Genomic DNA, 72,089 nt, shown 5'->3' with positions numbered 1-72,089 from the left:
TCTTCAGAGTCCTTGCTTCACCGGTCATCTTTCTACATTCAATAATCATAAAAACAATACAAATACTAGCAGTTTGGTCACACTCTAAATTTGATTTACTTGTTTAGCTCTACTTGCCCACTAGGAGAAAATATTATACAGATTTGTCTTTATGGAAGCCAGACCTTATAACTTCTCTTTACATCTACTGACATACTTCGTGAGAAATTATAAAGCATTTAGTGATTTCGGTGTTTTCTCTTATGATGGCACAGAATAAATACTCTTAATTATTTACTTTTAGCAATGTTGGACTATATATTCAAATGTTTTATTCACAGGATCACATACACTGTATATTAAAAATATCCAATGTACACAAAACCTTTCTGAATATACAGTTGGAGATATCTAATTGTTGGGATTGATAGGGACAGTTTGAATGTATTCTCAAAGCTAAAGTTTGTGTTCATTTGATTATTTTACTTTTTTCCCATGCCATACCCAATATGGAAAGGAAAGGTAAGACCAGAGATTTAGCATAAACAATATTTATCTGATTCTAGTTTCTTCCAAGTATCTTGGATCTCACAGCTCCCCTTCAAAACCTTCATTAGTTTTTATAATAAAAGGTTTTAAATATACAAGGTATTTTAATAAAAACTCTCAAAATTATTAATACGGAATTGAATATAGCATTCATGGAATTGAACACAGCACTTTCTTAATTCTAATCTCTACTCTGCCTGGGATTATATTCCCCATTTCATGCTTAATATGAAGTATTTGTTTTCCATATATTGATTAAAATTGTCAAAATGTTTACTGGTTTTATTTGTAGATAGTTATATGTTAGAGTTATTAATAAATCATAATTTTTCCCAATCCATTGTTATTATTTTATTTTTTCTCTGTAAATGTATTTATTTTTTCAGTTAGGCCCCTTTGTTCTCTCCTCTGGATACTAAAATAAAGGAGAGGAGCTATCAATTTGTTTTGAGTATACCTTTGGTCAAAGCTCATACATTTTGAAATTTCAAATTAATTTTCAATAATCTATAATTTCAGTTGTTATTTTCTCTTTAAACCAGAAGATTTTTAGCTATCATTTTTAATATTTTAGAAGGTTTGATTTTTCTGTTTATAGCTTTATGACATTGTGTTCATGAAATATAGCCCATATAGTATTTCCTTAGTAGAATTTATCAAGGTTCCCTTTTGACATGATATATAAATGATTTATGTAAATATTCTTTGGGCACTAAAAAGGCATTTTACATCTATTGGTTAAAATGTTTAATTACTCTTGAGATATCTTATATATTACATTCATTAATTTGTTATCCATTCAAAAATTAGAATTGAATATTTATTTTCATTCATTGTTGGAAATGTAACACATTAGTGAAGCAAATGACAAGTAATCAAATAACCACAATAGAATGGCTGTTTTGATAGGTGCTATAATCCAGAACTGAAGGTCACAGTCTTTATCTCTGGAATAAGTGATGTGAGAAGAGTTCTGGGAGGAAAATGGCAGCGGAGTGAATGAAAGCTACACAGAATATCTCCCAAGACCAAATGGGAATTACAACTAAAATAAAAACAAATCTTCAGAAAAAAGCAACAGAAAAGCAGCGGGACAGGACCATATAACCAGGGACACCAGTAGGATCTGTGGAGATGCGAGAGGGTGGCGGGCTGGGAGTCCATGGATAGCAGTGGTCTTAGCTGTGAGCGGTGCACTTGGGGATAAAAGACAAAGCCTGCTCCACAGCGAAGAGAGCAGGAACAGAGCACTGGTTTGGCTACAGCCACTAACCTGGGGCTCCAGCAGAGGGAGGGCGAACTGGACTGAAACTCTGTGGGGACACCCAAGATTTGGAGGGCACTCAAAGTTTTACTGAGTCATGGCCACAAAGGACAGTGGCCAGTTTGCTTCTTCCCAGAGCTGTGGGGAAAAGCAGCAGCCCCTCCCTTGGAGATTCAGCCCTTTGCAGGTGAGGAAAAGAAATGCACATTGAGGCTCATTAACAACCAGTACCTGTCCCACCCTCAGGAAATCCTTTTACTTAGAACACCAGGGCTACATTCCAAGGCCCTGAGTAACTGAGACAAATAGCCTCCAGGCAAAAAACTAGAGGATAACTGAACCATTCCTAGGCTTGCAAATCTACCCAGAAAAGTAAGACTTGACAGTGGTGTTTAAGTGGGCCCACCCAGGTTCATCAAAACCCAGTAAAGGAAGCTACAAACAGCAGAACACCAACACCAACAGGAAAAAATTGGCAAGATCCAAAACCCACTGAGATAGCCAAAATGGTGAAACAAAGACACAAAATGCAAATGAAAGAACAAGAGAACTCTACTGAAGATGAGATAAATGAAATGCAGTTAAGCAAATTATGAGAGGTAGAGTTCAGAGCCATGATCTTGAGGAAGCTCAACAGCATAAGTAAGGACATCGGCACCATGAGTAAAAATATAGAAACAGTGAAAACCAACCAAATGGAAATGAAGAGTGACATAGCAGAAATAAAGAACACAGTGGAAGGACTAATCAGCAGAGTAGAGGAAGCTGAGGACAGGATCGGTGAATTAGAAGATTAGAAGACAGGGTAGAAAAAAATCAACCAATCAGAAAACCAAAAGTGAAAAACAATTAAAAAAACAGGAAGATAGCTTAAGAGAACTATGAGACAACTGGAAACGTAATAACATTTGCATCATAGGAGTCCCCGAAGAAGAAGAAAATGAGCAAGGTTAGAGAATATATTTGAAGAAATAGTGACAGAAAACTTTCCTAACTTGGTGAAGGAAGAATGCATCCAAGTTCAAGAAGCACAGAGAGCCCCAAGTAAGAAGAACCCAAACAGGCCCACACCAAGACACAGTAATTAAAAGGCCAAAAATTAAAACAAAGAGAGAATTCTAAAGGCAGCAAGAGAAAAGCAACAGGTTACCTACAAAAGAAACCCCATAAGGCTCTAAGCTGACTTCTCAACAGAAACACTACAGGCTACAAGGGAGTGGGATGAAGTAATCAAGGTCATGAAAAACAAGGATCTGAATCCAAAACTACTCTAACCAACAAGGCTATCATTTAAAATAGAAGATGAAATAAAGAGCTTCCCAGACAAAAAAAGACTAAGAGAATACATTAGCACCAAACCAGCACTGCAAGAAATGTTCAAAATGACTGCTGTAATTAGTAGAAGAAATAAGATGAAAAATAGAACCGCACTAAACAAAAATGACAATAAATAAGTACATATCAATTATCACCTTAAATGTGAATGGACTGAATGCTTCGATAAAAAGACATAGAGTAGCTAACTAGATAAGAAAGCCTGACTCACATATATGTTATTTACAAGAGACCCATTTCACAACAAAAGACTCACATAGGTTGAAAGTGAAGGGATGGAAAAAAATCTTTCAAGCAAATGGAAAGCAAAAAATGCTGGGGTAGCAATACTCATATCTGATAAATAAATGACATGGAGACCAAAACAACAATTCAAAGAATCAATGAAACAAAGACCTGGTTCTTTGAAAAGAAAAACAAGATTGATGGACACTTAGATAGACTCACCAAGAAACAAAGAGAGAGAACCCAAATACACAAAATCAGAAATGAAAGAGGAGAAATAACTGACACCACAGAAATACAAAGGATTGTTAACAGATATGTACAATAATACGGCAACAAATTCGACAATCTAAGCAAAATGGACAAATTTCTAGAAACACATAGTCTCCCAAAATTGAACTGGGAAGAGATAGAAAACTTGAACAGACCAATAACAACAAAGAAAATTGAAGATGTGATCAAGACTCTCCCAGTGAAGAAAAGCCCAGGCCTGGATGGCTTCACAGGGGAGTTTTACCGAACATTCATAGAAGAATTAACACTCATTCTCCTCAAACTATTTCAAAAAATTCAAGAAGAAGGAAGACTTCCAAACTCATTTTATAAGGCCAGTATAATTCGAATTTCAAAACCAGAAAAAGACACTACAAAGCAAGAAAACTACAGGCCAATATCCCTGATGAACATAGATGCCAAAATCCTGAACAAAATACTAGCAAATCGAATCCAGCAATATATCAAAAAAAATTATTCACCATGATCAAGTGGGATTCATCCCAGGGTAGCAAGGCTGGTAAAATATTCTCAAATCAATAAATGTGATACACCACATACAACAAAATGAAGGATAAAAACCGCATAATCATATTAATAGATGCCGAAAAAGCCTTTGACAAAATCCAGATTCCATTTCTGATAAAAACATTCAGCAAATTGGCAATAGAGGGATCATATCTCGACATAATAAAGGCCATATATGAAAGACCTACAACCAACATCATATGCAATGGGCAAAAATTAAAGCATTTCCCTTAAGAACAGGAACAAGAAAAGGATGCCCACTTTTGCCACTCTTATTTAACATAGTACTGGAAGTCTTACTCACAGAAATCAGACAGGAAGAAAAAATCAAAGGGATCTAAATTGGAAAGGAGGAAGTGAAACTGTCATTATTCGCAGATGACATGATATTATACATAGAAAACCCAAAAGACTCCATAAAAAATCTACTGGATTTAATAAATGAATTTGGCAAAGTAGCAGGATACAAAATTAACATCAAGAAATCGACGGCATTCTTACACACCAATGATGAACTCACAGAAAGAGAAACTAAAAAAACAGCAATCTTGAAAAAGAAGAACAAAGTAGGCGAGATCACAATACCAGATATCAGGTTATAATACAAAGCTACTGTCATAAAAACAGCCTGGTACTGGCACAGGAACAGGCAGATAGCTCAATGGAATAGAACAGAGAACCCAGATATGGACCCAAAACATTATGTTCAATTAATATTTGACAAAGGTGGCAAGAACATAAAATGGAGTAAAGACAGCCTCTTTAATAAATGGTGTTGGGAAAATTAGACAGCTACATGCAAAGAAATTAAACTAGACCATCAACTTACACCATACACAAGAATAAACTCAACATGGATAAAATATTTAAATGTGACACATGAATCCATAAATATCCTAGAAGAAAATGTAGGCAACAAAATTTCAGACATCATACGCAGCAGAATTTTCACTGATACATCACCTAAGGCAACAGAAACAAAGGAGCAAATGAGCACATGGGACTACATCAAACTCAAAAGCTCCTGCACAGCAAAAGAAACCACCACCAAAATGGAAAGGGAATCCACTCTATGGGAGAGATTAATTGTCAATGATACATCAGATAAGGGTTTAATTTCCAAAATATATAGAGTGCTCATACAACTCAACACAAGGAAGACAAAGAACCCAATTAAAAAATGGTCAGAGGAACTAAATAGATACCTCTCCAAACAGGACAAACAAATGGCTAAGAGACTTATGAAGAAATGCTCAATATCACTAATCATCAGAAACATGCAAATTAGAACAACAATGAAGTATCACTTCACACCTGTCAGAATGGCCACCATCAACAAATCATCAAACAACAAGTGTTGGCGAGGGTGTGGAGAAAAGGGGACTCTAGTGCACTGCTAGTGGGAATGCAGATTGGTGCAGCCACTATAGAAAACAATATGGTGTTACCTCAAAATTTAAAAATTAAATTTCCATTTGACCCAGTGATCCCACTTCTAGGAATATACCCTAAGAAGCCTGAAACACCAATCAGGAAGAATATATATACTCCTATGTTCATAGCAGCACTATTTACAATAGCTAAGATCTGGAAACAGCCCAAATGTGCATCAGTGGACAAATGGTTTAAAAAGCTGTGGTACATATACATAATGGAGTACTCTGCAGCTGTAAGAAAGAAAGATCTCTTATCCTTTGAGATGACATGGAGGGACCTGGAATGTATTACCCTAAACAAAACAAGCCAAACAGAGAAAGACAAGTATCATATGATATCACTTATTTTTGGCACATAATGAACATAACAGTCTGAAGAACAGGTATTCCTGAGACATGGAAGTAGGGTACTGACTGGCAATCCCTAGAAGAGAAGGTTGTGGGGGAGAGATAAACCACAGAACATATATGCATGTGTGCATGACCATTGGACATGGATAACAAAGCTGGGAACTGGGCGGGGAGGGACGGGGAGGAGGGTGTTAATGGGGGGAATAGGAGAAACATCTGTAACAAAAATAAATAAATAAAATAAAATAATAAAGTAAAATAAAATAAAATGAAAAGAACTAAGAGTTTTTTCGGCAAAGACAGAGAATATTCCTGAAGGAGAGAGTACAACACATGTGAAGCACAGGAGGCCAAAGATGACATAGTGTGTTTGAATAACTTTAACAAAGAAAGATTTCTTGCCTTTTGTGACAGCATGATGGTCCTGGAGACCATTATGCTAAGTGAAATAAACTAGTCAGAGGAAGACAAATATCACATGATCTCATTTATATGTGGAACCTAATGAACAAAATAAACTGACAAAATATGTCCAGAGGCATGGATGCATGGAACAGACTGACAGATCTCGGAGGGGAGGAGTTAGGGTGGCAGTAAGAGATAAACCAAAGAACTTGTAAGCGTATAGTCATAGCCCATGGACACAGATCATAGTGTAAGAAGACATGGGGTGGGGTGGAGTTTGGGTGGAGGAGGGATATTGGGGGAAGATAGGTGATGGACATCTGTAGTACTTTCAGCAATAAAAAATAAAATTAAAAAAACAAATTAGGCCCTGGCCAGTTTGGCTCCATTGACCAAAGAGTAGTGGGTTTGATTCTGGTCAAGGGCACATATCTGGGTCACAGGTTTGATCCCTAGCCAGACCAGGGTCATGGGAGAGGCAAACAATCGATGTGTCTCTTGCATCTCTCCCCACCACACACACACACTCCAACTCTATCTAAGTATCAATGGAAAGAATGTCCTCAGGTGAGGATTTAAAAAAAAGAAGAAGATCAGAAGCAGTAGAAGTATGTGGTAATTCTATATTAGTTTTACTAAGTATTCATTAATGAGTTTAAAGTAGGTTGGGAAGATAATAAATTTTATAGGAAAATAGCCTAGGTTGCAAATCAGAAGACTAGAAAAAGAAACACCGTGAGGAGGTTTGTATTACAATAATCCAGAAAAGAGATGAAGATGGACTGAATGAAGGTGTTGACAGTGTGAATAGAATTAACAGAACCAATTTGAGAGATGTTTGGAGGGCTATTCAACAGTAAAATAAGCAGTTAGAAGTTTTTATTTAAATTTTTCTTTAGAGATATTCAATATATTTTCATATCTTTATTGACATAAAGATATGATTTTCTTTTTACAGTCATTGTAAATTTTTGCTCCTTTCCTTAAATATTTATTTGTATGTTTTGAATCTGTGCTGATGTTCTGAATACTAAGGAAAGTGATTCTTGTATTGTCACGTGTATTGTAATGTTTTTCCAAATCTATCCATTGTTTTTTGATATTTGCGTTTTTCTGCTAAATGATTTCTAGTTGCTTTTTTCATTCATTCATTCAGAATTTGCTCACTCAATAAAGGAAAAGAAAGGAATAGTCTCGAGAGCACATGTTGAAAGGAGATGAAGGTAAGATTTAATTAAATGTGAAATTATATACAATCTCATTTAATTCTAAACAACCTAGAAGGGTAGGCAAAAGCTTTTCAATTTTTCAGTTTAATAAATAGAGGTGCAGAGTTTAAGTAATGTCACTGAGATTTAAAGCAATAACTGACTGGCTTAAAAAGTTCTTTTGTTAAACCCTTCTGCCAAATATGGTGAAAGTGTGGGAAATCTGTTAAACATTTTCCTTTGAGTCTTTCGTCCCACACAATCCAATATCATTGAACTGCCATACTTTATGAATAGTGAATTAACTTTAAAATATATTATAAAGTAAACAACATTATATTTTAGATAAAATACACACACATACACTCTTTCTGACTTTTGTTTTAACACAGATATTAGGTGACCACAAACCCACACAATGAGGAATATGCAAACATAAAGAATTTGTAAATGAATAAAATCAATGATTATATTAGTTTCATGTAACAGATGTTAGTATAATTATTAATCACAAGAACTTTGTCAATACAATATAAAATATGCTGAAAGTAAATTTAGCAAGAATTTTTCCATAAAACAAATAAATAATTCTAAGGGAAGAAGTTTTGAATTAGGTATCTATTAAAAATATGTATTGATAAATATGTTTATCAATATGGTGAAGAAATTACAGTGGAATGCCACTTTTCTTCTTAGATAACAGTGAATAAAAATATATGAATATACTAATTAATATTATGATAGAGGTCCTGTCTTACATCCAGATTGTGTGTGAGTTTACTGGGGAACACATGAGGACACTACAATTCTACCTGTGGGGGAGCCTGAGAACCACTCATCTTATTTGTTTGTTTTCCTCACAATTTCAAGTGAGATTAAGCTCAACTAGCCACACCTTGAAATGCACTTTAGCTCCTTTTCCTTCTTTGAATCACTTTCTCAATTCCTACCAGTGATTTCTGAACTTCTCAAATAAGTTATTAGACTCAAATTCTTATGTTAGAACGAGTTTCTGAGGAGACTCATTCTGAGATACCTGGTACCAGAAATCAGATCCTCAGGATGGAATTATAAAATTAGAGCATACACCAGTCAGATAGCAAGAACCTTGGAGCTGATTCTAAACTGGGTGATGATAGCACTGGCATGATGCAGTTTCATTATTACCATGGTAAATTGGATGTGCTAGAGGTAATAGGACAAACACTTGTTTATGCACTATCTCTAGTATTTGGGAGAAATGATGGTAATAGTAATTTTAAATACTTCAGAATCAAATGCTGAATGAAGGTATAAAGTGGTAGGCTCAATTCAGCCAATAGTCAATTTAGGCCATGGTGTGTTAGCCAGAGCCAATAAAGAGACTTTTATAATATACAGTGGGAGGATAAATTGGGCAGAAAATCAAGCACAAAACCAATTTTTACAGCAACAGAATTACAAGGAAGGCTTAATCCATAGCCTCAGCAAGTCTCCTAAACTGAAGTCAGAGCCTTGATGTAGAATTAGTAAAACATGGGGACTTGGGAAGGAAGTGTCTGGAGATTGATGCCAACCTTGAACTTTCTGTTACATGCATATAGCCACACCCGTTCTAGAAGATAGCAGCCCCCCCCCCCCCATCTGCCTAGATAACCTGTAGGGGGGAACTCTACAAGTCATGACAAGTACATATGTTGATTCTCTCAAGACCTCCTTGGTTTTATCTCAATAAAACAAACTAAAGTGATTGTTGTTCAGAAGTTCGCTGGATCCCTAATTGGAAAAATTCAGGAGGGAATATTAGGAATCATGCTAAGAACTAAACCACAGATAAATAAAATAATTATAAAACATAAATAAGGGGTCAGAGTTCAGGTGAAAAACATCAATATATATTGAACTTAACGAGGATAGTTATGTTATCACCTCAGTAATACTCAGCAATGTCATAGAAGGAAAAGAGAAAACAAATAACCAAGATTACCTAAACTAGATATTGGCAAGGTGAGCCTGCGGAGAGACACTAACGTGAGAAGTAGTGAGAGGGGATTTGAAATGACTTGAGTGAAACTGAACTGTATATCAAATCAGTACCATAACCAAAGAGGAAAAAAAATCATGTAGCTTTTGAGCACAACCCAGACTGTACATCATTAGTGAAAACGTCTTTAAGGATAAAAAGTTTGCAAAGAAATCTTAAGCTTTTCTCAGTAGCTTGACTGTTAGTAAAAATATTGGTTAGTAAAAATCATATATATCGGTATTATAATTTTGTAACAATTATATCCAAATTGCAGGCTAAAGAAAGTTTGTATTGATATTAGTGACTGGTATTTTTTCAGCTAAGAGCAAAGAGGTGGAATTATAAAATCAAAGAAGTTTAGAAAAATCCTGCCATGATGCATTTAAGTGAGGAAAGTCAGTATGATCTTATGGTTTTTAACCCACTGAAAGGTCTAGGGACTCTGGCAGCAATCAGTAACCCTAAAACCCATAACTAGCCTGTTAAAATAAAAGGGTTCTTGGACACATTCCAGGATTAGAGCAGAGAAAACACAATATGAGCTGAGACTTTTGTTGTGCAAGAAAACAAGAAAGCCCACTTGGAAAGATTGTCCCAAAAACACAACGGTCAGCTTGAAAGGGCTCCCACAGGCATGCCAAGTGACTGAACGTGACGGTAAAACACTGGATAAATAAAAATCCACAAATCTATGTGACACCAAAAAGAAGAGGAAAGATAAAATTTACATTTATGCAACAGAATATGTGACAAAATAATTATATTACTATAAATTTTGAATAAATGTGCAATCCTTGTATTGACTACATTCAGGAAAGAAGTGATTTCTAAAATGTACAAATCAGTTTTACAATAAATAGAAGGGGTGTTACTTGTCAAAATTTTTAATTTGCCAAAATGAAAGGTTATAAACCTTGCTACCTAAATTATACAATGTTTGATATGTATATATAGGAGAAGTTCAAAGTTATTTATATTTTTTCCCACTGGTATAAATACTGGATCATAAAAAATTATCATAAAAATGATGAATTAAATATATATGACTTAATAAAATATTTTCAGCAAAAATGATAAACTCTTCAGTAAAATTATAATATCTTAAAAGTAAAGTCACTTTGATGATCATTACAACCACCTTAATGAAAAATTTAATGTAAAAATAAGAAAACAAATCAATATTTGTATCATGCTAAAGTTACATTACAAAAATGAATGTACCATTTATCTGTTCAAAGGGGATTCCAGAAGGAAGTTCTCAAAGGTTCTTCCTTCTTACTGAATTTATTTCTAATGAACAATGCAACCAGAGATCCTTAAATCCATTGGTAAATTAAAAAGCTCTTTTATTCTGGGATGAGAAGATTGTAGATCCATGGTATTGATGTGAAAGAGAACATAAGTGTTCACATAGTTTATTTAGCTCTAAAAGTCAAGATGATGGTCTTTAAATCACTGGTGTTACTGGGTGGTCACTTAGGAAGCTGTGAATATGTCATTTACAGTTTTTGCTAAGAAACTGCATGGTTTCTTCATGAGAATGTTTTGATTTCCTGTGAGAATTGTCTTTTTTCATTTTATGACTTACTGTTTTCTGATTATGATATCTTGATAAAATTCTTGTTTCTCTTAGTTCTTGTAAAAACAAAATGTACATATTTACATCTAATTTAATGAAAATCCATTTCTCAAAATTATTACTGTTCCTTTCCCATGTATTTACAGAGACAGGTTTGCTAAAACAGAAGAGGTGACAGAGATTTCTTGGTTATATGCCAAATAATTTTCAGTAATTCTGAATATATGTGACAAAAGGGGACAGAGGATATAAATAATTCAAATAATCATTCTTAGAAATTTAGACAATGGTGCATGTAATAACATTTTAGTTCTAAAGGTATGTGGAAATAGTTCATCTGAACCTATGTCAGTAGCATATATTGAAATGCAAAAAAAAAAGCATGCAGTTTGTGCTTGTATATGAGTGTGTATGTGTGTATGTGTGTGCGTGCATGTGTATGTCTGCATTCATGCACACACATCTGCTTTTGGAACAGAGAATTAATACTTCAATCATCTCTCTAGAACTATTATTTCTCCTATGCAGATGGTATGCAAGTTTTTGCCCAAAGTTTTACAATATCTAGACTTAGTGGGTACAGGTAGATATGGCTTGCAAGTGTAAGGGATATACAAATAATTATTTTAAATGTACTTCTGAAAATACAAATTTTTCTTTCAGAAAATTGAGGAGCATTTTAAGCAACATACTAAATGTTTAATTCTTTCTAAGAATCTAAATTAATTTGTTTAGCTAGTAGATGGTTTATTAAGATATAAGCAAGTTTTCAGTTCAGTGTTTCTTTCTCTTGGGAAATCCATTCATTAATTTCATACAATTTATTGATCTTGTTATATATGGCAGACGCCATGCTAGGATTTGAGGACAAAATAATCAGCAAGGCAAAAAATGATCTGCAGTGTATAGTATAAAACCTGATATGGCTTTAATTTGTTGTTTTTCCTCCTGTAATTCTCTAAGGTTTTACCTTGTGTTTTTCTGGCTATACTTTCTGACTGATATCTTTCTTTTAATATAAGTAACCTCCTACTTTTATATTCTATTTAATTAGTCTTAAATTTAATTTTTATATAATGCTACTTTTCTTTGTTAGTCTTTGTGTACTAAATCTTTTCCATTCTTTTATTTTGATCTTCTTTATATTGTGTTAATATGGATGCTCCTCTTTTAATGAACATATATATATATATATATACACACACATATGTCTAATCTTTTTATCTCATAAACAATAAGTTTATTGCATCTATTTTTATTGTTAAATTTAATACTTATATGCCTTTGATCTTAATTTTGCAATCTTTTCTGTATACCAGGCTGTCTTTGTTTTCCTTTTATCTTTTTGTGAATTCTAAAGTTCCTCTCTTTCCCCTATGATGCATTAGTAAGTTATAAATTCTATTTCTACCTGCATTGATTAGCCTTAAATATTGACCAAACTATTAACATTACATGTTTTCTGACAAAGTTCAAATTCAGCAAATACATATGTTGCACCTCCTTCCCATACTTCTCTTTCTTCCACTTTTCCCCTTCAACACTTTTACTTATTTGTATTTAACAACTTGGTTTACCACTTAATTTTTTCACCATTTATTCTTGCTTTCCATTCCTCTCTTCTTGGCTCATTTTATTTCTTGTTGAAGTGTATCTTTTAATAGTTTTTGGTCTAGACTCTCCACACTTCAAACTCCTAATCATATTTTGCTTATACACATACTTACTTTACTTTTACTTTTGAGTAAAAATTTAGCTGGATAAGGTTCATAACAATTTCCCCTTAGCAGTTTTAAATTGTAATTTTACTATCTCCAGACATTTTTATTATATATGAGGTCTATAATTTAGTATTGTTTTTTTGTTAGTAATCATTCTTAAAATATAATTCTATTATCTTCAGACATTTTTATTATATATGAGGTTTTATATAATTCAGTACTTTGTTAGTCATCGTCTTTTTCCTTTGTTAGTTATACATTTTTCAATTTGTTCTTGATATTATGTAGCTTTATTAGAATGTATTAATTGTACATTTTATGTTTTATTCTGCATGCTTTGATTTATTATTTGTTAATTTAGTACTCTCAGCTCTCTTCAGTTCTCAAAAGTTTTAGCCATTATGACTTTGAATTGTATCTCTCTCCAATTACCTCCCTGTGCTACCTCTAGGAATTCAATTACACACTTGTTGAGTTTTCTTCTCTCTCTGTTCTAAAATTCTGAGTGATTATCTCAGCTTTACATATTAGTACACTAATTATAGGTTTACTGCAGAGCTTTTCTATTAAAATTTTCTATATCAACTATTATATTTGAATTTTAATTGGTTAATTTTTATGTTAGCCTGTTATTGATTAAAAACTACATGCCTTTATTCCAGAATTCATTGGAATCTGCCAGTCCTCAATACGCGTTAACAGATTTTGAGTAAAAGCAACATGGGCCATTTCTCCATGTAACATATAAACATCTCACCCATGTATTCCCAAGTTTTTTTCACTTTTCTGTGGCTTTCAAAATATTGGTAAGAGCAATTTTTTGAAGCCAAGAGCTAAAGATGAAAGAACCACCTACAGGTCCAGGTCATTGAACAATTATGTGTGTCAAACCCAGCATCCAACTAAAATCCTCACCCCTACTATTATGTGAGAAATAAAGTTCTTATACTTTATGTCAGCAAATGTTAGCTTGAAAGCTCATTTTGTTCTATTTCTCATTTCCACCATATCACCCCTCTGTGCAATCTTTTCTGAGGTCATCTCAGCTCAGCCCCAGGAATGCATAGCTTATAAATAGGTCATCCAAAGTATTCAGAACACTAGATGACAGAACAGTATCCCTGTCTTAAACTAGCATATGGCTTGGCCAGGATCGAAGTTGTACTGCTCTTTCTTTTAACTCCCTTCCTCACACGCAAGCAGCATGTTTTTCTTACAGTGGGAAAAACATTACCAGCTACATTCATGGAGCTATGCTTGCTCTGTTCAAATGCAAGATTGGCATTTCAGATTCATTCCTGCTTCTGAGCCCAGCATTGCTTGGGACATAGGGTCTCATTTCTATTGTCATTTCCAAAGTAATTTTTGTTCATGGATTTTTTTTTTAGCACCGTGATGTTGTATCATTTCATAGACTAGTTCTATGTATGTGTAGAAGTTAGAGCAGTCATTCCAGTATCTAATCTAATATCACGTCTATCATTTATCCTGAACAGTGAGAGCTATCCAGAGATTATATATACGTATATTTATTTTAGCATTCTTTATAAAAAATCAAAAATGAATGACTAACAGTGGATTTGATTAAAGAAATGACACTATTTCACAGAATAGAGTATGTGTAGTCAATAAAAATATGTTAAAGACTGACCAGACAAGATATATTAATTAAAAATTTTTAAATCGCTACTTATACTATATTTCACATATGTATAGTTAGACATTTGCATGTTTGAGTGAGTGTGTGCACCTATACAACATGTTACAGCAACAGGTCATCAGGTTATTTTAAATTTTTTACACTAAATTTGTACTTTATAAAATGCTTGCGATGGACATATTTTCATTTCAGAATACAGAATAAAAAGTTGAAATTCTAAAGGTGATATTTGACTTTCACAGTAAAAATAGAGTTGGTGTTAACTGGCAAAGTACCTAAAAACATATAATTAAGATAACATTTGGCTTGTCCATTCTATTGTTTCTGGTGCAAAAATAATACCTTTGCTTATTCATAAAAATCTAGGATTGGAATCTGGGATCTTGAACATGCTGCTTCATCTGGCAGATGTTTGACAAACAGATGGATTTTCCATTATGGCCCAAAAGTAAAAAAACTTGGGCTCTTTCAAGCAAAGCAGTAAATTATTTGTTCATGGTTCCATTAAAGACCTGACACAGCAGCATATTAATGAAATGTGTGAAGTGTACTAAGTTGGTGGTGATATGAAAAAGTCAATTAATATAAGAGGAAGAAACACATTGATTTTTTAAAAAGTAGAGAGAAAATTTGCCAACATACATTCCTTACAAAACTCTAAGAGAAATAATGAGGTAAATGAGCAATGGAGAGAATATCAAAAAAGAATAAATTTGAATCTTTGATGATGCCTTTTTTATTGTATGTTTAGAAAAAAATTATTATATAAATTTCTGTTGTGAATTATGTCTTAAAAATATTTTGAAATAAAATCTACAGGTCTTATGCAACTAAAACTTACTGGATGAACTCCATTGCTTTTAAAGCACTATATATAATCTAAGCTCCTTGAGCGCTGAACAAATATCATTTTTATTTCCCAATGTATCATCTTACTGTTCTTCATGTAATAAGTAATCCTTAAATCACTGATGAATTGAATAGAATTGATTGATATTTAAAAAAATAAAAAGTGTTAAAAGCAATTACATAAATGTGAAATGACAAGATTGAATTTAGAAAACCTATCCTTTATTTGATATGAATATTCTGTTCTCAATTTAATACTTCTTTATGGGACTACCTTTTAAAAATTCCTGGGTTTTAGATTTATCCTTGCTTTAATTTTTCCCATGTCATTTATTTACTCTTTCTCCTTCTAAGTCTAAGGACACTGGGAGTAGAAATAGATATTTTTTGTTCAAAGTAAAGCATTTTAGAACCTCAAAATTCATAAATAATTAATGCATCTTGGAATAGAATTTAACTGATATACACAAGAAATGGACTACCCAATAAAGCTGACTTTTCCCTAAGCTTTATAGACAATAATAGGTTTTTTAAGTCTTTTAGACGAAGAGAATGAAGAAAAGAAAAGCAGACCTCCAAGTAGGGGGCAGCTATGTTTATGAAGTCCAATCTCAGCCGACAGATAGTTCTACATAAAACAAGACCTGCTAACCATGGAAACATAAACCCCAAGCATGTTAGTCAGCCAACTTCGATGGTCAAACACAGCTGTAGTGTAGAGTCTGACTCTAACAACAACTTTGGTAGGTTTTCATGTTGTTTCAGCTAATATACCTAGTAATTTACTCTGCAAGGGCATATGCTGAGAACCAAAGCTACTAGGCTACAAAGACAAGAGAAAGAAATGAACAGGAAACAAAGTGGATTTCCACTAAGGAACACAGTTTATTAAAGGTCCCTTTCTGGTATTTGTCATATCAAATATTCTCACTATTTCTAATTCTCTTTAATTAATCAAAATTTTTGGATAATGGTTTTCATGTTTTAAAGGCATTGTATTGGTGACAAACTACAGAATAGGTCAATTAAATCCAAGGTGATTTGTTTCTATACTACATTGTTTTATGTCTGCATAAGATAAATATTTTTCATACATTCTATATATTATGTCATTTATATTCTTTTTAGCATTGTCATGAATCATGTTTTTATTTCCCACCATTATTAACTAAGATACCTCCAAAATATTAACTGCATTTCAAAAGTGATCTCAACTCTGTAAGAGTTGAAATGTGTCTTTATTATTATTCTTATCTTATAGCCATAGTATTCTTTATTTCCAGGTAATAGAGGGTAGGATGATTCAAATTTTGATTAATCTAAGCCAACCATGTTTTCCCATTCCACTTTCTGGGAAGTGGTTTAAGCATGAAAGTATGACAGAATTTTGGTCAATGAATGATAGTTTTCAAAGTGGCTTTCAGAAGTACTTTATTCACACTTACAAAGACATAGTGGAATTATGGTCTATCTTCTATGGCTAGATGTCTACATATGGCTCCTAATATTGTGTTATTTATTTTGCAGCCATGAGTAAAGGTAGTCATAGAAAAGACGAACACGTCAAGAATAGCTGAGAGAAAGTTTCATGAATTTGGGGCCATTTCCAAGCCTCTCAAAGTCAGTTCCTACACTAGAAATGGGGGGTGGGGGGGAATAGGGAGCAGGCTCTGGGTCCCATTTCTTTACACATGTTTATAGGGAAAAAAAATTTAAGTATTTGCTATATTGTTTCTACTTCATCTCAAATTCAGTCTCCAACTTACTTTTTCTGGCTTACTTCTTCATCATTTAATTCATGCTAATCTCAAGGCCACCAATAAAGTTCATGTTTCTAAACTCAATATGTACTTTGATGCATGTTATTAAAACTCTCAACAGTATCTGTTGATACAGTTGACCATTTCATCTTTCCTAAAACATTTTCCTCTCTCAGCCATGGTTTATCTCCTATTTCAGTGGTATTTCTTTCTTCTTTTTTAAAAAAATTCTTTTGTGCATCCTTCTTCAGTAAACCTTTAAGAGCTGAATTTTCTCAGAGCTCAATCTGGAGCCTTCTAAATCTATATACTCTCCAGGTGACCAGTGACCTCATCCATTCCATGACTTTTTGTTTTTCCAAAATCAAGTATTACTCACATAGACACATATACAATTTTTCTGTGATCTGTAACATAATAGGCTAAGAACACTCATAATTGAGAATTCTTCACTGATTCTATACATTGAGGTCCTTCAGACAGTGACTTCTCTAAATCTATACTATCTCCCTAGGTCATTTTTACTCCATAATAAATACTGTTTTTATGTCGATAATGCACAGATTTTTAAAAATCTCCAGACAAGAGCCATGAATTTAAATATCATTGCATCTTGATTGTACTCAAATGCCTATTTTACTGCCTCTGTGTTCCTGACCTATACCCAACTGTCTACTTGATAGCACTACTTGCCCATTTCATTGAAACCTTAATTAAACACGAATAAAATAAAAATTCTGATTTGTTGGTCATTTCAGGAAAATGCTTCAAACCTAATCTTTTTGTTAATCTTCTTTATCTCAGAACACGACATTGACCCAATTGCTGAAGTGAGAAAACTGGGAGTCATTTTGACTCCTTCCTTTCTTGATCTCCTCTATCCAACCTGTCAACAGGTCCAGTTGGTGGGTTGCTTGTCTAATTTGTATCATGCATCATCCTCTTAGATTGAGTTCATCTGCCACCACTTTACTCCCATACACTGTTTATTTCAAAACTTCCTAACTAGTTGCTTTAATTTTTCTCTTAAATCATTCGAGTCTATTCTCTATATAACAGCCAGAAGAATCTTTTCAAACTCAAATGAGACTCCTTCCCTCCTTTAAATGTTTCCATAGCTTCACATTTGCATTTCAGTTATAATAAAACCCAAACTTCTTGCCAGACCTTTATGGCTCTGCATAATCTGGCCCATGTTGGCTTTCTAAATCTGCACTAGTCTCTCCCACTTGCTCACTAAACCCCAGGCACCCTGGTGTTCTCTCAGTTTCTATAACTGTTCAAATTAGTTTCCATTTAGGGAACTTTGTGATTCTAATTCCCTAGACTGCTTTCCTACTGATTTTTCACACATCTGTCTCTTTTCATTGCTTCAGGTCTCATTGTAAATCTACCCTTTTTGGGAAACATTTCTTGAATTCCATGTTAAGTAGCTTACCATGTCCCTACCAATACTCTTCTAACATAGCAACTAGGTATTTATTTCCAGAATGTTTATTACAATCAGTAATCATTTCATCAATGTTTATGTACGGAATTATTGTCTTTTTTTTTTTTTCAATATACCCTATGTGAGTGGAAGTCTTGTCTAGTTTTCTCACCTTTATGTACAAAGACTAGTGCATAGTGAGTGCTTAACAAAATTTTGTAGAATTATTGACTAAATACTGTAAGTCTCAATAACATTATCCATGATCCAAAGATATGTGAGGCGATAATATTTTTTTACAGAAGGTTTTTATAGAGGTTCCTGAAAAATTCTGAGATTCTTTCTAATTTTTAAGTCTGAAATTTTCATGAAAACTTTAAAATATCTTAATATTCAGAATTATTTATATTTAAACCATGTCTCAATCCGAAAGGAAACTTCAAAACCTTCAATTACTTTTTCAAAACAAATACAGTATAAATTTCAATTGAGAAAAATCTACCTTAGAGATACCACTTCAAAGTGGAGGTAACATATAATAGCAATAATTATTCCTTGGTGAGACTTGACTTCATGTAGATCCTATGCTAAGAACTATTTGGGCTATCCCATATAATTATCACACTAAGCCTATCTTATTATATCATCCTAATTTCTTGAAGTAGGGATATGGAGGTTTAGAAAAATGAAGTAAATAATACCCAAGGCCACACAGCTAATGTAGGATGGATGCCACTGAAGTCTGAGTGCTATGATGTTGTATTTGCCATTATGCTATGTTGCTTCTCAACAGAAAAGAAAATAGAATAAAAATTAGGCATGGAAGATTCTAGATATCCACTTACCTAATGCCCATTCTTGTATCTTTTTCAGCTTGCCTTTCTATAAAATAGAATTTGTAAAGTTAAAAATTACAATGCCCAGACTCCTTTGCAATATCAAGCAGAAGTCTGTCAATAAAATGGAAAAAAAAATGAGTCTTCCTTTGGCAGGGAGATCTGGTCTTGTGGCATATGTAATCACAGAGGTCTATTTTTATGGGGCAGGTTGCAGTAGTTTTCGGTAGCCAGTTCCTAGGGTCACAGATGACAAGCATGGCAGCAGTGATGTTTCCCTTTGAACAGTTTTTTCCCCTCTGGCCCTTCTGCAAATTTTACAAGCTTTCAATACTTAAATTAATAAAAAATGCACTGTTCGTATGCATAAGTACTGCAATTGATTCAGTAATAATTACTAGAAATAGGTTGCTATGAGAAACAGAAACTAAAATGTAGAATTGACTTAATGAAGAAAGGGGAGAGATGAAAATTCAGGTCTTAGATACTTGACACTGGAAAAATGGTTGCAGTTTTCTATATACAATGAAAAATATTTGGTCAAATCCTCACCTAATGAATGAACTTCATGAAGCAAACTACGCTGACTGAGGCTGTACATTTGGAAAGAGCGAGGACTGATCAGAATGTTGGCGAGTGAGTGCTGGCTCCATTGCCACTGTTAGGAAATTGTTACAAGAGTTAGAGGAACCCAGGTGAGACAGAAAGCTTGGAAGCACAGATGAAAGAAATGCCACTGGTAGAAGTACTCTCTCCCTACAATCTGATATCTATATTACTATCGAATCTTATAATTTGGAGACTTAGATAATTAAAGAATAAAAACATATTTCTCACCCTAAATAAAAACCATTGCAACCTGGTTTGTATGGCTCAGTGGATTGAGCATCATCCCATGGAGTGAGAGATCCTGTTTCCATCCCCGGTCAGGGCACCTACCCAGGTTGCAGGCTCTATCCTCAGTAGGGGGCATGCAGGAGGCAGCCAATTGATGTCTTTCTCTCACATCAATGTCTCTCTTTTTCCCCCTTTCTCTCTCTCTAAAAAAATAAATAAAAACATATTTAAAAAAAGAAAGAAAGAAACCATTGCAAAGGCAGCAAAAGCACCAACCTTAGCAAGAGATAAACTCTTGCTAAGTCAAACCAGGCAAATTCAGCCTGTCTGAAAGCAAAAATAAGGTTAAAGGTTTGGCTTTCCCCAAAATATATTATTTTAAATCACCCCAAGGCAATGGCCATTAAGTTAAAGGAGGTAAGAATGTAAAGGCCAGCAAATAAAGAGAATATTCAAGGTGAAAAACCTTGGCTAGATAAAATCTTTAGATATTGTTATTCCTACAAGATACGGACTGGACACAAGTAACCCAGTAACAATCTGACAGAACAGTATGGTGACCAAACACCCAGTCTGGATTGTAAAATCCTGTGACTGTCATTGCTCCACTAAAAAAGTCATGAAACAATTCCCAGGATCCATCATCACACAATCACAGACAACCGTTTTGAAAACAGATCCATGCAGCATCTCAGGGGGCAGGGCCAGAGACTACTAACATGGAACAAGAGAGTAAAAGACTGGCTGAGTCCGAGCTTGCTCTGTTCCTAGCTCAGGGAATCCTTGCTGGCTCTGATCAGCAGGATGGGAGATTGCTATGAATGTTACTTCTCTATTTTCTCAATCCTCTCTTTTCCCACGTGGAAGTTATCATAACAGTTAATCTCCAATACTGTTCATTTTTTGGAGACATTTAGTTTGTCTTTTAGTTAACAAATTGCCAGAGAACCAGGAACTACAAGTGGTCCTTTTGGTGAAAATGACATCAAAAGAGGGGTTGGGGACATCTGTAATAGTATAACCAATAGATATATAGTTTTTTTAAAAAAAGATTACATACCTTGAATTTTGAGCTGGGTGCAGTAACTGGAAGAGAATTTTAGATATCTCCATTGGAAAAGAAGCGGTTATATTCTACAGTTTGGAAGAATGGCATATAAAGAATGTTAAGTAGTCAAGGTATGGACTATAGCAAATGTTGTTGGTTTTCTACCAAATAACAATTCACTTCCTCCTCATTAAGGGAATTCCTACATTTTGTGGGTTGGCAATGAACCCAGAAGAAAACCATCCATATTTCCTAGTCTCTGCTGTTCCCTTAATAAACTCTGAAACAACTCTTGCTAATGGGAAAAGCAAAAGTGTGCTCAGGCATTCAGAAAAATGTTACTTTTCCTATGTGGTAGATAATCTCCAAGGATGGCTACCATAAATTCCTTCCTTTTCTACATGAATGTTGTTTCACATATCAAGAGATAGATTCTAATTCTTTTAATGGGATAGCCTTAGTGACTGATTTGACTGATAGGATTTAGTAGAAGAGATACATAAGAACTTTTGAAATTGAGTCAAAAAGTTTTGTGATGACATGCTAGTTATGTAATAGAAAATGGTTCTAATGAACTGATATATCAGGTTCTGGAGATTTTCAGGCAGAATGTTGAAAGTGTCCATTGTTCTCTGATACATAGGATAAGATACAGATAGAGAGAAAATTAGCTTTTTTAATTTTCTTTTTGAAAGACAATAGTCAGTGTTTTACAGAAGAATCTAGAGGAAAAAGAAGAGTTAAGACTTACTGAACTCAAAAATAGAATTATTTATCATCTTCAGTCTTCCCAAGCAGCCAAAGATTTCTCAAAATGAGAAATAACTTTAGGGCAAAACCCAGAGTATTTCCAGTAACATATGACAGAAGGGTAAAGTTCAGTTCAATGGTGCATGTAGGTCACACTTTACTGACACCTCAGAAACATTTATGGCAGGGTTTCCACCAGACAAAAAGTCTTCTACAAATGTTAGAGTGGCTTTCCTACTGACTCTCTTAAGTAGGGCTCTAAAGAATCATAAGGAGGTAATCCCACACCATCAAGACTCTCAGCCCAAAGTAGAGAGGAGCCTCTCTGGGAAAAAAATAAATAAATGCGAGATGGCTTTTATCTAATGGCATGAACCCCAGTAAGACTGGACTAAAAGGGATTGAGGCAGTTTAAGATAAAAGAAGCCCTTGGGAACTCCACCTTGTGAAGGCAGAAAGTAGGCTGAGAAAGCTACTCAGAGGCAAACACAGACCATTAGAGCACAGTCAGAAACCTACAGGGCAAAGCCAAGTGGCTCAGAGACTCATTCTTAGGGAGCAGAACTAGGCTCCAATGAGAAACTGGTGACATGCTCAGCTAGACTTCAGATCCCCTGTGGATGAGTGACCATTATGTGCCTCTTAAAATGGGAGGGTTTTTTATTTTTGTTTTTGTTCTTTTGTTTTTGCAAATTTTATACTCTTGTATCACCATTGTAATACTGAGGGTGTTGAGCAGATAGATACCTTATTGAGTTTATTAGCAGACAATTTTTTCTCTTTAGTTAAAAAATCTTCCAATAGAGAGAAGTCATGCTTGAGAAACTTTACTTGAAAAATCAGATCCCCATATTTCCTTGAATCTGATTTAAATGATAAATCCTAGACTTTAAACCAAAGCCATAACATAATAAAGTTTGGGGGATATTAGAATAAGATTAGTCTATTTTGCATGTGAAAGGACATGAATATTGGTAGCCAGAGAGCAGACTGTGGACATCCCAAGACATCTACCACTGATTCCTTGCTTCTCACATGACAAGGTGGACTCTAATTTCCTTCCCTTGAATCTGAGTACACTTTAGTTATTTTCTTGACCAACAGAATGTGACAGAAGCACTATTTTCAAATACCTAAGACCATGCCATAAAATGCCATGCCACTTTCATTTTTTACACTCACTCCTGGGATGCTCCCTCTCAGAACCTAGCTTCCATGCTATGAGAAGCCAAGGCCAAGTGTAGGCATTTCAGCTGAGCTTCCAGCCAACAGCCAACAATAAGCCACATGAGTGAGTCACCTTGGACTTTCAGCCAAGTTAAACCTTCAGAAGCCTCCAACCCCAGACACAGTTGGACTGCAATCACATGAGAGATCCCAAGTAAGGACAGCCAGTTGAGTCTAGTCGATACACAACCATATATGATGATAATACATTGTTTTAAATGACTAAGTTTTGAGGAGGTTTGATATGAAATAACAGATGGCAGGAACACCTGTTATCAGGACTATTTTTCTTCTGGTTCTTTCCTTCTTCCTTTATCAAATAAAGGCATAATGCCTACAGCTACAACAATCATTTTGAGATCATGAAGAAAATATTAAGACATTTCTAGGGACTTTGACCTTGAACTCCTTAAACTATAAAACTAGCAATCACAAACATCCTAACTTCAAGATATTAGAAAAATAATCTCTTATTTATGCTTTTGGTCACACAGTTTAGCCATGTAACTAAACTGATACTCCAGAAATGACATACATACACAAAATGATACCATGAAGTGTTATACTTCACTAAACAGAGGCTGCTGGTTCAGCTTTGAGTTTTGTGGAAAAAAAAAAATATCAGTCACACAATTATAAAATTGTCAGGGTATATAAAATAACAGTCATACTAGCTGCTCAATGGGAAGACAAATATTTCTGATAGCAAATTGAAGTAAATATATGTTTCATAGATACTTGTAAAAAAAGATATAGTGTGATGTAGTATAGTTTACCCATTGTTATCAAATATAACCTTATCTTTTACAGCTATATATATAATATTATATTTTTCTTTATTGATTTTAGAGAGAGGGTGAGAGAGAGATAGAAACATCAATGAGAGAGAACATTGATTGGCTGCCTCCTGGATGCCCCCCACTGGGGATTGGCCTACAACCTGTGCATGTGCCCCAACTGGGAATTGAACCGGTGACCTCTCAACCAGTGAGCCACACTAGTAGGGCTCACAGCCATATATTTTATAACATCTCTTCAAGAAAGGCATAATGTCAGACAGTCCAAGGCAACTGTACAAATTCAAAACAATGAAGTCCAGTTTTATAGCTGTTGGTAGCTTGATTTAATCAAAGGATAAAATTCAGAATATAGAGAAATTGGTGGCCAGAGATTGCTACTATTAATCTTTATAAAAACATCTTGCTAGTAAGCTTTTGATAAATCAATCTGATAAACCCCAGTAGTGTAAATGTTGCATCTGATTAAAGACAGACTCAGATGCTGACACAGATAGTTATCATTCTCCTATGGAACCTGAAGAGCTTAATTAGAATATTGCCTGAATGGAAGACTCAAATTCAATCTGGAGTTTGGCTGAGATAGTAGCCAGTAACAAAGTAAGGATTTTCTAATAGAACATTTCTGTTCATTTTATAAAAACTGAGATGTTAATTGTTTCGCCCCTAGACTATATGCCCCAAAATTTTAACTTGGAAAAAATAAAACTGAGTAATTTCAAATGCCTTTGTGTGTGTGTGTATATATGAACATGGTGTTGATTTAGATGTGAGGAAGATGCTAAGGAAGATTCATGACTTCAGGCTTGTATACTTCAATGACTGTTGATACCCACCACAGAGATTAGGAATGCAGAACAAGACCTAGTTTGTGTGGGAGTGATCCTTAATTTGAGGAACCTATGGGTGATCCACGTGAGGGTGAGCAGTATATATAGAAGTATATTTAGAGGTTGAATAGATAGGTCTTAAGTGTCAGAGAAAATTTAGGGAAAAACACATTTGTGAATCATCTGCTGACCAAAATGGCCTTAACATTCCATTCCCCTTGGCTTGACTAAATTGACAGGATTTTTCCTTTTTTAAGATTCCCTACCTACCTACTTTTTTAAAGCATTTACTTTAAAGAACTTGTATTTGTAAATGATCCCTTTCCCTTTGAGATGTAAATCTTAAAAAAAAAAAAAGTCTCAATAGCTTTACAATCCAGAAATGTCTTTCTTAGGGAAAAGGAACCAACAGTTGGAAGCATAAATAAATATCAAGGGAGATTGTACTGTTATCTCCCAGTTTTTATGGGAGAGTGGGAGCCTAACTTTGATGGGACCAAGTTGCAAAACTATCTCCTATCATAAAAATGTGAGTTTATTTTTTCTTTGGATCAAACCAATTAGAAAATAGACGATCTGACTTCCCCCAACATCCTCCAGTACTTTCCATTTCCAACTAGTTCCCCCCAGTGTTCTGCTCTTCGTTTCGGTGGAGTTGGGTTTAAATTTAGTGCTGGCCTCTTTCCACTACTGCAATAGCCTTGAGTAAAGTCTTCCTTGCCCGTTTTACTTTGCCCAGTACAATTTTTTATTTGATACTGTCTATATATAAAACTTAAATCATGAGTAGTTATGCCTAGGGAGAGATCACAGTGTGAAGAGGAGAAACAAAAAAAGTGGAGAGCGAGCTACAACCAAAAAGAGAGAGGAGGAAAAGCAAACAAATAAATAGAGGATATCAGGAGAGCCAAGGAGAAACAGTGATTCTTTTTATAGGTTGTTTAAAGGCTATTTGGGGAAAGGCTGCCTTAGATGCTATTAAAATTTACCTTTCAGGTCATATAAATCAGTAAATGGTTATATACAAACAGAATTAATTTGCTTTCCTGTAAAATTAACTTACTGAATTATTTTATAGTGTGATGCCACTCATCTACACTAAAAGACATTATAAGAACGATATGCATGATATACTTTGCAGATTTAATGTAAACATGTTGAAGAAAGTGTTCACTGCTGTATACCAGGTGGACTCAGTTCCATTACTCACTGAGAACCTGGTGAAAGAAATTTCCCTCTAGTCCCTCTACCAGCAATAATTGAGTAACTTTGCCTCTCCCTTGAGTAACATTTATGGCATATTTATAGCAAGTGTATGGAATTTTATAGTCTAGATGTGAGACAATAAAATCATAGTCTGACCTTATTTTCCTACCTTTTGTTTCCCGGTGCCTTAATGTCCTCACCTCCTCAAGTTAATTTTATCTTTTCATTGTGTGTACATGTATAAACAACTTTTTCCTTTCTTTGGAAACAATCTAAAGTTCACATTAGTAAAAATAAATTTCATGAACTTGTATTTAAAAGGCCATCCTGCTACTACTGGTTTTTTGATTTGGGGCAAATTCCTTAATCTTTCTCAGACTCAGTATCCTTATCTGCAAAATGAGAATAATCTCTCCCTGAAAGAGTTAGTGTAAGAATTGAATGAATGAACAAATCTAAAGCTGTTAGTAAATGTATTCAATTAGACTGGATTATTAGTTACATGTGGAGAATGAACTGTGAAAAAAGAAACTTTGAAGATAACTAAGCTGATTAAAATGATGGAGCCCGGAATTCAGTACCAGGTTTGTTGGTCTCTGAAGCTCTACTCTTAACCACTATGTGGATCATCTTCAGCCTGGCGGAGGATCTCATTCTGAGGTTACAAGAAAATCACCTGTTGGGCTTTTAACAACAGCATATGTGTATTTAAAGAAAAAATTCAAGAGACTAGGAACCATCACATTTCCTTCAGAAATAAAACCTTTTGTTCCTCAATGCATCTAAGAGTCTCTTTGGTCCTCCTAATAGTTTTGGGTATCAGGTCCCCAGATATAATTGTTTTTTACACCATGTAAATCATAAAAATGTTAAAATTTAGGATGATTAGTTTTGGAACTTACCTTGCCATGTTCCAAGAAAAATAACTATTACCAGCAGAAATGCCCATTTTGTCTCTTCTGAAAGATTATACTTATTGATTTTACCTTAGATCTTAAGATTGGTTAAGTCCGTAGCTCCATGGTGTACTGCAAATATGACCAGCCAAGGGCAACTAATCAAAGGTCACATGTCTGTTGCTTGGAAATCTGTAGGCTTCCTAGGCCTCCATGACTATATTGCACTAGTCTGCCTAAAATTTAGCTGATTTATCCAGAAGAAACTATTGGTCCATGAGAAAATTAGTAGGTAAAATATAATTGGAAAGTTGGTCTGAAGGTCTAGTTAGGAGAAAGTTCAGTCATGTTTTTAGGAGGCTGGGTAGGAGGCAAAATCATTCCAGCTGCAAAAAAAAGGGGGGGGGGTATGTTCTACTTTAGAAAAGGAGGTTAGAACCTGCATGGATGAATAGTAGTAATAGATTTAGTGGGGAAAAGGCATAAAACAAAAGGATAAGAGCTAACGTCCGAAAAGTCTGAAACCTAAAGGTTGCCATCCTTCCTGTTTTGGAGGTAAAGGACAAAAAAAACACCAGAGTCTGAGCTGCACTTTTATGTCAAGAACTTTTCTTCAGACAAGAGGGTGAGCAGAACCATAGGATAAAATGACTTCCTTTATTCCCTTTTAGGTAATAACAGTAGGTGTGGGCCCAGGATTTCCCTAATACAGAGGTTCTCAACTTGTGGGTCACGACCCCTTTGGGTGTCGAGCGACCCTTTCACAGGGGTAGCCTAAGACCATCGGGAAACATGTATTTCCGATGGTCTTAGGAACCGAGACACCGCTCCTCTGTCCGTCTCCAGGCGGGTCCGCCCACATGCAGATACACCCACATACAACATGAGGAACTGTATTAAAGGGTGGCGGCATTAGGAACGTTGAGAACCATTGGCAGATTAAGAGAAACAACTATCAGAGATGTTTGGTCCAGTTTGCTTCATATGCTTATTTGAGAAAAAATACTTGAATAATTTTGCCTTATCCGGAGCAATATGGCATGGGTACTAACGGAACCCACATAAAAACACATCTATTTAGAGCCAGATGCAAAAATAGAGCCAGAAACCTGGCCATAGATCCTATACTGTGGCTCTTTAATAGGACCTTTTCATGGAACATGCAACATCGTTGCTTTCTCAACCAGTCAGACATGAAAGTTTGGGGGAGTGCCCATCCCCTAATTTCTTCCCTTCCACGTTGAACTCTTATTTTATAACATGATATATTGGTATGAGCAGGTAAAACATATTGAAAATAGGTATTCCTGTCACATGTTTATAGAATGAATTATTTCACTACACTCATTCTTTCAATCTTTGAGAGAAATTAACTCGCTTTCCGTTACTGCTTCACTTAGAAAAGCAAATTAGCTAAAGCTATCCTGAATAAGTAAATTAATAAACTTAAAATTAAAGTAGCAGAAAAAATTTCTTAAAGAGAGGCTAAATGACAAAAGGTAAGAGATTATATCCTCTGTAAGGCAACTAAATCCCCAAACCAACTAGAAGCTGACAAGATGAAGGTTGAGAACCCTCTAGCTCAAGGGTTTATTTTCATAGTAGTGCTTATGTACCTATTGATTACAAGAAAGTAGGCCAAAAGGAGCAACTTGCTCTTCTAGCCCCACACAGTGGTTGGTCAGAAACTTCCAGTTCACGTGTAGAATATCTATAAATTATTTCAAACTTATTCTTTCTCTCCATTTACTTGTCTCCTGAGCTAGAATGCAATTACACTAGTGTCCATTGACCTCCAATTTCTAGGTGAGACTCTTGCCAATAAAACAGCCAAAAGGAAGTACAAAATGGAAAAGGAGAATAGTAACATGTTCTCACATCTAAGATATCACCAGCTATCTTATAATATACATATATCTTTACAGTTGATAATCCTAACTATTTCATAAACATGTTTGTAGGTGAAAATTCTACAATCTCATCAACATATCTAATGAAGCTAAAATTTAGTGTACTATCTGGCACTTCAATCAACGCATGGCTTACTATGCAGATCATAATAGATTTGCAGTTCAAGAATGACTGTGCCTTTTCAGCGTCTATTAATATGATCACATGATTTTTATCTTTAATTTTGTTTATGTGGTGTATCACATTTATCAATTTATAAATATTGTACCAGCCTTACCTCTCTGAGATAAATCCCACTTGATTGTGGTATATAATTTTTTTAATATATTGCTGGGTTTGATTTGCTAAGATTTTGTTGAGGATTTTGGCATCTATGTGCATCAGATATATTAGCCTTTAATTTTCTTTCTTTGTAGTGTCTTTATCTGGTTTTGGGATTAGGATAATGCTGGCCTCATAAAAAGAGCTTGGAAGTCTTCCTTCCTCTTGAATTTTTTGGAATAGTTTGAGGAGAATAGGTGATAGTTCTTCTTTGAATGTTTGGTAAAACTCCCTTGTGTAGCCGTCCAGACCACAGCTTGTTTGCTGGGACTTTATTGATTTCTTCTTCTATTTTCTCAATTGTTATTCGTCCGTGTAGGTTTTCTTCCCAGTTGAGTTTTGGAATAGTATATGATTCTAAAAATTTGTCCATTTCGCCTAGGTTGTTGAATTTGTTGGCATATAATTGTTTATATTTTCTTACAATCCTTTGTATTTCTATGGTGTCTGTTGTTACTTCACCTCTTTCATTTCTGATTTTATCTATTTGGGTTCTCTTTGCTTCTTGGTGAGTCTGGCTAAAGGTTGATCCATCTTGTTTATCTTTTCAAAGAACCAGCTCTTGGTTTCATTGATCTTTTGTATTGTTCTTTTAGTCTCTATGTTATTTATTTCAGCTCTAATTTTTATTATTTTCTTCTTTCAGTCAGAGAAAGACAAGTATCACATGGTCTCACTTATTTGTGGAATATAATAAACAAAATAGACCCACAGACATAGAAGTAGGGTTCAGACTGACAAACTTCAGAGCAGGGTGGAGGGGGGCACAAAGAGATAAACCAAAGAACTTATGCATATGAGCATAACCAATGGACATAGACAACAATACTGGGGGTGGGGGCAGGAATGAAAGGAGGGTGTCAATGGGGGGAAAAGAAGAAACATCTGTAACAAAAAAAAAAAATCAAACAAAAAAGTTAAAACAAAAATAAAAACAATGACTATATAAAAGTAATGATATAAGAGCATTTTCAACAAACATGCCAGAATTTCCACATTCAGTTGAAAAATATTCTCTTTAAAGCAGTCACCTAGAGAAATTGTATATTTCTAATAAAGTTGACACCACTGTTTAAAACATTTTAGTAACATCCCCTTTAAAACCAACTTGAAAATCATTTGTGAAAATTATCATTACTGTAAGTTATCTTAATAATTAAAATTTTTATTCTCCAGATTTAATTCTTATCTCTAGTTTTAATATAAAAGTTAGTTTATAAATAACATCAGTTATTAAATGAATGATATGAGTGATTGGTATTTCTAAGATACTATAGTATATGATTTTCAAATATCACAAAATGGTAGGTGTGGGGCTACTTAACCAAAAATATGACCTAGTAACATTTTAAAATGAGGAAACTTCATATAAGAAATCTGATGCCTTGGTTTGAAAATTAAAACTAAAAGATTTAGCAATACTAGGGAAGTATTTCCTTTTAGTAACTATTACTGGGAGCTGAACAGAGGCTGATCCTTTTAGAAGAGGAAATATATTTTTGCTTTAATCCCTGCTTACAGAATATACACAAATATACTGATATCAGGGAACTTGACCCATTGTGGTATGCCAGTTAGCATATAGGTAAAACTAAGTTGGCATTTTAGGTGGCCAAATCTTCACCTCATTGATACAGGATTACCTATTCTTGCTTTGTGGAACTCTGAAGCAGCCTTAAGGTTTGTTTTGGCCAATAAAATGTAGATGCAAATGAAATATATCACTTTAGGGCAGAAATTTATGAACTAGCATGGACTTCATCACATCTGGACATTTAGCTATGAGGAAATATTCTAGGCAGAGGTTTCTCCATTAGCCTTGGTCCTGGAGAAAAGACAACGAAGAGCAGAATCACAGTCCATAACAAATGGGCAGCATAAGTGAGAGAGAAATCTATGTTGTAATCCACTGTGATATGGGGACCATCTATTATTACTACATGTTCCAGCCTATCCTGACTGACACACACATTTAAATTACCTTCCTGGCCCCTTTATGCAACTGAGTTTGTGACCCATGCCTTTGCTATAAGTTTTCCTCTAATTTTTAGAATGTGAAAAACTGAAGCTCAATAAGGTTGAATAATTTGTTCAAAGATAACAAAGTCAACTTTTGCATCCAGGTCTGTCTGACTCCAAAGTTTATGAACTTATTTTAATTCTACACATGTTAATATATAATTTAATACTTTGGGTTTATTTTATATAAACACATTCTGTCTGTACCACTTAAAAATAATTTTAAACCATATTTATTGTTTTGCATACAATTCAGACATTTATTAATATTTAAAAGACCCAAATGCAAAGTAATAAATTTGGCTTCTTTTCCCCACAAAAATGGGAAATATATCTTGATAAAGAACTTTTTAAATTATTTTTACACATCAGTTACTTGTTGAAATTTATAGTTCCAGGAAAAATTAACTAACAAAGAAAACTAACAAACCAGAATCAAATTAGAATGTGAAACAGTTTACAATAATATGGTAAGGAGGAAACTAAAACTGGTCAGAAAACACCCTGCTTTACAGTAACTCTCAAACAGATTTCTATTATAGCACAGTTTACTCCAAATAACTCTAAGCCCATTAAGAGCACTTCTATATGTACAAAGACATAGCAAAATTATGCAGTATTTATTGCAATAACAAATTAAAAGTTGTCATAATATATGTAACTTAAATACCCCCCCCCATTGATAAAGTGGCTTCTTATTCCTTAAACATAAAAATTCTGCTCTTCATTGTAGAAAGATGAAATCCTCTCATCAAAAGGCACATTCTTATCTGCAAGAAAAGAAAATACTATAAATGTTCATCCTGGAATAAATTTAAACATATTTTAAAATATTCCCAAAGATCCGAAGTGGCAAGAAGTTAATTATAGTATTTAAGCTAAGGGTATTATAATGAATTGCACTGATAAAACAGATGATGATTTTACATATATTAATTATATACAATACTATCTTTAACATTATAACTCTAACTTTTTGAAAGAGAGTTTATATGTAACTAGTATAAGTAATTAAAGAGAATGTCATACCCTCATATAATATTCATAAATGACTTTATAAGTTATTTTTAATTTTTTTTTTCTTTATTGATTTTTAGAGAGGAAGGAAGGAGAAAGAGTTAGAAACATCCATGAGAGAGAACATCAATTGGCTGCCTCCCACATGTCCCTCACTGGGGATTGGGCCCACAACATGGGCATGTGCCCTGGCTGGGAATTGAACCAGTGATCTCTTGGTGCATGGGTCAATGCTCAACCACTGAGCCACACCGGCCGGTCCATGAATGACTTTAATTGACTTAAGTATACAATATAGTTACTTGTTTATATAATTTCTGTAAATACAGTTCTTAACTGATCCTATTTCTAAACCTTCAGAAATAAAAATTAGTGTGGTGAAGGTGGGGGTGGTGGGGGGAAAGAGGAGAGGGTCAATGGGAGGAAAAAGGGGGATATCTAATACTTTCAACAAGAAAGATTTTTTAAAAAGAAAAATTGAAGCTGCAGGCCAGGAAGTATACTCTATGAAACAAAAATTGCTTCTAATATTTTAGCAGAATAACAGAATTCACCCATAAAAAAGATAAGATTTTCCATAAAAATATATAATGGGGAAAGTTTGCTCATTTTCTTAGTTTATTGACTATTTTATGGTAATATGGGGTTATATTTTCATCACACACATTTTTATAGACCTTAATTCTAATTATATACCAGGCTTTATTGTTACTTAAACCAAATCATAACTTCTAAGGAACTTCTGCTAGTAAGAGCCACTGCAATCATAAGCAATTAGTTAAACTAAGAGAACAGCCAAAGGGATGCAAATTTTACTAACTTAATAAATCTTCCTCATAATAGTCAACATTTTGAACTTCATGGGAGATATGAGAATGAGTACTACTCTTCCAACTTTCTGTTTTATTTGAGTCTTTAGTAAGCAATCTATAATAAATCTATAGATTGCTTTAGGCTAATGAGATTCTAATATATTTTAATTTGGGGGTAAATTTAAGCTTTTTCAAAAAGACGTTGAAATTTATTTAAAAACAATGTAATATGTAGTCCTCATTTTATATAACCCCTTTCCTTTGCATGCTAAAAACTCTTGATCATTTTGATAATAAATAAGCAGATAATGAAATAATCAATCAGTGAAATCAAAACTGTAGTTCCATTTAGCAGAGTAAAAATACAATTCTATTATCAAATAGTCTTTTGAACTTGGACTACTTATGAGAGCCTAAGGGACATTTAGCAATGGCATTGTAAGATGTTTTGTGATCCAGAAATATAGTACATGAAAAATCTCTTAATGTACAGTTTTAGAAATACATTTTAAGTATTTATAATTAAACTCAAAACATGTGACTATGCATACCTGTCTCTTATGATATATTACATTACTTATGTGCACCACTTTCTGGTACCTATTTATATTTTCCAGACTGTACAGCTATCCTAAAAAATTTAGAAGATTGCCTTCCACAAGTTGTGATTCCCTTAGAATTCTATCCCAGTTGTTTTCATTCTAATACCTACTGTGTGTTGTGCTATGTGGAACCATCATTCTCTTTTTTCCCTGGCATGACTAAACTACAGACCAAATAATACCGAAAAGCTAAAAAAAAGTTCTTTCTCTATATGACCTATAAGAAATATTTTTAACCTATAAAGAATCAAACCTATCAACTTCTAGCCTTAAACCTGGTCTTCCTCTGTAACCTCTCTTTAAAAAAAAAAAAAAAAAATCTTTTCGTTAAAAGTATTACAGGTATCCCCCTTCCCCCCAGAGACCCCATCATCCCCGCTGCCACCCCGCAACCCCTGCCTTCACCACACTATTGCCTGTGTCCATTGGTTATGCATATATGCATATAAATTCTTTGGTTTATCTCTTCCTGTCCCTCCTCCGCCCTTCCCTCTGAGGTTCCTCAGTCTGTTCCCTGCTTCCATGTCTCTGAATCTATTTTGTTGGTCAGTTTGTTTGTTTATTATATTCCACATATTAGTGAGATCATAAGTCAAAAGATCATGACACCATCCACCTAGTCACTATTTCCAGTGTGAGCATGTAGGGCCTCTCTGGCTTCTTCTCATGGCCTGCATTCTGCTGAGCACTATTTGTCAGAGTTTTTCACTTCCTACCTCTCCAAAGCCTTTGATTCTGCTTTGACACCTCTCAACTGAACAACTGAAACAACTTCAAAAGACTCGACCTTAGTTTATTCCCAACTCTAATTCATTTTTTACAAGGTCAACAAAATCATTTTCCTAGAAAAGATATTCCATAGTATTATTCCTTTCCTCCAAAGCAGTGGAGGCTTTGTGACCATTTTCACAAACAGCAAAAGCCAAATCCTATTTTTATTTAAATTTTTTTCTTTATTGATTTTAGAGAGAGAGGAAAGGAGAGGGAGAGAGAGAAACATGGATGAGAGAGAGCATCGATTGGCTGCCTCCTGCATGTCCCCCCACTGGGGATCGGGCCCACAACCTGGGCATGTGCCCTGACCAGGAATAGAACCGGCAACCTCTTGGCACATGGTCGACGCACAACCACTGAGCCACACCGGCCTGGTGAAATCCTTAATATGTTCTTTTTTAACACGTTCTTCTTGATTTGGTCCCAAATCCGACTGATTTTTTTTTATCCTACCACATATCCTGTGTTCTACAGAAGCTTACAACATGCACACACTTTTGATAGGACTTCCCTTGACTCATGTTTTCATCTCTGCTTGAAATGTAGTTTTCTCCCCATTCATCAGGCTCTTATTTGAATCTCTTACATTTTTTTTTATTCTTTTTTCATTTTATCTTATTTTTTCCACCATCATTTATCCCCTCTAAGCCCTCTTCCACCTCTACCCACCCCTGCCTACAATCACCACACTGTTATCCATGTCCATGACTTCTCTGTTTCCCCTTTTTGCTCAATCACTTACATTTTTAGAAAATAACTACAACTCAAGTATTACTTCCTCAGTGAAATCTCTTATATTTCTATCCCTAACTCAGTTTATCAGAGATAGCAGGGTGGTGTGAAAAGCGTGGAGCATAATTAGCATGGCACAGAGTAAAAACACACAAGAGTCCAGCAGCCTGGAGCAGTGATGTATTAAGTTGCAAAGGTGGACTGCAAGAATCAGAGACGCATGGAGACAGAACCAGGAACACAGTATAATTTGTGTGGACCTGTCAACAAGAGGTTCTTTGGCAGAAGAAGCAGAGACAGAGGCTAAAGCCCCCAAAGCCCCCAAACCGAGCAGGACTGCAAGTGTATCCTCTCCTATGGACAGAACTGCATAAAACACATACTTCATATTTTAACATCTTTGAACTTGGGATGCATCTTCCAACTGATGGCATCTTAAAACTGCTGTCAGACAAGTGGTAGTTCCTACATAGCTGCCACTGACTATAGATGCACAAAATTGTTTGAAGCTCTTTGTATTGCTGTTATTTCTATTGGATTTATATGCATTGTTATTACAAGGAATGAGTTCAATGATTTTTAAAATGCCCCCAAAATATATCATGAATCATCACTGAAGTAAAGGTTATTATATATGTAGAAAGAAATGAAAGAGATTAATAGTAGGCTATAATTTGATGTCAGTAAGCAAATGTTTGTCACCAGAACAATAGGGTCAATTCTATATTTTTGCCAAGAAACAGCCATGTCTATTAAATGGGGAGATATTTCAGGTAGACATAACTGTTAATTTCTGTTCTAAGAAGACTATTACATACCAAGAAATGCATTTGCAGGCAGAAGAAATTGCCAAATTTTTTAGAAGGGATGAAGAACGTAATAGTATTGAGAGGTTGGTGAGCATGATTCCTACATTAGGTAAAAATACCATTATATTATTTCAATTAAATTGACAGCATTTTTCCTTTCTTAGTGTTATAGCTTAAAATTAATAATGTCTTAAATGAATAATGGTGCAAATCTCCACAGCACTGAGATCAACTTGCAGTGAAAGGAGGAGAAAAAGGAGTGTGGAGAATCTTTAATTAAAAATGTTTCAATCTTGAATTGACAATGTTTAAGGTGGAAATAACACTGAAATTGACAACTTCAAGTTCTTTACCAGTAGAATTTAGGATGTAAAGAAATTAAGAATGTTACATCCTTGCTCAACCACATTCTACGATAGTGACATGTAAAACCAGTACAGACATATATACTTCAAATGTATAATCACACCAGGAAACAGACATAAACTTGGCACTTAATGCCTTGGTGGCTTTCAATGTATTCTCAATCACGAGGGTTTAATCAATGAAACCTAAAGATAAGATCAAATGTCAAATGCTCTATTGTTCGATCATTTACAGAATTCCCACTGTACTAAAAAAAAAAAAGAACTTATGATTCTATTTTTCTGGATACCTCTCACTTCTCACTTCTCTGCAAAACTGCTACTTGTGAACAATAATTCCTCATGCCTTCATTGTGTTTAGAAACCCCCAGCCAAATCCACACATTTCTCTCTTGCAAATTGCTGAATTTAACCTTAGAAAAATACTTTGAATAACCAGGGTAATATAAGCTGTTTACTCAACATTTATTCACTGCTTGTAGTAATAAAAATAGTAATAAATAGCTAATAAAAATAGTAATTTTTTTTTCTTTCTTTTTTTGGTGAGCGAAGGGCAGGGATAGGGGTTATGAAAGTCTGTTGGGAGGTAGGGGACATGGCCTGCCACCCTCTTGCTGCCTGGAACACAGATGTGATGGATGAAACTATAGCCCCCATATAAACCAGGATAAGACAAGCATGATAACATGTTTGAGAAAATTGAATAGATGTAGACCCTGCCATTGAATAGCCATTGAATCGATGCCAGGAGCCAACTATTGCAAACTTCTTATGATGTGGAAAAAACCTTTGAGTCTTTGTAATTCTAGGTTCTCTATTACCAGTAGTAAAAATAAACTTGAAGAAGCACTGAGAAGAATGGTGGTTGCCAGGAGTTGAGGGCAGAAGGGAATGGGGGGTTGCAATTTAAGTATTATAAACTTATAGTTAATTTACAGTTAATGCAAGATGAATACATTCTAGAGATCTGTTGTACAACATTGTGCCTATAGTTAACAATACTGTACTGTACATCTAAAAATTTAAGAGGGTATATCTCTTGTTAAATATTCTTAGCACAATAAAAAAATTTCATACTTTTCTATCCAGAAAAAACAGTGTGTAGTGTTAATAAATTTTATAGAAATCTCAGTTTGAATATTTTTCAAGCTTCAGAACGCTCTGTCTCTACACATTGTACAATGATACAATAATTTTAAAAAGACATTATTTTCAAGAAAACTTAAAAGCCAACTTGAGAATCTGAAGCTATCAAAACAGCTATAAATCCAAATCAAATTTGAAAGGAAAAACTGTCCTAGTATAGTTAAGAGCATTGTTACATTTTGTTCACTTAAATGGATTTGAAAGTACTAGATATCTGGAGATTTTTTCTTCCCAGGTCTTCTTAAGGAAGATATAATGTCTGTGGGTGTTAGAGAATGAACACTATCTGAGAGCACTGGGAAATGCCTTAATAATTGTGTTTAGGATTTTTCCTGCCCATAAACTTGAGGTCCTTGTTCCTGTACTGTCCTAACCCCGCTCACACAAATCAGCCTCATGGGGCTTATGCTCTCCCACCCAGCTCCTCTCTCCCACTACAGTCCTTAGAGAGTCTGCAGTCCAGCCATGGAATATAAATCCTGAACAAAAGTAGTAAGCATTTTATTAATGAATCAACTGCTATATGAAGAGAAACTGGTGTTTAACAGTTTTCATTTAATAGAATTAATTTAAACCTGATCAAACTCTTTTGCTCTAGGTCTGTGTTTTGTCCTACACAATAACCACTAGTCACATCTGACCATTTAAATTAACATTTTAATTCGCTAAAATTCAATAAAGTTAAAAACTCAGTTCTGCAGTCACACTAGTCACATTTAAATGTTGAAGAGCCACATATAGCTAGGGGATATCACATTACACAGAGCGACTCTAGATCATGCACTGAGATGGGGTACTAGCATTACCAATCAGAATTCGATGTTACATAGCATTTGTTAAAATAATATACAAATGATTCATGTTCCTCACCAATAAGCACACTGTGATTCTAGTTATTAATGGAGCAACGCAAATTTTCTTCTAAGGTTCAATGTCCACAGACAAAGTAAAACATACAAAGCAACCTACGTCAAGGGTCTCTTTATTACCTGTTTAAGTAATGACAAAGACAGCGGAGTTCCCCTTAAGTGAATTAGGTACATTTGAATAACTTTAGTGTTCATTTCTGATAATATGTAATGTTCCATATTAACAGTAGTTTTTTAGAAATTAAAACTATTTTCAAATGGATAACTGTTAAAATAAGACTGTTTTAATGAGGCTTTCTGGTTAAACACTTAAATGGAATCTGCTTTCTGATTCTGATATGCTGATGTTAAAAACCGGAAAATATTTCATGGCCAAGTAACACAGAGTACAAATGTAATGAACACACACTACATGACATTAAATTTAATGAAGCAGAACAGAAGTAGCTAAAAAGCAAATTTAGGTGGTTTTTTTTATTACAAATTTGGCAAAAATTATTAGAATAGCCATAAAGTGACAGAATTACTAGATTTTAGAAGCTGTTACCAAGATTGTCAAAATGCCCTTTAGAGTACAACCTTATAAAACAATAACAATAATTTTACTGTTCAGTAGAAATCAAACTAAATTGCAAGAAGATATTGTTCCCATTTCTTGTGTCTTTAAGCGCAGTTTTAAATTGCATTTTTGAGCCTGATTCTATTTGTTTCCAATATTTTAAAATTGTATTAAATATATAAAACACATTGTTTCACTTGAGGAAAATGGAAGTAAATTTTAGTCAGTATACGTTCTCACACTTCCTCATCAAATTCTCTATCCAAGATGGTTGAAATATCCTACACAATAGTTAAGGATTGTTTTTTGTTTTTAAAATTCCTTTGTACAAATTGTTTCTTTTCTTTTTTTTTTTTTATCCTCACCCGAGGACATTTTTCCATTTTTTGTACAGATAGAGTGGGAGGGAGAAAGAGAGAGAAACATTGACGTGAAGGGACACATCGAGTGGCTGCAACCCGCACAACCAACCACGGCCGGGGACAAACTGCAACCGAAGTACGTGCCCTTAGTGGGAACCGAACCCGGGTCTCTCCGGACCGCAGGCCGACGCTCTAACCGCTGAGCCAAACTGTCCAGGGCTGTACAAATTGTTTCTATAACTAAATAAAATAAATACCTCTAATACAAAAAATTAGGATATCAATAGAAAATTTAAGATGTTATATTAACCAAGCTGCTCAAGTTAACTTTTTTCCACAGACCTATAAATTTTCCCAATTTGACTGTATTAGCCTCAATGCTTAAGTATTAGATATAGTGGTAATGGTGGTTAACTCCTCAAAATCCATTCAATCCCAAAAGACAATTCTGAGCTAATCATGGTACTTTAATTTTTCTTCCCTGGGTTCAGGTTAGAAGTGATCACTAATGATAATGGAAAACAAAATCAAATAACATGAAGCAAGTCATTTCAAGAAAATAACTCTGCTACGAGTTTCTGGGGAGCCTGCATGTGCTGTGGCACCAGGAGGTCACCCGTTTGATTCCAGGTCAGGGCACTTGCCAGGGTTTTGGACCCAATCCTGGGGGTGGGAGGGTTGGTACATGCAGGAGGAAGCCGATCCATGTTTCTGTCTTTTTGTCTACCTCTCCCTTCCTCTCTCTGAAATCAATAAATACATTAAGAAAAATAAAAAAGAAGTTTCTGGGGAAATTTTTCTCATTTCTAAGAAAGAGCTACAAGAGAGCTAATCCCTAACTTCCAGTGAAAGTTAGCATTCTGGATATGATTATAGGAACTGTTAGCATCATATTATCAGCCTAAAAATGAAAACGGGCACAACCAAGGGGATCACGAAGAAGGCAGAACCCGGATACTTCGCCTGGAGTCAGCCCTATCTATGACATCCTTCCACATGAAATAATAAATTATCTTTAGGAAACTTAGATTAAACCACATATTGGCAGTTTCATATTGTTCAACCTAAAAGAAAGAAACAGTGAAAATAATTACCTCAAATCCTAACTACCAACTACAACTATTATTAAAATTTTGATACATTAAAAGCCATGTTAAAAACATCCCTGAAAGAGCTAACTACAAAAGGATAATTTAATATTGTGATAAAATTGTAAGCAAGGAAATCCATTTACCTCTCTGGAAATGACTTGCTTCCTGTTATTTTGTGGATAGCATTTGGAAAATGATGAGAAACTAATTTTAGAAAGCACTTAAACAATGAAGGCAGCATCAGTGAGAGATGATCCTACAGGGATTACCAGTAGTTACACTACAGACTACCATGATTCTGCACTGCAGCTGTCAAGGTCGGAAAAACAAAATACTTATATTCCTCATTTTTAAGGTCCTCATTTGAAAATGCATAATAGCAAGTGCTGGTATAGAAAACAAAATGAACATAATTTATCATTATTCTGTTCATAGGTATAAATCAAATAAGTATTTAATAAATGGAATGATGTTGCAGCAGAAAGAGAAGTCTTAATAAATCAACTCTCTGAGCCTCAGTTTTCCTATCTTTAAAATGAAAGCAACAGGCCCTGGCCAGTTTGGCTCAGCGGTTAGAGTGTCGGTCGGCCCATAGACCAGAGAGTACTGGGTTTAGTTCCTGCTAAGGGCAGTACCTCGCATGCAGTTTGTCCCCAGCCCTGGTTGGGGTTGTGTGGGTGGGCAACCACTTGATGTGTCTCTCTCATGTCGATGTTTCTCTCTCTTTCTCTCTCTTCCTCCCTCCCTCCCGCTCTATCTCAAGATAAATGCAAAAAAAAAAAAAAATGTCCTCGAGTAAGGATAAAAAAATAAATTTTTGCTTTATTAGGAGAAACACATGGCATAATACATGATTATCATGTGCTATTAAAGAGAGTCATAATGAGATCTATATGCATCTTTCCAACAAGATAAATTTGAACAGTTAAATAAATTGATTGCCTAATGTATGTTTAATCTCTAATATCAACATCAGAGATCAGAGAGTCCTACTCACAGAATCAGCTTCAAATGAAGTAATGGAGTTTGGATTGTATATCTCATCACAGAAAGTAATCTCTAAGCTACAGAAGGTAATGCTCATTGGTAAATATGGAGGAAATACTGAAGTTGGAAAACCATTATTTTGCGATTATAATAGTGAAGGTTAGATCAGGCAAGAATCATGATGAATGAGAGTTAAGCCCAGGGGGAAATTTTAATGAGAAGAAGATTGTCATGATTTAAAATGTCTCCTTTGTTAGTTTCAAATGGAAAATGAGCAGTAGTATAGTAGACAAATTGGACAAAACCTAGAATAGGTGCATCAAAATTGCTACTGCTAATGACGGGCAAATGGACATGTGTCCCCAGATATGGGATCCTGAGGAGATAGGATGACCTGTGTAGTATTTCAACTAAGAATGCACAACCTTAATCTAATTATGATGAGACATCAGAACATCAGGTAAATATAAAATGAGGGAGAAGCATTTTTAAAAAATCTGTATTATAAGAGAGAAAGAGAACAAATGAAGTAAAATCTTAAGATACGTGCATCTACATAAAAAATTATAGGGTAGCCCTGGCCGGTTTGGCTCAGCGGTTAGAGCATCGGCCTGCGGTCCGGAGAGACCTGGGTTCGGTTCCCGCTAAGGGCAGTTTGTCCCTGGCCCTGGTCGGTCGTGCGGTGGCAGCCACTCGATGTGTCCATTCACGTCGATGTTTCTCTCTCTCTGTCTCTTCCTCTCTCTCCCTCCCACTCTATCTGTACAAAAAATGGAAAAAATATCCTCGGGTGAGGATAAAAAAATAAAAATAAAAAAAAATTATAGGATATTCTTTGTACTATTTTATTCTTATAGCTTTTCTGAATATTTGAAATTATTCCCAAAAAGATTCTTTAAAGTAACACATGAATATATGCTCTTTGAAGAAACAAAAATCAAACAACATTGAAGGGTAGAGAAAGAAAAGTGAAAATAAAAATGAACCCTTAACCTCCAAGCTCACATTTTCCCTACTAGAAACTAAGCTTCACAAAGTCAGAATATTTTTCTTTTTTGTTTTGTCCCCAAGCAACTAGGCCAGTACCTAGCACTGAATAGCTGCAATATAAATAGCTGCTACTTCATCAATTTATTGGATAAATAAATGAATGAATAAAAAAAGCAGTTTATACTTCGCTGCTTTTACTTTATCTAGACATCTGTATATTAAAGGTTTTTTTGTTTTGTTTTGTTTTAAGTAAATGAGGTCACACTACCAAACAAATCTCAAGATGACGGACTCAGGACTTACAGGGAATTATCATTTATAATTATCATTAATATTACCCCTAAAACTTGCTTCTCTATTATTATTACCATGTCTCCCTTTTTTACCCTCAAAACACAATAGCTAAATCTTGTTGATAACACCATTCAAAGCCTCATGAACAATGTATTCCTCTCTACCTCTCTTGCTATCACTCCAGTATGGGCCACTCTATGTACCTGCACCATCTAACTAGTCTTCTTCCCAGTCACCTTAATTACTTATCTTACTCTTCTGCAATCCATGGCAAAATAAACTTTGGAATACACCTTTGATTGTGCTTGTCCTGTCTTAAAATTTTCCAAGTGGCTTTTCATAACCTATAATTTCCCACTGATTAATAGGAATCACAACCTGCCTTATGATTCTTTGTTCTATATTACCCATCACTGTTCTTTTCCATTCAAAGCTCAAAAATAAATTATTCATTCACTCACTCATTTATTCATTCCCACACATGATAATATAGCATCTATTTAACTTCTTTTAGTCCCCTAAATATTCTATACTCTTTTGCCTCTGGTACTTTGTGCCTGTTGTTCTCTTTCCAACATCTACTCCATATCTATTTTTCATTTCCACTAGTTTTTCAGGTCTCAATGTATATATCATTTCCAAGAGACTTTTCTGGACTATTAGTTTTTGGTTAAATTTCCTATACCCTTGTGTTAAGTCCTTATACCACACTACATTTATTCTTTCTCCATATATGTAACTCTGATTAATGTCCAGCTCCCTAATGGAGTACAAGACTCATAAAGAGTAGGGTATAAGAGAGGGACAAAATTAGAAAAAGGTCTGCAATGAGGCAGGATGCAGAATAGAAGATAGCTATAGGTAATTATATTTCGTGGAAACTGTACCCTTCTTTATGACCCTCCCCTCCTCATCTCTTCTAGGCCACCTTCCCCACTACTTCAAGAGGTATTTTTTTTTCTTTACTGATTTTTAGAGAGAGAGGAAGGGAGAGGGAGAAAGAGATAGAAACATCAATGAGAGAGAACATGGATTGGCCGCCTCCTGCATGCCCCTCACTGGGGATTTGGCCCACAACAAGGCAAAAGGTATTATTCTACAGCACAAATCTGATAACCTGATTACATACACTGCAGACAAACAGCATCAACAGTTCTCCAACGACAGCAAGGTAACACCAAATTTCTCAGCTGATTACAAAACTGCATCTTTCCCTCAAAAGAACTTGCACATCCATTCATGTGTCCTTCACAGCTGGTCCTCCCAATCTTGCATGTAGAAATACACGTGCACACACAACAGGCTGCATTCTTGGCATTTTCTGCTACAGTCCCTGAACAAACTACCATCTTTTACAACTAATACATTTAGGTAGTTTCTTCTGCCTACAACAAACTTTGTCTTTAGTCAAGCCTACTTGAAATATATTAGCCAGGGTTCAAATTCAGTTTCTCTTTGGAAACAACTCTGACTTCCTAAGTTAACAACTTCCTTTTTGGTCTTCCCTTTCTGTGCATGTACAGAAGAGGTGCCTCATATGTACTTATTGTTAAAGAATATTGCAAATACTATACTTTTTAAATACTGTAAAAACTTTGCAGAAAATTAACACAAAATAATAATACATTTAATTGAGACTCCACCACCATCCTATCAATGAGCACCTTCTGTAGGGGAGTCCAAAATGACAGAAATGACGTGCCATCCCTCAGTCAGTCTCTGTTTCCAATTGTGTTTCACATTATTCTTACTGTGATTTCTAATGTATAAAGACGAGTCTCTATTACACACAGTAGCTCCTACATGCATGCCAGCCACTTTATCTGGTTCACACTAAAGAAGCAGTCAACCACTAGCAATATTAGACTTCATGGGAATTGTATACGTTATGGACAATTAAAGGGCTTTTCAGAATGTATATTCAAATATTCTAAAATGTTGATGGAATGCATTTTATTCATGTTAGTTTTCACTAAGAGACTGAGTCCCTAATGAACAGATGCAGTTGTTCTGTTTATGTTTATACATCCAGTCTCTAATACTATTCCAACTGTACAACTGGCATTTCATGAAAGTATTTTCATTAAATGAATGAATTACCAGCAACTAAAAGCTCACATAGATATAATTTAATAGACACACTTTTGATGAGTCCTTATTTTAAAATCCCAGATTTTTGTACTATGCATTTGTACCTGATTCTGGGCTCTAGTTTTCCTTCATTTAAATGATTCCCTTTCTATCCAAATGTTCTTCCCTATTGAGTAAAATCTTTATTGCCTCCTTCCCTCACTCATTTTATACTGAAAGAAATTCTATAGACATATAATTGTACTTATCTAAACCTCTTAGGAAAGATCTTAACACTCAGTGAGGCTATATCTGAGAAAAGATAACAGCTATACAACCAAACCACAGACCATTAGTCCCACAGTTTTGCCAGGAAGCACTATTTGCAAACAGAGTAACCCAGATTAACACCAGAATATCTCAGAATGCAATAATAAAATCAACTTTACTCACCCCCTCCTACCCCCACAACAGAGTTAATACATAGTCCCAGTATGCAGCAGTTAAAAGGACAAATCTCTGCAAGATCTACAATAAAGATTTCTTTTGGCGATAGTGTTCTATTGTTTATGTTTATTTTAGTAAAACAATGTGCATGTGAGCTACTGACTGGATAGCACAAAGAACTTCATTAAACAGAACTGAATGAACTCTGTTAGAATAAAAACTATTAAATGAAATTCTACTTTATTTTTCCAATTTACTTGTCCAGGACTTGCTTCCTGATTCACGGAATTAAACTGCTCAACACTTACCTTCGAGGATGATTGGCATCAAACAACGTGTTATCATCATCCTCATCATCCTGTTCCAAAGGTGTCAGTTCCATGTTTTCTATGTTAGTATCCAAAACTCCGTATCTCCTAGTCTTTCGGTTTCTTCTTCTCATCCTATTAAATAGAATATATTAATAAAGAAAAATTATTTTATATTTATATGTAAATTAAAAATAAAGCATCCCCTCTATTTCTGGCACAGGAAACACAATATCAGAATGACTACATTTCAGAAATGCAGTTTAGGTTCTTCATAAAACATGTTTGTGTGCCATCCCTGTTTTTTCTGACATCCCTTCATCTCCCTCTGATAAAATATGGTGTTGATAGATACTCCTTTAAGCCTCAGTTCAGGTACCATATTTTTACTGAAGCCTTCTAGTCCAACTTATCCCCACCTCATCCATTCATTCCTAGGCACCATTCAGGATTATATATTTTCAGCCCCACTAAGGAATGGTATGTATAAACATACTCAAATTCTAGACTGGGTAGCTTCCAAACCTGGATGCACATCAGAACCACCTGGGGTCTTTCAAAAGCTCCATATTCAGGCCATACCTCCACACAATTAAGTCAGTTTCTAAGTATAGGAACTAAACATCAATATTTAGTTAAAGTTTTGCAAGTGATTCCAAAGTACTAAAAACCACCATCCTAGATCACTGGTCCTTGAAATGTAGATCCCAGGATCAGCAGAATCACAAACATTTAGAACTTACTAAAATGCATATCCCCATGCCCATCCATACCTAGTAAATAAGAAACTGAACGTGGGGGCCCGAACACACATTTTAACAAACACTCCATATGAGTTTGATGCCTAAAAAGTTTGAGAACTGCTGCCCTAAAATAATTAAAATATTTAGGAGGCTAAACACTAATTATCTGTATATATGAAAGGGCCTCATAAATTAGAACCCTATTCTCTGCTTCTTTCAAATAACTTGTTCTTTTCCTTCAAATTATTTACATCAATTTGCATTTATATGTGCTTATGTAAATGACTATTTACCTGTCTTTCCCACTGAATTCCATGAGGGCAGCAACCTTGACTGTCTTGTTCACCAATGCATTACTACTTTGTAGGACAGTGTGATTGATTAAGACACTCTTTAAGTATTTGTTGAGTGTCTAAGTGATATCATATCTGACCCTCCAATCGATGCCTAAGTCATTTTTTATGCAACAACCTTAACTCCACACATAGGAAAATGGATCACACAAGTATCTATGGCAGTTTAAAAACAAAAAAGAAGCTACTTCAGCAAGTAATGACAAATAAGTTTACTTAAATTCTGATTCACTTTGCTGGCTGCAATTAAACATAAGAAATACTAAAAGTATAGCATCAACTGTAAAAAACAATATAAGCCTCTGAAAGCATGACAGTGGGTTCCTCTGAGAGCCAAACTGTCAGGTCTGTGTATAAACACATACACACACACACACACACACACACACACACACACACATATACACACAAGAAATATTAGAGTCTTACTCAGTATCAGGCATTGTGTTAGCTTCTGGGTAGAAAGTACCTGGTCTCAGTGATACAAATTTCAAGAATATGATTAAGCTTGGACAAAAATCAAGATAATTTCCACTAATCACTGCCTATAGATCTATCCTTATACCCACGCAAAGGTGCTGGAACAGAAAACAGAGGTTTAAGAATAGTACAGTATTTAAAGCTAAAAATGTAACCAAAGAAAGAGTTAATACTAATACAAGAACTAGCAATATGAGGTAGATCGGTGATAGTATAAGTTAGTTTTTCTTATATAGTGAAACAATTAAATATGTTTAAGTTATTAAATTAACAAGTATGTTTATAGCGAAAATGTTTGTACGTGTGTGTGGGTGTGTATGCACACACAGACATACACACACATGCTCACACGCATGCCATGTATACCAGAGGTCTAAAGTTTTTCTGTAAAGGATTAAATAGTAAATATTTTAGACTCTGTAGATCATATACAGTCTCTCTCACATATTCACCTTGCCTTGTTTAAATTTTTAACAATCTTTTAAAAATGTAAAACATTCTTGGCTCATAGGCCTTAAAAAAATGTCAGCAGACTGAATTTGCCTTATGGATCCTACTTTGCCAACCTCTGACTAGATTGATTGTGTAATTTACAGAAAAACTATGCATAGAAATGATAAAATTACTAACTCTAGAAGCAGAAATAAAAAAGTACAGGGTGTTTTATAGTTCATCATTGGTCCTTAGAACCACATGATTTAATAACATTTACATATATTCCTTTGACTTGAAAAAGTTAAGGAAACCACCAGCCAGCAAACATTAAGGCTATTCAATTATAACTTCTCCTCTTCCCTTTGGCCATCTGTTGCTCAATTTTCTAAACCACGTGGCTTTCTAAACATTCATCTTCAGTGAACAACAACATTAATGTATTGGGAAATTATTTTTACAAATAAACCAGATTCTCCATATTATATATCAAATAGTCAATATGTTAATAACCTTGTCATTGTTGGTCATAGGACACCTTCGCTACTCTTGAAAAAGAGACTAGAATGAACATAGATCTTAAGGACCCATGAAATTTATCTCAGCTGCCACTCTTTTCCACTCTCCAGGTCTTCGTCATACCTTGAATGAATTCCATCTTTCAATGTGTGGCTAAAGAAATCTGCCTAGCACCCTATTTTCTCTATCTCTGTTATGTCCAGTGTAAACATTTGACTGGACTTCGTGAGTACTTCATTATTTGTGCTAACTTGTACTGTCCTTTAATCATGTATATAAATATCATCCAAATATAAACCTAATCACCTGAAAAACAAGAAATCATTTCATATACATATAGTGAGTGCATTGTTATGCACCAAATAAATGAGGGAATGCAGATCAAATTAATTTAGCATTTTAGTAAATGTTCCCAATTCATACAATAAGTCAAATAAAAAACTGTATAGTGTAAAATAGAATGTATTTATTCTTTCCATTTAAAATCAGTTTTATATTTTAATTACAGCTGATGTACATTATTATATTAGTTTCAAGGTGTACACCCCAGTGACTAGACATTATATAACTTACTAAGTGATCATCCCAATAAATCTTGCACCCATCTGATACCATACATATTAGAATATTGTTGACTACATTCCCTATGCTGTACTTTATATCCCCACAGAATTTATACTTGAAATGAATGTTCCTAAAAATGTGTTTCCTAGATCCAAACCTATAGGCAGTGATGGCTATGTGGTTGTGACACCTACACTCTGCCATGGAAACATCAAATTAATATATACATATGTACCCATATGCATTTGTTTTTCTCAGGGAAGGTCAAAAACACCTGTAAAACTATAAAATTACTGGGCTGATTCAATGAACCATTTACTTAAAATAATAACAAATATGCGTAAAATATAATACGCATAAAATATACTAAAATTTTAAGTAAATAGGCTACTTTTACCTTTTAATATGCAATGTACATCATTCTTTAAGAGGTCCATTTTTATTTTTAAACAAATATTCAGAGAATGATACTTTTACTGCCCTTTGTACACCAATTGTTCAAGAAAAAAATAGGAATACCAAAATTAGGCAAAGAGGTAGAAGCCTTAGAGTTTGCCCTAATTTTTTTTTTAAACTTTTCAATTACAGTTAATATTCAATATTATTTTATATTAGTTTCAGTTGTACAGCATAATAATCAGACAATGACATAATTTATGAAATGATTCTCCCCCAATAATTCTAATACTGGCCTGGCACCATACATAGTTATTACAATAAAATTTATTATATTCCCTATGCTGTATTTTACAACCCTGTGACTATTTTGTAACTACCAATTTGTACTTCTTAATCCTTTCACCTTTCACCCAGCTCCCTAACCTCGCTCCCACCTGGCAACCATCAGTTTAAACGTTCTCTGTATCACTAAGTCTGTTTCTGTTTTATTTTTGTCATTTTTAATCGAAAGAGTAAAGGCTTTAAATTCATGCAATTTTAACAACTATGGTTCTTTTCCTACAAAGAAATGTTTCCATTAAGCTCACAATACACAAACTTATCTATGTGTATTATCAATCACATATGTATAATTTATAGTCACGCACACTTGTCTACTAGACATAGTAAATGCATATTGCAATCTAAAAACAAATTTTGTTGGCTCTTGGTTAACAAAAAAATAGGGACTTTATTTATAAAGTGAATAGAGAGGGAAATATAGAGGCCTAAAGGACAAAAGAAAATAGCTACCTGGTTTATTATACTGAATTATACTCACTCACCACATGTCATGCACCAGTAAATTATTTTGATCTGATCCCTTCTAGGTTTCAAGTTCTTATTCAAATAGCTGTCCGATACGGATGCAGATTCCTGTGTTCCACTACACTTTGGTGGTAAGAATTACTTCTGTTTAAATAACATGTAAAAGCTACAGTAGAAAAATAAAACTAAACTACTCAAGTAAGCTTGATAAAATTTTATGTAAAAATGTATGATGCCACATAAAATAAACACAACAGGATAAAATTCCATTTCATTTTACTACTCTGTGAAAGTAAGAAAACCGACCAAGGTATATTGCTGTAACTTGCTGTACCCATCTGACTTTCTTTTTCCTTTTAAATGAATGCCTGTGGGGGTATTATAAACTATAGAATAATATAAAAAATATTATTCCTTAATTTGTTTTATAGTACATTCAAAACTAGAATAAGGAATATTTTACAATATATTTTATACACATATACTACCTCCATGTGCTTAGACGTAACGATAAAGCAGAGTTCATCTTAATAAAGGTATAACTACTTATATGCAATATTTTTTCTTAACTATTTTTTGCAAAGCAGTGAATTAGTAAACAAAAACTTTAGGTAAATTTTAATATATAAATTCAAATAAATTACTTGAAGGAAAGGTACACTTCATTATATTATGCTGGAAATAAGTTGATATATAGATTAAACTGGACTAATTAGACTTTATTTCTTCTTTTATTGAATTCATCGGGGTGACCTTGATTCACAAAACCATACAGGTTTCAAGTATACAACTCAACAAAATATCTGCACACTGATTGTGCGCCCATCACCCAAAGCAAAGTCTTTTTCCATCCCAATTTTAGACCCCTTTGCTCACCTCCATCTACCCCCCACACTCCTTTCCCTCTAGCACCACACTGTTGTCTGTGTCTATGTGTTGTGTGTGTGTGTGTGTGTCTGTGTATATATATATATTTATTTATTTATATATAAAAATGTGTTATATATATATATATTTTTTTTTTTTGCTTAATCCCTTCACCTTCTTTTAGCCCCTCAAACCCCCATTCTCACAGGAAATTGATAGCAGTGGTGAGCACTGTAAGTGAACTTCAACGAATCTCAGGAAGTATAATCAATAGGACTTTGTGTTTGCAAAGTCAGTGTTTGCTATCAGTCTGTTCCACATATCTATGCATGTTTCCATTTTGTTCATCAGTTTTTTAAAAAATGTAAATAAATTTTTCTTTATTGTTGAAAGTATTACAGATGTCCCTCCTTTTTTCCCCCATTGACACCCTCCACCCCCTCCCCACTGCCTTCGTCACACTGTTGTCAGTGTCCATCGGTTATGCATATAAGCATATAAGTCCTTTGTTTTATCTCTTCCTGCTCCTGTATCCCCCTTCCCTCTGAGGTTTGTCAGACTGTTCCCTACTTCCATGTCTCTGGATCTATTTTGTTAGTCAGCTTATTCTGTTAATTATATTTCACAAATAAGTGAGATCATATGGTACTTGTCTTTCTATGACAGGCTTATTTCACTTAGCATAATACTCTCCAGGTCTTTCTATATCACCTCAAAGGGTAAGAGATCATTCTTTCTTACAGCTGCATAGTATTCTGTTGTGTACATGTACCACAGCCTTTTTATCCACTCATCTACTGATGGACACTTGGGTGTTTTCAGATCTGACCTATTGTAAATAGCACTGCTATGAACATAAGAGTGCATACATACTTTCTGTTTCGAGCTTCTCAGGATAGAAAGTGGGATCACTGGGTCAGATGGCAGTCCCATTTTTAATTTTTTGAGGAAAAACAATATTGTTTTTCAAAGTGGCTCTACCAGTCTGCATTTCCACCAGCAGTGTACTAGAGTCCTCTTTTCTCCACATCCTCACCAGCACTTGTTTAAACTGATATTTTTTGCCGTTGTCACACAAGGAAGTAAAAATTAGTGAAGAACAATTATAGTTGTCTATGACATTCATCAAGAAACTCAACATAATTGGATATATAACATACAGTAAAAATTATTTTTCTTCATCTCACATTCCCCAAACCCAGTCCATAAGTTATTTCAAGCTTTTCGATAAGTAGACACTAATAAGAAACAAGAGTATGCTACGGGTTGAATTGTGTTCCTCCCCCAATTCACACGTTGAAATCCTAACATTATATTGAATTACACTCACTCACCACATAGCATGCACAGGTAAATAATCTTGATCAGATTCCTTCTAGGTATTCAAGTTATTATTCAAATAGCTGTCCTATGCAGAGATTCAGGTTCCTCAATGTTTCATTACACTCAGGCAGGTAAGAATTATTTCTGTTAAAATAAAATGTAAAAGCCACAAGAAAAAAATAAAACTAAACTACTAAAGTAAGCTTGATAAAATTTTAGCATGTGACCTTATTTGAATATAGGGTGTTCACAACGTCAATCAAGTTAAAATAGGACTTTGCAAACACAAAGTCCTATTGATTATACTTCCTGAGATTTGTTGATGTTCCCTTCAGTGCTCACCACTGCTATCAATTTCCTTGACTATTAAAACAGCTTCATATCTGTCTTTTTCTATCTACTCTGGTCACCCACTAACCTCCCCTCCATCCTCCAAAACCTCCAATGGTTTCCTACTGCTCAGCATTAAGTAATAATTCTGTAATAGAGCCTACAAAGTTCAATACAGGACAGCTCAGTTATCTCTCTAGCCTCACCTGGCTCTTCCGTCTACATTCTACTTCACTTTCATGACTCCAGCCACAGTGCCTTCTCTCATTCCCTTAGAATGGCCATGTTTCTGTCATTGGCCTCACACTTTTCCCCACCCACCACAATATTATGTTAATACCTAATCATCTTTCAACTCCAGCTCAAGTATCTCTTCCCTAGGGAAGCCTTCTTTTCTGGTCATCTAGCTCAATCACAAACATCTATTACTGGCTTTCACAGCACACATGTACATGCACTTCCAAGTCTTCTTTGAAGTACTTACCAAAAATATCTTGTATATTTATTTGTGCAACTACTTGTTTTTCCTACTGCACCATCGGTTTCATGGAAGCAGAAAAAGGATCTGTTCTAGCTGACTACTATAAACACAGGCATTGGCAAAAACCTGATGCCTAATAAGTATATTAAACAAATTATTTAACTGGAATATATGGATTCACAATAGATCTTGCATATTCTCTGTATAACAAAGGTATCTATAATTTTATATGCAAACCATCACGTTTGGGATAAGAGAAGCCTGAAGAAACATTATCTCCAGAAACATAACACAGCAAAATTTAGGGGAGCTAGCCAATTTTTGAATCATAATATGGATAATAGCCTTCTGACTCAGGAACAACAAAATCATTAGAATGATTGAAAACTAAATATGCACTCACTCCAGGGAGTCTTATTTAGGGTGTTTTAGGTACACCCCAGGTGGTTCTTATACACTACACAAATTAGAACCACTAATATTCAAATTGCATGCTGTATTATGGAGTTTCACTTTTATCCTTTGGGTATGAAAATGTGCCATATTGTATTATGTAGTTATCTTTCATTTACTCACTAAGTAAGTTTATTCTTTCTAAAGCTAAACTGAGTTTTTGCTTTTCTCTTTAAAATTACCAGCATTTTACATGGAAACCATATCCAATACTAGCACTATCCCTGCCTTACTATACAGGATAAAATGAGTTAATTTGACTGTTTTTGATTTCTCAGGATCATTATGATTATTCCGCTTTGATGTAAAGCAATGGTGCTCTCAGAAACTGTTAATTCTGAAGTAAAGTTTTCAAACTACTGTGCTTTTGAATTCTTTGCCTTCTTTTCATAATTATTATTGGATCCTCTCTATTGGTTTTTCAGCTACCAAGCTCTGTCACTATCACAACCTTGACCAAGTGCAGCACTGAATAGAAGGTTCCCATAACAAAAAATTTTGCTGTGGGATTGGGGGGTTGGAAGATGGACGTTTTTTAACCTAATGTTAAGCACTCTCAACCTTGTGTTAATGCATTCTCGAATACTAGCTGAGGAAGGGGGGGACCTGGCCCAGGTGTACTGGGTGCTTCATTTGCACGTGAATAAGGATTTGTTATCTTTTGGTCTCTTCCCCTAAAAGCAAGAGACAAAGCTAGGGTGTATGCAGTAATGCCATTTCAAGGATATAATTTACTTAAAAACACTTGTAACCTGGGAGTACCAATCTGCAAATAAATGGAACTGCATCCAGAGAACAGGAGCATTTGCTACCTTGCAAAGCTCCTCCTCACTCCAAGCAGCGTGTGATTGTAGTTTCATTGGGTTGCACAGATCCCGGCAGGCTGAGATACGGCATTCTGCCACTGGTCATCTACAGTAAAATGTTCACTGCTAACACCCAAATGTTTAAATAAATTTTAAAAAGATCAAATGCATGTTCGTTTCTGTTTAGGATATTTCAATCAGCACATACTATCAGTTCTTAGGCTTAGATTTGTCTCCCATTTGATGGTATGCTGGTGGATACTCCCAGGTGAAGTAAATCTCTAAGTAAATGTCATAGAGCTTAGCTATGTAGTATCCCGTATGAAAATGCATACACAGCACATAACTCCCTTGGGATACATAGATTTCCTAGTGTTTTCTTTTAGGCCCCAAACCTTGGGATGTGAGGCTTGATAATTCTTCTGACCTATACTTTTAAGGGTTCAGCAATGTTTGTATCCCAAGCAACTTTAAAGTCTTATTTACAACCTAGCACCCCTAAGATTCATTCCAGCTGGCCTCTGACAGACTCTATGACCAACCCCTCCAGCAGATTTCTCTTATAATCTCCTTTCTCCCCCTCCGAATTTTGTTAGACTTACCCTCTTGTTGATTATAGTTTCAGAGGTCAGATACCATACCAGAGTATGGTAGGGGAAGGTATTACATAAGAAATGATAATAAAAATGCATCAAATATACTACAATTCCAATTCTAGATACAAAAAAAGTCACAAAAAATAGTTACTTAATGTGCACATATGTCAAACATTGAGGTTAGGACCTTACGAGATTACCTGATATAATCTGCATAACAATTCTATAAGTACCCTCATTTTATACATAGAGCGGTAGAGCTTGGATAAAAAAATATATATATATATGGCAGAGTTAGAATTCTAATATAAGCAATTTGACTCCCAAGTCTGGGTTCTTAAACATTAAGCCATACTGGATTCCTAGTGAATCAAAGTAATTTTAACCAAGGTCACAAAAGTGGCTACCAAACAGTCTTCTGATCCCCAATAAAACGATCTTACATTATACCAGACTGGATATAATGTTCGGGTGCACTGTTAATACTTTCGTGGTAAAAATAACTTGGTAGCTACTTGCATTAATAAATAATGTATGTTCTTCTGGTTAGATCATCTCTTAGCTTTGATCACTATAACAGAATCTGCTTGTTTATCCAGAAAGAAATCTTCTTCTCCCTTAACAGAACCATGATTTTGTTTAGACAGCAATTGAGCCCAGCCCTAAGAGATTCATAATGGTCATAACAATTGGTGTAATCCAATCATGAAAATGTAATTTTCCTTTTGCTGATCACTGTCTAGGGCTGAATAGATTAAGCAATTCAGACAAATGGAGTAGTGGGGTTTCTGGAAAAGATTTTTCTCCCTGATGAAAAATGAATATAGAAAAAGAAAGCGATGTTCAGGATCCCTTCCCTCTTTCCTGTCTGAGACACTAATTGTGTGAGAACATCATACTAAAAACTAAAGTAGCCATCCTATGAAGAAACAAGGATAGAAAAAGCCAAAATTATTGATAATATCACAAAATCACTGAGCCAACTCTGAGCCTGCTCATATTCATGACAAATAAATAAAACAAAAACAACAAAATATGTTTTTATTAAAGTAACTCTTAATTGGAATTCTATTACTTATAGGTGAAAACCTCCTAATTGATAAAGGTACTAAGCATCTATTCTGAGTTAGGCTGTCAATCTTCCATCACTCAGATAGGTATTTCCTTCTGATTCTCTTCTTTCAAAAAATCTTTTAGACAGGTTCTATTAAAAATACCACCACCCTGAATAAATTAATGTTTTATTTTTCCTCAGTAGTTTCCAATAAAAAAAAATCAGAGTTTCACAAACACACACACCCACTAAACCCAGTAACATCTCATAGTTTCATTCTACTTGGTTTTTTTTTATTTTCCAGCTTAGCTCAGTGGTCCCATCTCCATCTAGATCATCATACTCTTTTCATCTTTTTCTCTCCTCAGAATTTCAGCAGCCCAAATTCATGAACACAACTGATTTTATAGTGAACTCGTAAGAGTCCCTGGCAATGGTGGAAGTGTTGCTCCTCAGTGCAGTGTTGCTTTTAGCTAGTTTACATATGGGCGCCCTATCATTAAAAAAGATACAAATCTCTAACATTAGAAAAATGCATAAGGCATGCTATAATGTGACCCATCATGTCCACTGTTCCTAGTCCTCTCTAAGAAAAATTACACTGCCTAATAAGCTCTTCAGAACGGGTGAGGATGTTTTTTTTCTACCATGCAAAATCCGCTACTCTCAGGAACAACTAATATGATCCTGAGATGGGCACCTTTTCTAAACCAGGACTAGAAATATCTGGATTGGATTGTGACCTATGATATAGCCTAGTCTACAATGATAAACCAATCAGATTATCTGGTTTAGAAAGTCCATGCAGAAGAAACTACATGCACATATATGCAGACAGGAATGTAAGACATTTTGAAGGGGTAACTGAGATCAAAGGATTCATGGAGATATAACATGGCATAGTAAAGAGAATGATGGGTCATAGTAGACCTAAAATATCAGAAAGTAGAAAGTTGAAGCCAGAAGCTATTAAGTAGAAAAAGATATGCATAGCAAATAAGTAAGCCAGTCAAAGTAAGAAGAAAAAGAACAGCCAATTAAAGAATAGAAAAAAATTGTAAATTTTATAGAGCAGCGTTACTTTTCCAAGAGTTAGGGTAATTTTGCTATGGGTATCATTATGCATCCATTACAATGTGTATACTTTATAAGAAAGCATGGGGAAATGGCACAGATCAAGCTAATTACAAAAGTATTATTTAATTGCTTATTATTTTCAGTATCAATAAGAATTTGTTTTACTATTCTGTATGATGCAAATTCATCCCAATGAAAGAGTAAAAATATGATCGATTAATCAGCCAGGAACTCACCGAGCAATATAGAAGGAATGCCAAAACTCTGGGTTCTGGAGGAGCTTGGACACTTTCCAGCTATATGAACTTTGGTACTGTCACTTCATATGCAGACATTACTAGTGCTCCCCAAATCTGGAACACACACACACATTCACTTCCCAGCTGTTTATACAATTAGACTCATTTCTAGGCTGAAGCAGTCAAATGTCCCTGTGCATTCTTTAGTCTCTCTTGCCAAACTGACAACTGTGAAGGGCTTTTGCTGAAATGGCAAAACCTCTGAGGTAAACAGATGATTTTAAAGATACTGAAACTGATACGAGAGGCTAAGTGTTTTAATCAGGGAAATATAGGTTGTGCTGAGGTAAAAAAAAAAAACAAAAAAAAAACACCTCAATCTCAATGGCTTAATGCAATAAAAGTTATTTCTCCATTATGAAAACTCAGCTACAGGCTTGAAATTCTCCAGGACAGTTGTCCTCCATATGATAATTCAACAATTTGTCTGGCCTTAATGCTATGGTTTTACTTAAAAAATAGTAATGAGCTTATAAGAATATCTTATCTTGCTTTAAAGATTTGACTACCAGAAAAATGTCCTATACAGGACAAGAAAACCTAAGTATTAAATGAGATCTTCATACTTCTTTGTTCTATCAGTAAGTAGCAATTGCCCTTAAATTTCCAAATCTTCACCACCTATGTATACAGCAAAATAAAGAATTAATGAAGGACACTCACTCATTAAGCAACTACTTATGCAGAGCCTACAGTATTGTATAGAGTTCAGAATTGGGGATATAGCAGGGAATAAGACAGACAATGAGCTTTTTCTCATAGGGATTATATATTAATTTTAGGAAGGCTACTTTGTTCCTACTGTTTCTTGTATATATTTTTCATTTTCTACAGAGAGAACCTAATTGTTTTTTGGAATATTTTTAGACTCAAAGTAGAAGCTACTCCTAGTTACATATTCATTATAACTGAATTAGATGAAAACAAAATAATTTGGAAGTTTAATGTACTTCAAGTATTTTACAAGTAAAATATTCCCAGTGTTACCTCCTCCTATCAGTTAAGGAAATTATGATTTTGGACAATTCTTCCCCCTTGGTAAAAATAACTAATGCTGGTGTGCTGTCACACATACTGTGGAAGTGGGGGACCAAAATGGATATTCACCAAAATGAGTGGGTTTCATCCTATATATATATATTTTTTTTTTAAATCCTCACCTGAGGACATTTTTGCATTTATCTTCAGATAGAGCTGGAGGAAAAGAGGTGGGAAGAGAGAGAGAGAAACATCTATGTGAGAGAGACACATCAACCGGTTGCCACCTACACAACCCCAATGGGGCTGGGGACAAACTGCAACCGAGGTACTGCCCTTAGTGGGAACTGAACCCGAGACTCTGGTCCGCGGGCCAACGCTCTAACTGCTGAGGTAAACTGGCCAGGGGATCATCCCGTATTCTGGAAGCAAAAATTATATGAATTCCAAACATTGTCCACATATTGTTACCATCAATCAAGCTTTGTACATCATGTAACCAACTAAATTTAGGACTTAACACTGAACACATGCAATAGATAACCGGTTAAAGAGTGCAGTTTTTCTTAGGCATAGTGCAGAATTTGGAATTTAACACACAAGATGTTTAGTGAGTCATCCAATAGAATCAGACTGAAAACACTGCACCCTTCCAAGCTTTACAGAAATAAAGAAAGAAAAACCATGCCAGCCAGTGTGGCAAAGTGGATTGAGCATCGTCCCATGGACTGAGAGGTCCTGATTGGATTCCCAGTCAATGCACATGCCTGGATTGCAGACTCCATCTCCAGTAGGGGGCGAGCTGGAGGCAGACAATTGATGTATCTCTCTTCTCTCACATCTGTTTCTATCTCTCTTTCCCTTCCTCTCTCTCTCTCTAAAAACATCAATAAAAACATATTTAAAAAGAGAAAAATTGCCCTGGCCAGTTTGGCTCAGCGGTTAGAGCGTCGGCCTGCGGTCTGGAGAGACCCGGGTTCGGTTCCCGCTAAGGGCACGTACTTCGGTTGCAGTTTGTCCCCGGCCCTGGTTGGTCGTGCGGGTGGCAGCCACTCGATGTGTCCCTTCACGTCGATGTTTCTGTCTGTCTCTCCCTTCCTCTCCCTCCCTCCCACTCTATCTGTACAAAAAATGGAAAAATATCCTCGGGTGAGGATTAAAAAAAAAAAAAAGAGAAAAATCAGTGGCAATAAACATTTATGTATACAGAAGTGGGCAAAAGTAGGTTTACAGTTGTGAATACACAAAACAGCGTGAAAAACTATAAACCTACTTTTGCCATCCCAATATTTATACAATAATAAATAAGGTAAAAGAAAAATGAAGAGGATCATCCCAAAAAAGTCATCATCAGACCCATAATTTATAAGAAACATAATATGCTGGAGACTCTGCATCTTTAAAGGAACTAATGTTGACCCTTGAACAACATGGTTTGAACGGTGCAGGTCTATCCACTTACATGCGAATTTTAAAAAATTAAATAGTATAAATGTATTTTCTCTTTCTTATAATTTCCTTAATAAGACTTTTTTTCTAGCTTACTTCATTGTAAGAATACAATATATAATACATATAGCATATAAAATATAGGTTAATTGACTGTTTATGTTATCAGTAAGACTTCTGGTCAACAGCAGGCTATTAGTAGTTTGGGGTAAGTCAAGTTATATGCAGATTTTCCACTACACGGGGATCAGCATCCCTAACCCCCACATTGTTCAAGGGTCAACTGTATACAGACAGCATTAAATAACAATCATAGAGCTAAAAAAATGTTTTTCTTTCAATTTTCTTCTTTCTCTGTATCAAGAATAAAGTTTCAGCCTGGCTGGTGCGACTCAGTGCATTAAGTGTCATCCTACAGACTGAGAAGTCCTGGTTTGATTCCCAGTCAGGGCTCATGCCATGGTTGCAGGCTCAATCCCCAGCAGGGGGCGTGCAGGAGGCAGTTGATCAATATTTCTCTCTCAAATCTATGTTTCTATCACTCTCTCCAGTCCTTGCTCTCTCTAAAAAAAAAAAAAAATTCAATAAAAACATATTAAAAAAATAATAAAGTCTCAGTTTGGTGGTAGTATGCCTTCAACACCTCACAAACATTTTCTAACTTCCTCTTTAAAAGAAAGTGGGCCTGGATTCTCTAGCTCTTGTAAACAATAGCATTTAGCTCAAATAACATTGTTTATATCAGTAGTTCTCAAACATTTGGTCTTGGATTTCCTTTACACTCTTAAAAATTATCCATGACTCCAAAGAGCTTATATTTACATGGATTTTATATATATCAATATTCTATGTTAACTTAACCTAAGAAAACTATTAAATATTTATCACTTGATTTAAAATAATAAATCCATTGCATGGTAACATACTTTCTTATGAAAAATATATTCTCAAAAAGAAAATATAAAAAGATAGAAAAATGGCACTGATTTGGGTTCTTTCAAATCCCCTTAATGCCAACAAACTGAACCAGACTGGAAAATAGAGATAGAAAATAGAAAACAGCTAAATTTTTATATTTGCTTCTGCATTCCAACATTTGAAATGTGTTGTTTAGTTGAAGTCTATGAAGAAAATCCAACTCCACTTGGAAAAGGGAGGAGTATTTTAATAGCCTTTTCAGATGCTAGTGTTTATTCTTTCTTTGCTACTACACCAAAACTCAACAAGAGGTAGTTTAAGTTAGTTGCATGTAAAATTTGAAACGGTATCAGTGAACTTCTTGTACCCCACAAACCTGTAAAAGAATGTACTATTTTGAAAACAGTTTTGATCTTGCAGATCTCCTGAAGAGGTCTCACAGAACCCTCTTCCCCTAACCCCCAGGGTTCCCTGTCCTAAATGTACAGAACCAGTGGTGTACACTGTACATTTTTAATCAGCTATAAGCCAAGGAATGTTGGTTTTCCATTCACAAATTAATAAACAGATTTTGAAAAGAAACTTTTAATTTAAATAAATATATTTCAAGAAATGTATGAAATAATATAAGGTAGGTAGTTACGGGGAAAAAAATGTGAGTTTGGAAAAAAATAAACCAGTGCATTCCTGCAAACCTATTGTCTACTCTATTTTATAAAAGAGGAAACTCCCTTAGCTCTTCTTTTTACCGGTTCCTCCTAATAGTGACATCTTGGCCTATATGTCAGCTCTTCAGCTCCCCAACTAACTGCCTTAAAGAGGCTTTATTATAGTTTTTCCAAATCAATTTTATTACATGGTTGGAATATTTTAATATCATGATTGATGCCATAAAACAATTCTACATCAGTAACGAGGAAATACATCAATTGGAGGTTACCGACAACAATCACAAAAACCACTAATTGGATTATATGGGTCACTTTCTACTTGATGAGGCATTAAGAGTATTAGAAAACTAAGTGTAAACCATCTACTTTTATTCTTTCAAAAAAATTTTTTTTTCTTTATTAATATTAGTAGAGAGAGAGAAAGGGAGAAGAAGAGAGAGCTAGAAACATTGATGAGAGAGAACATCCATTGGCTGTTTCCTGCATGCCTCCCCCTGGGGATCAGGCCCACAACCTGGGCATATGCCCTGACCCGGAATCAAACTGGCGACCTCTAGGTGCATGGGTCAATGCTAAACCACTGAGCCACACCGGCCGGGCTCTACTTTTATTCTTAACGGGGTACTTACAATACAATGATTTGGTTTATTTAATCTAAAGGTTGAGCCCTGGCTAGTTTGGCTCAGAGGTTAGAGCATTGGCCTGCGGTCTGGAGAGACCCGGGTTCAGTTCCCACTAAGGGCAAGTACCTCGGTTGCAGTTTGTCCCTGGCCCTGGTTGGGTCGTGTGGGTGGCAACCACTCGATGTGTCTCTTTCACGTGGATGTTTCTCTCTCTCTCTCTTTCCCTCCCTCCCTCCCTCCCTCCCACTCTATCTGAACAAAATATCAAAAAATGTCCTCAGGTGAGGATTAAAAAAATATATATATATGTATATATGTAAAGGTTGATCATTGGTCAGGACATAGACATTTTGTTAACTGAAAATAAATTCAAACAAAGCAAACAGTACATAGTACAATCATAGATTATCATTAGACCCCATGGGACACCAGATATATTACATTACCATTCTGGGTCAGCTTCCTCACATGTAAAGTGAAAGGTGTCATTTAAGTGATATCTGTTCCAAATCTGAAATTTTAATAACTACACAATCTAACATCCTAGGTAAGGCTTTAAAAACTATTTTGTAAATTGACAAAATTTAAACCTTTGAATGCCTTAAAATTATTATTTATAGGTAAATTCGTTTTCAGAAAGTGTTTGTGTGTGAAATATCAAATTTATCCATATACAAATTAAAATATTTGTAAATTTAAAGTCAATATACTTATAGTTTTTTAGGATATTAAACATTTGCTCCAGTATTAAAACTGGATCTTACTTATGACATTTTTTTTCTTTTGCTGCACTGGTTACCAGTTTTCCATGCATGTGAAAACACTGTTTTAAAATACTTTGTGACATAAAAGAAGAATGCTAATTGTTTCTAATTCATGAGGAGTATGACACAGATAGAACCATACAAAACTGTCACTTTTCTAGGTCAAAAATGGTGGAATGTAGGAATGTACCGTCCAATTACTTATGTGGCAGATTAAAGGCCACTACTGAGAAACTGCTGGTAAGAAAGTACTTTTCTTCTTTTATATTTCATAAAATAACCATAAGGTATATCTGCCAATAATATTAATCCACTCAAATAAATATTGCTTTCCTATTAAGTGTCAAGATTGTACAAAGAACTCTAGGACTTACAAATGCTTCTAAATAGGAATCCTGCCCTTAAGAAGTTTGCCTTCTAATAACGAAAATGAAACAGAACACAGCATATAGAGTAGAAAGCGAAAAGTATTACAACATATTGGGGTTGAATACAAGATTATTCCCTCTTCAGAGTTTGCCCTTTGTGGCAAGGTAAAGCGATTTGGAGGTGAGGGTCCTAATTTATCATTAAAAATTGTAAATAAAAGGGGGCAACTACTTGGTAGTTTAAATTCTCCCAAAGGTACCACAGGCTTTTAAGAGTCATGTTCACATCTCTCACTGAGGCAGGCACCCGACAGTGGGAGCGGAGAGCGGGCCACGCCAGGTCACAGAGATGTGCCTGGCTAGGTCACCGGGCAGCCCGTCTCCGGCTGCGGGGGAGGCACCTCGAGGCTTCGCCTCACCTGACAGTCCTGACGACGAAGTACACCAGCACCGCGCTGCTCACCACCATCAACACGGTCAGGGCCCGCTGGGTCATGGGCTTGTCGCCAGAGTCCGGGCTCACAGCGAGGCCACCACCCACTGAGCCTTCTTCCCCCGCCTTCCCTGCTGGGTCATCCGCCGCAAGCGCCGCCCCGGGGTTGCTGCCATTGCCACCCTCAGCGCCCCGCGGGCCCGGGGACTGGGCGGCGGTGGGCCCAGGCGGAAGTGGGGGCAGGGTCCGCGGTCCTCCGTCGAGAGGTCGGGAGTCCGGAGCGGCCTCGGCCGCCTGCAGCAGTACCGACAAGGGCCCTCTTAACCCTGGCAGGAGTAGCAGCAGCAGGAGCGCGGAGGCGACAAGGCGGCTGAGGCAGCAGCTGCAGTGCAGGGCCTTCATCGTCCCCGGACAGCTCTCACCACGCCGGAGCCGCCGGGACCGCCGCCCTGGCTCCGGGAGGGAACATGGGCGCAAGGAGAACGGGGAAGAAGTGCCCAAATCCGGGGCAGAGACCCGGCCACGGCAGGTGGCACAGACGACAGCAGTTGCAGCAGCGGCAGAGGCCGGGAAACCGGAAGTTCGTACATCTCAGCAGCCACTGCTACCACGGACGCTTTTGGTTGCTAACCTGTAGGGGCAGGCGCGCCCGGTGACGTCAGGTGCGCGATGCCGTTTGCGCACGTGCCCACCAGGACAGGGGCGAGCCCTGTCGATAGGTTATCAGTGAAAAGGTAAGCAGAAGAAGCGTAGCGCCAAGTGTTCAGCAATCCTTGGCCTAAGAAAACCGTGAAAGATTGCGAGCTCATTATTTGAGGTCCTTGGTGTCGAGCTTCAGAAACAGCCAATCAATGACTAGGACGAGCTTGACGTTCTCAGCTCAGGTACACATTTTAGACAAGTTTCTTCCTGCCTCAAGGTCCTGACCTTCCTTTCCTGAGAGCATTTACAGTAGAAAACTTGTCATTGTAAATTAATTCTCTGCCCTTTTGAGATACAAGTGTTTTTAAAAGCTTCGTTAGTTCTGCAACCCAGGACTGTCTTCAAGACAGGGGAGCCATCCTTTTGAAATGTAATGAGCGAAGAATAAAAGACCCCTATCTTCCAGTCCCTGTGGAAAGGTAGGAGCCTCACAGCCAGGCACCTTGTTCCAAGTTGTAGAAAGAAACTCCTGTCGTAGAAATAAGAGCGAGTTAACTTTTCCTTTGAATAAGGCCAATTTGTAAACACAAATGCACCCAATGATGCGCCCTACTTCAACACAAAATCTCTAAGTTTGCTCTTTGTTTCTTTCTGGGTAGTTGAACTCAGAGTTCTGTCCTCTATTAGGATTACCTTGCATAATACAATACACTACAATAATACAATACAATACAAAAGTTTAACTTTGACATCACTAACATGAAATTTTGTCTTGAGCAGATACTGACAGCAACAATAAACTTGACCAGAAGCCCAAGTTAATATTTGTTCTTTTTTAAAAAACTTACACACTCAACAAATTGTTTTCGAATTTCTACTTGCTTAGTACTGTGCCAAATTATGAGTATTGGAGAGAAGACAAATATGATCCTATCCTTGCTCTCATAGCACTTATGTTCAAATGGAGATAACAAAATAAATTGGACTCATTTTGAATGCTGAAGTGTAGTATAAATGATGAGAATGTGATCTACAGTAAAAATTTTGTAAAGGACTGTTGTAGGTAGTAGAGTGGACAGGATAGTGTCTAGCTGCTTGGGGATAACGGATTAATGTAGTTGCTCCTGCCTGATAGAATTGCAGGTACTAGGCATCTTAATGCTGGATTCCAGTGTGAGGAAGACCATTGCTGACACACCCTAATTTTAGCTTCCAGCTTGGCATTTATCATCAATAAAGTGGCTCTGGATTTCTTATCTCCCTTATTCAAAGCCTTACTAAGAGCTACATGTACAATAGGGTTGGTACTTAAAGCCACTCTCCCCACCCTTTAAAAAAAGTCTAATATTCAACACATAAAGAACACACACACACACACAAAAAGTGCATCATCTTTCATTCCTTATACTATCACATTTTACAATTGTATTCCTTATCTTGCTTATTAGTTTTATTTTTCTCCGGGGTGCTAAGGAGCACCTTGTTGGCTTCTTTCCTATTGGCTTCCCATCTGTAGCAGTCCTTGCCAGTAACTGGAACATGAAAAGTGCTAAGTAATTCTGAAATAGCAGAGTCAAAATAGTGGTTCTAAAAGATTAGAGCACACCATGTTCTAAGTTTCTCCAAATGTGACTCTCAAGACACCTGAATCAGAGTCAGAAATGGCATTTGTTAAAAATGCAGGTTCCAGGTCACTATTTCAGAAGTTCTGAGCCAGAATTTTTGTTAATGGGAACATGGACTATGTATGCATTTTTCTTAAACTCTCAGGGTGATTTTCATTTACACCAAAGTTTAAGACTCTCTTTCCTTTCTCTTGTCAATTGCATCCAGAGGTTATCAAACCGTCTTCACTTCTCTAACATCTTTTCTTATTAATCAACTCTTCTCTGTTCCCTGCTTCTGACAAGGAATCATTTTTATATTGCTAGGGCTATGCACTAGCCTGCTTGGTTCCCAGTTCTGTATACCTTCAGTTAAATTCTATACATTACAGCCAGGGTAAAATGTCAAGCTCAGATCTCTCTCAACATAGCAAACAAATATCTTTTTCCCCCACAAAGATTCTCAGTTCTCAACAACAGACAAAGCAACTGCAAATTATAGTATGTGTGTATGTTTTTTTCCTTTCTGCAGAATACCATATTATTTATAAAGCATCATGAAACAGTAGTTGTAATTCCATCACAGGAACTAGGGGCAAGTTTCCTGGGAAAAAGTATTATGTTTTCCTTGAGTAATATAAAATGGCAATTTTGGGTACATATGTCTATTTAAAAGACAAGTGGCAAACTAAGTATAATAGGTGTTTCTAATTTTTTTCAATTAATAATAATAATACTTGTGCATTTACTTGTTTTCAGTTGGCTTAGCAAGCCCTCGAGATTTAAATACATACCAAGGAGAAATATTCTGAGAACATAAAATTTTATATCAATTTACTTAAATTAATTTGCATACTGGAAAAAGACCACCATTATTCTAATTTATCAGGGAACCCTGATAGCTGACAGACACCAGTCCTTTGTGGAAATATAGTTAAAAACCACTACCCTGCTGAGTAAAATCTAAACCCAACAGTTGTATTGAATGCTAATTTTGAATATTAATTAAGCAATGTGTACAAGATATAGGGTTATACAATGTTAAACTATTATTTTTGTTTTATCCTTACCAAAAAAAAAAAAGAAGCTTTGTTATTATTCCTGTTTTACAATTAAGGAAACTGAGACACAGGGTAACCAATATGGTGAAAATCCACATGAGTTGGGCAGTGAATCCAGACACTCTTGCAGCGGAGGTAAGTTATTCCCTGCTACATTTTGTCATCCCTTAATTAAAGGTTTACACGATTTGAATCTAGCTTATTATCTCAGTCAACTATTGCTAGAATAATGTTGCATAAACAATAACCAAAAAGATCTCAGTGTCATACAGCAAATAAGCATTTATTTCTCAGATGTCTTTGGTCAAGCTGGGATTGACTGATTTCGGCTGACCCTGTATGAACTTGATTCCAGGCCACAGGTTTAATTCAGTTTTACACCAAGCCCTTCTCATATTTCTGGGATCAGATCACTTTCTGGGTTATGTACAGCTCAAGTCTAAGATCAGAACTTCCTGGAGCAGAGTGGATGAGGGGAAGGAGAATGGTGACTAGGCCTATTAAAAAATGAAGAGCCAGGTGTGTTGTTTTTTTAAACAAACACACAAACAATGAAAACAGTTGGTTACCCCAAAGCCTGACCTCATGCCCTTGACAGGAATCTCATTGGAGACAGGTGTGTTACATAGCCACTTCTAGCTTAGAAATTTTAATATTTAGATATTTTTTCTCTAGCCAAATTGTGTTTATGTTAGCCAGGAAAAATAAGAATATTTACGTTGATAAGCACTTCATTTTCTTTTCATTCTAATAGAGAACAAGGCTCAATAAGTATTCCCTGGTGTCAACATTTTTTTGTTTGTCCAAGGAAGGATGTTGGCTCAGCTATAATGGTCACATTTGACAGAAGGAATCTCTTACACTCAAAGTAATAGACAACTTCCACATCAGGGGACTGTTTATACTCTGAAGTCCAAAAGGAACCAAATTAAATAATCTGGAAGAAATAATATGAACTGATCACAAAACCAGGAGATCAAGAGAATGTGTACTAAAAGCTAGAATGTGAAGGCAGTATTGGAATACCAGAGAGACAACTAAAGAGCCAGAACAAGAAGGGAACAGTGTTGTTGAGATCGGCACTGCATAATCAGGTAGGAACATGAATAAATTTTAGGATTAAATATCTGTAAGGAAACAATCTTACAAATGGGCTGTGGTTCCTGAGAGGAAAGAAACAACGTGTGTCCCCATTGCTCTGGATCTGTGCCTTTGGAAAATTTCCCAGCTGTAGTGCAGTGACCTAGAATTTAATCACAATATGGAAGTCTCTCATCTAAAGAAGCAGAGATCAGAGTTCTGGGCTTTTGAAGTGGTTGGAACCTGTGTGGCAGGGGATTAAAAGAAAGAGTGTTTGAAGGTCATAAAGTTCGCATGGGAGTTTGCCACAAGGCCTTGCTTGAGAGCTGGACAGTACAATCACAGACAAGGCCATTCAAGGCTTAGTGGTTCTCAGAGGGGAGAGCAGAATAGAGGTATTAAACACTAAGCAGAGCTGGGGCTTTAAATTATGGCCCAGACATGCTGAATGACTTCCTTAACACCTCCTAACAACATGGGAATCAAGCTGAATCACTGCTTTATGATAAAGGCCATACTCAGAGAAAGGCCAACTCTTGTCACACATTAACAAAGCTTAAAATCAAGTTTTAACAAGATTCTTAGAAGAGACAAAGTTAGGAGACTGAATCTAGCCAATTTAGAGGGGTGTGGAAAACAAAGAGAAACTTTTGAGTCTCAAGAACAGAAATATAAAAATATTCAAGAAAAATGAACAGAAGCACTATAAACTTATAAGATAATATTACACAATTTAATATATATGGATTTGAGTCCCCAAAGAAAACTCAGACTATAATGTGGCAATGAAATATTTTTGAAAAATGATAGCTGAAAAACTTTGACTTACAGTTCCACAAAGATCAGAAAGCAGTAAGCAAGATAAATACAAAGAAAATCATATTTAGGCATAAAAGAACCACAAATATCAGAGTCCAAAATAGAAAATCGTGAACTACAGGAAAAAAAAATGCATTACATACAGAAGAGCAATAATACAAATGAAGGCATACCTGTCATCAGAAGCAATGGAGACCTGAAGACAATGCAGTACCATTTTTAAGGTACTAAAATTATTTAGAATTATTGCTCTCGCAGAGTACTACTACCAAAATGGAACAGTGTTACATAAATGAGATTTTTAATTTATTGGGGTAGCATTGGTTAATAACACCATATAGACTTCAAGTATACATTTACTTTTTTTTTTTAAATATGTTTTCACTGATTTTAGAAAGAGAGAGGAAGGGAGAGATAGAATCATCAATGTGAGAGAGAGACATCGATCTGCTGCCTCCTGCACACCCCCAGTGGGGATCAAGCCCACAATCCGGCCTTGTGCCCTGATTGCTATGGCTAAGACTTCCAGTACTATGTTAAATAAGAGTGGTGAAAGTGGGCATTCTTGTCTTGTTCCTTTTCTTAAGGAAAATGCTTTAAGTTTTTGCCCACTGAGTATGATGTTGGTTGTAGGTCTTTCATATACGGCCTTTATTATGTCAAGATATGATCCCTCTATTCCCAGATTACTAAGCATTTTTATCAGAAATGGGTGCTGGATTTTGTCAAATACTTTTTCAATGTCTATTGATATGATCATATGATTTTTATCTTTCATTTTGTTTATGTGGTGTATCACGTTTATTGATTTGCAAATGTTGTACCCTAGATGAATCCCACTTGGTCATGGAGGATAATTTATTTGATGTGTTGCTGGATTCGATTTGCTAGTATTTTGTTCAGTATTTTGGCATCTATGTTCATCAAGGATATTGGCATGTAGTTTTTTTTCTTTGTAGTGTGTTTTTCTGGTTTTGGAATTAGAATTATGCTGGCCTCATAAAACGAGTTTGGAAGTCTTCCTTCTTTTTGAAACTTTTGAAATAGTTTGAGGAGAATGGATGTTAGTTCTTTTTGAGTGTTCGTTACAGTTCCCCCATGAAGCTGTCTGGGCCTGGGCTTTTGTTTGCTGGGAGAGCCTTGATTACATCTTCAATGTCTTTTGTTGTTATTGGTCTGTTGAAGGTTTCTATCTTTTCCTGGTTCAGTTTTGGGAGACTATGTGTTTCTAGAAATTTATCCATTTTGCTTAGATTGGCAAATTTGTTGCCATATAATTGTTCACAATATTTGTTAACAATTATTTGTATTTCTGTGGTGTCAGTTGTTATTTCTCCTCTTTCATTTCTGATTTTGTGTATTTGGCTTCTCTCTCTTTGTTTCTTGGTGAGTCTAGCTAAGGGTCCATAAATCTTATTTATCTTTTAAACAACCAGCTCTTTGTTTCATTGATCCTTTGAATTGTTGTTTTTTTTTTTTTTGGTACCCATGTCATTTATGTCTGCTCTGATCTTTACTATTTCCTTCCTTCTACTTGGTCTGGGGTTTTCCTTCTGTTTGCTTTCTAGTTCTTTAAGTTGTGAGGTTAGATAGTCTATTAGAAATTTTTCTTATTTCTTTAGGTAGGCCTGTAGTGCTATGTAGTTCCCTCTCAATACTGCTTTCACTGCATCCCATAGATTTTGTGTTGTTGTGTGTTCATTTTCATTGGTTTCCAGGAAGTTTTTAATTTCTTCCTTGATCTACATGGTAACCCATTCATTGTTCAATAACATGCTATTTAGCCTCCATGTGTTTAAATGTCTTTGCATGTTCTTGTTGCACTTGATTTCTAGTTTCATGCCATTGTGATCTGAGAAGCTGTTTGATATGATTTCAATCTTCTTGAATTGTAGAGACTTAGTTTGTGCCCTAACATTGAGTCTATCTTGGAGAATGTCCCATGTGCACTTGAGAATAATGTGAATTGTGCAGTTTTGAGGTGTAATTCTCTGTAGTTACCTATTAAATCCATTTGATCTAGCGCTTCATTTAGAGTTTGTATTTCCTTGTTAATTTTTTTCCAGATCTATTCTGTGATGTCAGCGGGGTGTTAAAGAACACTGCTATGATTGTATTGCTGTCAATTTCTCCTTTGAAGTCCTCCAGAAAAATTTTAATATTTGTTGATGCTCCTTTATTGGGTGTATATATGTTTACCAAGGTTATATCTTCCTGTTGGATAGATCCTTTCAATATTATGTAGTGGCCTTCTTTGTCTCTAGTTATGGTCTTCATTTTGAAATCTATTTTATCAGATATGAGTATTGCTACCCCAGTTTTTTTTGCTTTCCATTTGCTTGAAAGATTTTTTTTCCATCCCTTCACTTTCAACCTAAGTGAGTCTTTTATTGTGAGATGGGTCTTTTGTAAACCACATATATGTGAGTCATGCTTTCTTATCTAGTCATGTACTCTGTGTTTTTTTATCGGAGCATTCAAATTACTCACATTTAGCCCTGGCCGGTTTGGTTCAGCGGTTAGAGCGTCCGTCTGCGGTCCGGAGAGACCCGGGTTCGGTTCCCGCTAAGGGCATGTACCTTGGTTGCAGTTTGTCCCCGGCCCTGGTTGGTTGTGCGGGTGGCAGCCACTCGATGTGTCCCTTTCACATCAATGTTTCCCTCTCTCTCTCTCTCTCCCACTCTGTCTGTGCAAAAAATGGAAAAATGTCCTCGGATGAGGATTAAAAAAAAAAAAATTATTCACATTTAAGGTGATAATTGATATGTACATATTTATTGCCATTTTTGTTTAGTGTGGTTCTATTTTTTTCCCTATTTCTTCTGCTAGTTACCACAGTCCTTTTAGCATATCTTGCAGTGCTGGTTTGGTGTTAATATATTCTCTTAGCCTTTTTTTTTTTTGTCTGGGAAGCTCGTTATTTGACCTTCTATTTTGAATGATAGCCTTTCTGCATAGAGTAGTCTTGGATTCAGATCCTTGTTTTTTATAACATTGATTACTTCATGCCACTTCCTTCTGGCCTGTAGTGTTTCTGTTAAGAAGTCATCTGAGAGCCTTTTGGGGTTTCCTTTGTAGATAAACTGTTGCTTATCTCTTGCTTCCTTTAGGATTCTTTTTGTCTTTAATGTTTGGCATTTTAATTACTATGTTTCTTGGTGTGGGCCTGATTTGGGTTCTTCTTACTTGGGGCTCTCTGTGCTTTTTGAATTTGAATGCCTCCTTCCTTCACCAAGTTAGGACAGTTTTCAGTCAGTATTTTTTCAAATATATTCTCTAACCCTTGCCCATTTTCTTCCTCTTCAGGGCCTCCTATGATGTGAATATTATTACGTTTCCAGTTGTCCCACAGTTGTCTTAAGCTATCTTCCTGTTTTTTAATTGTTTTTTCTTTTGGTTTTCTGATTGGTTTATTTTTCCACCCTGTCTTCTAATTCACTGATCCGGTCCTCAGCTTCCTCTGGTCTGCTGGTTAGTCCTTCCAGTGTGTTAATTTCTGCTATGTCATTCTTCATTTCCACTTGGTTGGTTTTCAATGTTTCTATATCTTTACTCAAGGTGCTGATGTTCTCACTCATTCATGCTGTTGAGCTTTCTCAAGATCATGGCTATGAACTCTACCTCTGAT

General features: G+C 35.5%; 1 protein-coding gene across 2 annotated transcripts; it reads right to left on the bottom strand.

Annotated features, from left to right (window-relative positions):
* Positions 1-31,493: 31,493 nt before the first annotated feature.
* Positions 31,494-63,810, bottom strand: FAM174A (family with sequence similarity 174 member A). 2 transcript variants are annotated; one of them, XM_036279782.1, is made up of 3 exons: positions 63,242-63,810; positions 45,469-45,603; positions 31,494-32,004 (listed from the first exon to the last, which is right to left on the bottom strand). In XM_036279782.1, exons 1-3 carry the CDS (start codon positions 63,655-63,657, stop codon positions 32,001-32,003), a joined length of 555 nt encoding a protein of 184 aa, XP_036135675.1. In that variant the 5' UTR covers positions 63,658-63,810; the 3' UTR covers positions 31,494-32,000. The 2 variants fall into 2 exon arrangements, with proteins under 2 accessions (XP_036135675.1, XP_036135676.1); XM_036279783.1 differs by lacking the exon at positions 31,494-32,004 and having other exon boundaries at positions 45,465-45,603.
* Between the last annotated feature and the right edge of the window lie 8,279 nt (positions 63,811-72,089).

Source organism: Molossus molossus, unplaced genomic scaffold (genome assembly GCF_014108415.1).
Source record: "Molossus molossus isolate mMolMol1 unplaced genomic scaffold, mMolMol1.p scaffold_m16_p_3, whole genome shotgun sequence".
Lineage (NCBI taxonomy): Eukaryota > Metazoa > Chordata > Mammalia > Chiroptera > Molossidae > Molossus > Molossus molossus.
The sequence above is the reverse complement of the archived record's forward strand: the minus strand, read 5'-3'. Positions and strand labels throughout refer to the sequence as shown.

What these genes read in the sequence shown, in the direction of transcription:
- FAM174A (XM_036279782.1), bottom strand. Translation starts at nt 63,657, where the DNA reads ATGAAGGCCCTGCACTGCAGCTGCTGCCTCAGCCGCCTTGTCGCCTCC. An exon ending in TTCGTCGTCAGGACTGTCAG is followed by an intron (nt 45,604 to 63,241) that starts GTGAGGCGAAGC and finishes TCTATTTAATAG; the next exon opens with GATGAGAAGAAGAAACCGAA.